At 39.3% G+C, this 72,089-nt stretch overlaps 1 protein-coding gene across 1 annotated transcript; it reads left to right on the forward strand.

Moving 5' to 3' along the window:
• Positions 1 to 3,415: 3,415 nt before the first annotated feature.
• Positions 3,416 to 54,815, forward strand: LIX1 (limb and CNS expressed 1). Its single transcript, XM_032275663.1, has 6 exons — positions 3,416 to 3,719; positions 21,942 to 22,105; positions 38,981 to 39,121; positions 41,511 to 41,606; positions 49,845 to 49,922; positions 51,705 to 54,815. The coding sequence occupies exons 1-6, from the start codon at positions 3,638 to 3,640 to the stop codon at positions 51,990 to 51,992; spliced, it is 849 nt and encodes a 282-aa protein (XP_032131554.1). The 5' UTR covers positions 3,416 to 3,637; the 3' UTR covers positions 51,993 to 54,815.
• Positions 54,816 to 72,089: the final 17,274 nt, after the last annotated feature.

Raw genomic sequence — 72,089 nt, forward strand, 5'->3', positions numbered from 1 at the left:
TACAGAAGGCTAAAAAGCTGTAAAAATATTTGTGCTCATTTGTAATATAGACATAGACAAAGATATGTTAGAACTGAAAGAGAGCATCCTGCTTAATCCCTTAATTTTATAGATGAGAACTCTGAGCCCAAAGATGAGTGGCTTCTATAAGGTTACATAGACAATGAACATGAAACTCTAGTTCTTAATGATCCCATATTCAGTGTTCCTTTCACCACAAGGCAACCAAAATATTTTTAAATACTGCTGGAATTATATTTAAACATATAGAAATGCCCACTTATTGACTAAAATCCAAACATTTCTAATTTTTTTCTTTTTAATATTATCAAGCTTACCTCTTTGAGAAGTCCATATTATTTTTCTTGGTTCCCTAGTGGTGATATTAAATATCTTGGTTTCCAATTCAGTATCACACTGAAAGTACTTTTATACTTTGTGTTCAATCAATGGATAATAGCTTTTTTGTCCACAAATCATCTAATTTTTGTTTTAGATTATAAACTCCTGGACAGCAAGAACATTGATAATTTCCTATTTGGTACAGCTCATGTAAAGTGCACTTTGGAACCCTATTTTAAAAAAGTGTCTCAACATGAAGTGCTGCTTCTTTCAAGTTCTTATCTTATACAATGTCTGCACTCCGGGGCAACCCTGTGTCTATGTTCTGTGTGGCATATACTCCCTCTGAGCATTTGCTAAGTGATAGTCAGTGATAAGGTTTGGCTGTGTCACCACCCAAATCCCATCCTTTTTTTTTTGAAACAGAATCTCACTCTGTTGCCCCAGCTGGAGTGCAGTGGCATGATCTTGGCTCACTGCAACCTCTGACTCCCAGATTCAAGTGATCCTCCTGCCTCAGCCTCCTGAGTAGCTGGGATTACAGGAATGCACCACCACATCCAGCTAATTTTTTTTATTTTTAGTAGAAATGGGGTTTCACCACGTTGGCCAGACTGGTCTCGAACTCCTGATCTCAGGTGATCCACCTGCTTTGGCCTCCCAAAGTGCTGGAATTGCAGGTGTGAGTCACCACACATAGAACCAAATCTCATCTTGAATTGAGTTCCCATGATCCCCATATGTGTTGTAAGGGACCTGATGGGAGATAATTAAATCATGGGGGTGATTACCCCCATGCTGTTCTCATGATGATGAGTAAGTTCTCATGAGGTCTGATGGTTTTAAAAGGGGCTATTCCCCCTTTGCTAGGCACTTCTCCTTCCTGCTGCCATGTAAGAAGGATGTGTTTGCTTCCCCTTCCACCATGATTGTAAGTTTCCTGAGTCCTCCTCAGCCATGCTGAATTGTGAGTTAATTAAACCTCTTTCCTTTGTAAATTACCCAGTCTTGGGTATGTCTTTATTAGCTGCAATAAAACGAACCAATACAGTCAGTATAATAGGAATTATTATTATTCTAGTTATGTTTCATCTATTTCCTTTTACAAAGCCTGCTCTTCTACAAACTAGCTGAAGAAGCTGATCACATGGAAAGTATTTCATTTTTATACAGTCTTTAAAGGTCTACTTTCAGTTCATCATAAAATAACCTAATTGTGGAATCCGAAAATTGGAAGAAACATTGGAAAGCAATCTCTGTGGCTACCCTGGAAAAATATTTTAAATAAAAGTTTAAAAAACCTCAACACCCCTTCAACAAATAACATAGGTTACAGCCACTAAAATTAGTTATTTTATATCTGGTATAAATCCTTATTATGGAAAAGGAATCCCGTGACTTATATTTATGTCTCCTATGGAAAGATTATTTAACAAAGTGTTATGGGTAGTATAGATCCTGAATAGGTAGAAAAATAACTTCTGTTTCCTTAAGATCTTTAAAGGCCAGGCATAGTGGCTCATGCCTATAATCCCAGCACTTTGGGAGGCCAAGACGGCGGATCACTTGAGGCCAGGAGTTTGAAACTACCCTGGGCAACATGGTGAAACCCCCTCTCTACTAAAAATACACATATTAGCCAGGTGTGGTGGCATGGGCCTGTGGTCCCAGCTACTAGAAAGGCTGAGGTGGGAGGAGTGTTTGAGAGAGAGGTCAAGGCTGTAGTGAGCCCAGATCATGCCATTGCACTCCAGCCTGCATGACAAAGTGAGACTCTATCTCCAAAAAAAAAAAAAAAGGATATAACCAGGGACTAAATTATGCCTTGTATTTGAATTCAGGAGCCTTTCTCCTGAAAGCCAAGGTTTGTTGCTTCCCTCCCCCCACCCCCTAACCCTCCCAAATTAAGTCACTTCTGTTGGGCATGGGCAAGTAAAACCTGATGGACTGTCTTAGGGCTTGCCTGGGAACATTTGTTTCCCTGTTTACCCTTCAAAGTGAATCACTCCCAAGGTTGACTTTAATTAATTCTGATGTAATTCACTTCCTTTCATTTAATAATTATTAAAAATTTCAGGGCAGGGTACAGTGGCTCATGCCTGTAATTCCAGCACTTTGGGAGGTTGAGGTGGGCAGATGGCTTAAGCCCGAGAGTTCGAGACCAGCCTGGGCAACATAGTGAGACCCCCATCGCTACTGAAAGTTTAAAAATTAGCCAGGCATGTTGGCATGTGCCTCGCAACTACTTGGGGGGCTAAGATGGGAAGATTGCCTGAGCCCAGGACTCAAGTCCCTCGCTTGAGTCAAGGCTGCAATTAGTTATCACACCACTGCACTCCAGCCTGGATGACAGTATGAGACTCCACTAAAAATAAAAATAAAAGAAAGAAGCAGGACAAGCAAATACATATATCTTTTTAAAGACAGTTATTAAGAGATTTTTTAAAAATTGAGACAGGGTCTCCCTTTGTCACCCAGGCTGGAGTGCAGTGGCACAATCTGGGTTCACTGTAGCCTTGAACTTTCAGGCTCAAGCCATCCTCCTACCTTAGCCTCCCAAGAAACTGGGACCACAAGCTTGCACCACCACACCCTGCTAATTTTTGTATTTTTTGTAGAGTTGACGTTTCGCCATATTGCCCAGGCTGGTCTTGAACTCCTGAACTCAAGCAATCTGCCCACCTCAACCTCCCAAAGTGCTGGAATTACAGGCATGAAAAACTGCACCCAGTCCCATAATCTTTATAGCACTCCTTTACCAAGGAAAAATTATACTAAAAATTTAGATTTATACAGATAATACTGTGAACATATAGCTGGCAGTTCTGAGCTGGAAGCTCCTTTGTCATTCAGGAAATTTTCTGGAGAAATCACCTTCCTGATTCCAGTTCCTGGGGGCAGCACAATTGAAGCTGGAGGGCCAGAAGAAATAACCTAGTCAGAAAGCTGCACAGCATTCAGACAAAATCTAGTTGGAGAAGAAAGCCGTTTTCATAATTTAGTGAGCTTCCCCAGCTAGCCTGTAGGTGGGTGTGTTTAACAGAAGGAAGCAATGGGAACCCGCCTGTCAGCCAGCCTTTCAAGCTAATTAGCTCAGCATACAACAAAGATAAGTGAGCCTGGGAAGAGGCCCCCTGAGGGGTCTTTAGATTCTGGGAAATGTCTGATTGGCAGATGTTAAAAGGGATTCTTTGGTAATCCAGTGCATCAATGAGCTGCAGAAATTCAGCCCAGGACTGCAAGAATTCAGGCATGAGGACACTCTGTACAGGAGGTTCACACAGGCAGACCCAAGATGGACAGAACCTTGGAATCTCTCAGACACATCATTGCCCAAGTCTTGCCTCACAGAGATCCGGCTCTAGTCTTCAAAGACTGTAAGTACTGAAGGGGAAAAAGTTTTTTTGACTTTTTAGAAAATAGTCCTAAACATCTAGTCACATCCTATTTAAGTACGATTTCTGCTAAATCTCCGTAGTCGTATGCTGTGTTCTAAGCGATATTTTAACTTGTTCCTGATTTCAGTCAGAAGAATTTCATTTCACCTACAGGCATTAGGCGCTGGGTTATTTTGTCAGTGGTGCGCTGGGTTATTTTGTCAGTGGTACATTTTGCTAACTAGTTAAAAGTCTCTTCTACAATCCAAGACCCGCCTAAGTCTTAATGAACTTTTTCTGATGCTTTTTAAGTAAAGCAAAGCTGAGTGGTACTGAGATTAAACCTAAAAATAACTTGGAAATAATACTAAAATATATCAATATTTGTTAACCTGCTTAATACTCCACAACACATATTAGTTCTATTAATTCAAGGATAGTGTTTGTCTGAAAATTTTTGTTGCAAACCAAGAATTAACAATAAATCAGCACTGAGCTTTTAAATTTTGATGACCGATTACAATGCTTTAGTTAAAAGGCCAATAAAATGAGTTGCCTCCCAACTTCAGCAACACTCCCTGTGGGGACCCACCCCACCACCACCAATTTATACAGCATGGCAAAGTTATTTCAAAATCTTTTTAATGATTTAAAAATAATTCAATCAAGATTTCCAATTCTAGCAATACTATTAAGCCATTTGTCATATAACTTCGTTTCTGGAACCAATTTGATTTCCTGCTGCTGCAAAACAGACTGTCTTCATGTTGTATCTTATCTACAATGGGTTTCACATTACAAAGGGCTTCTGAAATAGAACTTTGCTATGGAACTGCCCAAAAGGTAAAATGCATATGGAATTTTTTTTTTTTAACTTCAATAGGCTGCAGCTTTCCTCTTTGTGAATCTAGTTATGTTTGCCTCCATCAAAACATCAATGGTTTGAATTTTTGCTTTCTGATTGCTAAATAATGTTCCTTTCCAGATGTCCTCTTAGCTTAGATTTCTCATATGTATGCTGAAGAAACAGGAATGTTAGGCGATTTAATTCTATAAATTTTTCCTCTTAGATGTTAAATTGTAACCAATCTGTCCTTTAAGGCATAAAGTGAAAGGCTTTTCTTTCTCTCTCTCTTTTTAAATATTGTCTTTAAGCATTTGCCAATAGCTATGTTAGATCTAATAAAAATCACTCTCTCCACTACTCTAGCCTGGAGTCTATTCAGGTTTGTTATGTTTTTTAAGCTAAAAGGGAAGGAAAGAATGTCTCTCTTGTACAATAGAACTGAATTCACTAGTGAGGGATAAAAGGGCTCTTGGGCTGCCCACACTTTGGATAAGTTGTATAGGACCAGGGGTCTTATGCTGAGGGCTTAAACAGTGGAAGCAGTTAAAAAAACGTAGGGGGGAAATTTGTCACTGGCTCATTGAAAACTTAGTAAGTTCAAATCTGAAATTGTATGGCTCACTTTCCAGCTGAACTAAATTACAGCACTTGTTTACAGTTTAGAAGAGAAGATAGACTAGAAAAAGGATTACAATAATGCATAAGTTTCTGTCATCCAGGACTTTGCAGGGCCTATTTTACATGGGAGAACAAATAAGTGTCCTGTTTTATATATTTCATTCATTAACATAGAACCTAAATTTGACCAGAGAGCACTGCCTAGAATGGACTGCTACTCTGCAACTGCTTCCATGGCTTAGAAGATGTAAATATTAAACTGCCGATTCTCTCCCTTCTTTTCTAATCTTAAAAATGACTAACTGACAGTAAGCCAAATGGCACACTTCTGTACCAGGAGTTTTCCTAATATTAAAACATCCGACCACTTACCAATCTCATGAAATGAATAAGTGGGAATGGGCTTACTTTCTGGGACAGGACACCAAAAGTCTGTCTAGAGCCTATGCCATTGCCCTGGCAAGCTGTAGGTGATGCACATGCCAGAGTTTGGCATACGGACCCATTTTCTTTGGCATAGCCATAAGTTGCTGCCACCACATTCCTATTGGCAGCCTGTAAAAAGCTGCCACCAGCCTTGAATGGCAGGTTCTGAGCAGTTCCCTCCCCTCCTAGTCACTCCTGGCTCCTCCTCCACTCTAACCCACTCCCAAGCTCTTTCTGCCAGAAGGAAAGAGCTGAGCACTTGAGCACATCACTGCCAATTCCTTAAGAAAAATTGCTACCTTACTTTCCTACAAGATGAAAGCTGATCCAATCATTTTTAAAACTCAGCCCAGCTGAACAAAAGAGCACACACACACACACACACACACACACACACACACACTCCCCACTTAAATTTTTTCGAAATTTCCCTTCCATGAATGCAAACACAGTTTTTTTCTCTCCTCACTCTTTGGTCATACATAATGCAGGGAGTGTAAATGATCATGCAATTCATTTATTGCCCTCAGTTGGCTTTTGATTTGCTTAAAAACAAGCAATAGTAACTGAATTTTCTCTCAAGTTGGTTAGAAAAAGCACCCAGAGAGTTTTCTGGTCTAAAACAGATGCACGTGGGAATAGTTACGTTCATTTAAAGAAATAAAATTCAAATGCTTTCTCAGACAAGGAAGCTCTTCAAATGGCATTTTGCAATACATTAAACCTGTCATTTTATTTTATACAAGGCATTCATCTGGCAATAGTTGTGATTTTTTTTAAATTTTCTCTCCTGGAAGGAAATAAATTCCATAACACTTTTTTTTTCTTTTCCCTATTTCACATTTTATATGAAAAATAATGGAAAGAGTTTTTAAATAGGGTGGACTCCCAGTTTGAAGTTTGTTCACCTGAGCTGACACTGGACTGTTCTTCCCTTCATAAATGTCTCTATTTTAAAACAAGTAGCACTGGAAGTCTCCATACTACCAGGCAGAATCTCTTCATACAAAGTATAGCTTGTCTTCATATTGCCTTCCATTCTTGGCTTTGTGCAATATCTAATTTCTTTTCATGTGTCATGCATCACAATCAAAGCTGAGCTATCCTAAAAGCAGCCACTGTCCACTCTTTTGAAGAAGTGTGTGAGCCTACCATTTGTTTGCCACCGTTTGACAATTCCTTGTGTGCCTTCTCAAAATAAATCATCATGTGACCTCAAGACAGCTATGCTTTCAGATCCTAATCTGAGTGTTAACTCTTCATATTACAAGAGCACAATACATTTATCTGCTGTCTTTTGGCTTTTCCTTCAACCATTTAATAGTAAGGCTAAGACGTCAAGTCCTCATCATGTGATAGGTGCTGTACTAGAAACATTTATTCTTCACAGTAAGCTAGTAATGTAGGTACTGTGTTGTAGGAGGTGAGGGAACTGAGGCACACAGAGGTTGAAATGACTTGCCCAATCACCTGAGGTTGGGAGTTCAAGACCAGCCTGACCAACATGGAGAAATCCCATCTCTACTAAAAATACAAAATTAGCCGGGCATGGTGGTACATACCTGTAATCCCAGCTGCTCGGGAGGCTGAGGCAGGAGAATTGCTAGAACCTGGGGGGTGACAGTTGTGGTGAGCCAAGATTGTGCCATTGCACTCCAGCCTGGGTGACAGAGCGAGACTCTATCTCAGAAAACAAAAAAACAAAGCAAAGCAAAACAAAAACAAAAAATGACATGTCTAAGATCACACGGCTAGTATGTGATAGAGCCAGGAATTAAATTCTGTCTTCCAACTCCTCACCCTGAAACACTACACGACGTTGCCTCTCAGAAGTGCTAGTTACCATATCATTACTGTTGTAATAGCAGTACAGGTTGAGTATGCCTTATCGGAAATGCTTGGGACCAGAAGTGTTGTAGATTTCAGATTATTTTTGAATTTTGGAATGAATTTTGGAATATACCTTAGCATCCCAAATCTGAAAATCTGAACTCTAAAATGCTCCGATGAACATTTCCTTGGAGTCATGTCAGTAATTAAATGTTCTGGATTTTGGAACATTTTGGATTTCAGGTTTTTGGATTTGGGATGCTTGACTTGTACCTGTTAGGAAAACAGAGGGGAGAAAAAGGAACTCTTCTGTGAGCATAGAGGGAGCCCATTAAATAATCGCATTTGAACAGAAGTGTGAGAAGGAAGTAGAGAGAGGAAGATAATTTTTGATGAGATAGAACAGCTTTTTCAAAGACAAATTGGGCAATACAAGAACCATGTGCCGGGGGAGGCAGAGACAGACTGAGGAAGCAGGTTGGGTCATGCTAACATGCAGGCAATAAGGAGCCATTGGCGTTAACGGTGATCCTAAATCTGGAAGTTTATGGCTTTATGTTGCATTGGGGAAAAGTTTATATTGACATCGGTTGTATATACACTTCCTGATACCTAAGTTAGGAAGAACTGCAGCTTTTTCTTAACAAGAAACCATTTGCCAACGCAGGCAAGATGCAAGATTTGCGAATGTCAGAGAAACCACTTTCACTGACTGAAGGCCAAAATCAAGACAAACTTTCTCAAAAAGATTGTTTAAAAGCTATCTTAATTGTCACTGTAGCCATGAGAATGAGTTGGTTTCTGGCACTGACTTATGAAGCGACATGTAAGATTTCACTGATATTTTTCTCAAATTTTATAATGAAAAAGTAAGATGGATCCTTTACTAAGCATTGAAAATTGGAAGCAAATTTCTCACATATTTGAGGTGCATTAACTCTTCCATTTGGGAGAACATGTTTCTACATGAAAGGTTTTATTTATATCAGATAGGTAAATACTTTACTTCAAAGAGTACATTTTTTACCCTTTGGAAAAACTGGACCAGACTGCGGGGCTATTAAAAGCATCTTAGCAATCATGAATCTAACTATATGCAGCGTGAGAAAGCAAGAATCCTCAGGACTCAAGTACTTTATCTACCCCATGCTTTTCAGTATAGTTATGTGAAATCAATAAATTTGATGATAAATTTAGTTTTCACATTTCCCTGAAAAGAGTGGAGTAGGATGTAAAGGCTGAAGATTCTTCTGCAGTAAAATCCCTATACATATTGCATTGCATTCCACCACCCCTGAAAAAAAATAGTTTTAAAACACAAAAAAACAGCCAAATAAAAATAAACCCTATCGTGCTTGCTAGCTTATTTTAAAACAATGAGTGCCTCTTAATTACAGTAATTTGAACTCTGCTAATTTTGGCATCTAAACTATGGGTATCTGTTTGACTGAAGCCTATTCAAATGCTAATTGTACTTTATTTATTATAGGACCCAACTATTTTTATTTGAATTTATACTAAGGGAAAAATGTACATTTTAGTTCAGCTATCAATGGCATAAGAGCTGGTTCTTTTTCTTTTGTCAGTAAATATACATTTGACAGTTTAAAGTCAAATGTATAAAAGCCTCAACCCCAGAAGACAGGTTTTCAAAATGGAAAAAATAGGTAGCTTCTTGATCACTTAGTGGCCATATCTGTCCTAGTACATTTATTTCTCGTAGATAAGTAAGATTTAACAGACAAAATAAAGTATGATAGACATCTCTTCTGTGAAATCAAACCTGGGACCTCTTCACTGACTGCTCTCCCATCTCACCAGAGGTTTCTGGTGGTGGTGCTTGTTGTTTTTAACAGTTAAGATTTGTTAGTCTGAACTCAATTTTAACAACTTCTGAAAGTCATGTGTTAAGTTACAGCCCATAATAGGATACAGATGCATAAGGGTGAGTTTCTAACTTACGATCTTCTGTTTAAATGACACGGTTTTACTGATTATGTGCTACAGATTGATTTAAGAAATGTAAGGCAACTTTAGAAGCCTTTCATAAAAGAATCTTCTTTTTGTAATACATTTCATATTGACGTTTTAACTCCAAAGGCTCTCACCTCTTTTCCTCCATGCTCAAATGCCCATATAAGCTTAGTCTGTCAAGTTAGTTAAAACATTCCTATTTTAAAAGAAAAAGAAAAAAAAAAAAAAGAATCCTATTGAAAGATGAATATTGACAAAATAGACAATTATTACTCTCCCTATAGTTCTTTATAGTTCTTTTCCTCTGGTGCCCATGAAATGTTTGAATTATGGTTTTGCTTTTTTTTTTTTCCTCCTGCAATGATAATCAGTTGATCCCTATTTTGATCTCATCCCATTAAGCAGCTGTGAGAAACCATCATTTAGTCACCATTCCTTTGGCACTTACGGGCTGTACCAGTTAGTTTACATTTCTCTCACGTGGCTTTGTACTAAGTATTATGGCTTCACTGGGGTATTTTTGTCCACACCTAAGTTGTAAGTTCCAGGAGGTCAGAGCTGTACCTTGTACTTTTCTATAATTCTGAGGTACCTCCCACAGGGACACACACCTAGCAGGTGCACAATCAGACATTTTTGGATTGCCAATTGGTTGATTTTTTTTCCTCACACAAAGGGGGGAAGATTCACCCCATCATCAAGTGTTCTCCTTTATGATGAAATAAACTGTGCTGAGACCCTTTTAAGCCATTTATCCTCTGACTCCATTAACACAGGCTAATTACATGCAGGGTTAAGTTGATAGCCAGATGTTACAGAAGACAGCATGAAGGCAGACAGGGCTCTAAAGACAAACACAGCCACTCAGCTGGAGCTCTGCCTTGGATTGGCCCTATCGCACTCTCTCAGAATCATTCTATATGCCATGTTGGCACAATGGCTTAAATCGCCCATCCTTACATTCATCCACTAGATCTACACTCCAATGTGAGTCACCAAAGCCATGCATACACCATGTTTTTTAGAGCCAAACTCTGTGCTTTGTACATAGACCCTGATTAGATAGCTGTGGCAGGATCTTGAGCATTATTATAATGACTGTTTCTAGGGAAGGAAGATGCATTAAACAAAGCCATATTTGACCATTTTGACTAAGAAGACCTGATCAGCAAAGCAGCCAGAGTGACTGATCCTTTATTAGTTGTCTAAAATCATTGGTCCTCTAAAGTCTTTTTTTTTTTCTCTCTCTCTCTCTTTTTTTTTTTGAGACAAAGTCTCACTCACTCTGTCACCCAGGCTGGAGTGCAGTGGCACGATCTTGGCTCACTGCAACCTCTGCCTCCTGGGTTCAAGCTATTCTCATGCCTCAGCCTCCCAAGTAGCTGGGATCACAGGCACCTGCCACCACACTCAGCTAATTTTTGTATTTTTAGTAGAGACAGGGTTTCACCATGTTGGCCAGGATAGTCTCAAACTCCTGACCTCAGGTGATCCATCCACCTCAACCTCACAAAGTGCTGGGATTACAGCCGTGAACCACCTCCTGCTGGCCTGAAGTCTCTTTTAAATACAATGCAATGTCATTGCCCAGCAGAATGTGGGAAAGATAAGTAGTTTCTGATTGGATAAATAGGGTACATCAGGCTTCTATTTTATGCAGCTTTTGAGATTGGATGACATTATTTGACCCAATGTGTACATATAAACCACATTTATGTGAAATCAGGCATGCTGCTTGTGTGGTATACCTAATAACTTTTTACTTTAGTTTGTCTTTGTGATTTCTTCTTGCACTTTCATTAGTTTTTCCCCTCCCTGCTTAAAAAATTACCCTGTGCTTGCAAATATACATAAAATAAGTGTTATTTAAATTTTCCTCCAACAGGTTTTACAGTTCAGCAGTTTTAAATTCTAAAGGCGAAAATTCTAAACATATTTAAATTCTAAACAAAAAGAATGATATCCCTTTTGCATATTTTGCAGAGTCTCTGGAGAGGTTAACTTTGTAAAACAACCTGAAGGATCATAATTTCCTCAGGAAAATGTTTGGGGTAGATGGTGGGAATGAAAGAAGAAAAAAAAAGCAAACAAAAGAAGAAACGCTACCAGCTTTCCAGCTGCTGAAGGAGTTAAGCTCTTGGCTTGGGAGCTTTACCAAAGGAAAGTCCCTCTGCTGGGAACAAAGCAAGACTCCAAGCTGTCTCAGTCCTGCTGTGTGCTGCAGCTACCTTTGAAAGAGTGTCTACACAAAAGAAAAAGGGTCCTGAGATTCCTACATATTGTACCCTGTGTGTCCACAAGATTCCCTTAGCCTGGCCAAAACTTGGCAAAGGCTGAGTATGGTTATAAACAACTAGACAGCAATTCTGTTTGTGAGTGTCCTGGAGTTCAGTTAAGTCTAGCACAAGACCCAAAGGCATCCCATTTTTCAACTCATTTTGATGAATGGTAAATCAGCATCATACCTTGAGTTTACCCCTTAAATTATTTGGGATTCCTTTTCCTGTTGCTCCTCAACAAAACTAGGAAATCACGTTGGTAAAAAAAACAAGTTGTACTTGATTGAATTGCTAAAATATAAAATACTAACTCTATTTATTTTAAAATATTGCCTGCTAGGGATAATTTAAATAAAGGTTGTATTAAAATATTACATAACATAAATCCATCTATTTAGAGGCAGAGAATCAATTTAGAAATATGGCAGCTGGGCATGTGCCTCACACCTATAATCCCAGCACTTTGGGAGGCCGAGGCAGGTGGATCACCTGAGGACAGGGGTTCAACACCAGCCTGGCCAACATGGTGAAACCCCATCTCTACAAAAAATACAAAAATCAGCAGGGCATGGTGACAGGTGCCTGTGATCCTAGCTACTCAGGAAGCTGAGGCAGAAGAATCGCTTCAACCCAGGAGGCTGAGGCTACAGTGAACCGAGAAAGTGCCATTGTACGCCAGCCTAGGCAACAAAAGTGAAACTCCATCTCAAAAAAAAAAAAAAAGAAAAGAAATATGGTAATCATCTTGAAAGCCTCTTAATGATTTATCCTTAAATGGCAGCCTTTTCCAATTTGTCTTTAATTGTTTTTGAAAAGGGAAATTCTACCCAGCTAGAATTTTTCCTCATGTAAGTCTTAAAAAAATTTGTTCTTTTTTTCTATCAACTTTATAATGGATTTTTAAGATCCCTTTTTGTAGACAAATGACTGTCTTCTATGCAGGACTTTTGTCATATTGGGTAATCGGACTGAGCAATGAACTATATTGTTTCTACTTTGCTGAAGCGTACACTGTTATGAAAATTAATTTAAAATAAAATTAGCTCTTCATGGCAGTTTTTGCTAGAAGCAGGTCTAGTGCCTTTATCATCCATTGGAAAGTGAAAAATTGGAACCCAAAAACCCACATTTTCAAATTTTGAGACATATAACATTTTATCCATTTATTTTCCGGCTATGAGGGAGTTCCGACTTTACCAGTGAATGTTATCAAAAAATCTTTCTCTTTTCTATCCCTGAACTCTGCACGTATCTTGGAAATAAATAGTACAATGTGTTCAATTAGAGGATCTTCAGATTGCAGACAACTTTTAGACTATTTAATGACTTAATTTCCAATCAGGGAAGAGTTAGTTTCAAAGATGTAATATGAAAACATATTCATGCCTTTTCTGTTCTTCCTTTACCTTTTCCAGTGACAAATAATAGCTAACACTCTATTACTTACTCTGTGTGAAGTTCTTTTCTGAGCATTTTCCATTTTAAGCCTTACAGCAACCCTGTGATGTAGACACTACGTTCCACAGATGAGGAACTGAGGCATGGAGTGGTTAGACATCTTGAAGTGATAGAAACAGGATTCAAACCCAGGCGGTCTGGCTTCAAAGAACAGGCTTTTAATGACTAAAGAAACCCCTGCCTGTTGATAAAAAGTGGAGAAACAAGATTCAGCGCATATTTTATTGTGTAATGAACTAATGCCTGTATTTAAAGACTTTTCTAAAACATAATCCTGTAATCCATAGAGCATTTAAACTCTCTACATCTCAAACTTTCCCTATGAAAGCATAGATCATCTATTCTAATTGGCATCCGCATTGTATCCCATCTGTGAAAATAAAAATACAATTATTTATATATATACATCATAAGCCCTGAATGTTGAGTATGAAGCCCTCCGGGTGTCCAGTTACTGATGTCCTTCTCTGAGGAGGCTTCAAATCCTTCCAGGCTACAGAAGGAACATTCTTTTGTTTACTCATCTCCTACCCACTTCTAGTGATTTTTCTGCCCAGGCCCCTCTCAGAGAAATGCTCTACCTTGGGCTTACCCAGCTACGCAAGAGCAACCACACATTCTCTCTGGGGGTCCAGGCCCTTCCTCGTGGCTCTACCTCTTCATTGATGGAGCCAGCACAGCCAGCACAGTACCTTCAGCAAGGGCAAAGGACAACGGACTCTGTTCCTATCCTTCTCTCTGGCTTGGGTAAAGCTGGAGCACCAGGGCAATGGGGTTCGTATCCCATTATTAAAAGAAGCTAAGTCCTCTCCCCCGTCTCTTGTCAAATCATATCCCTTCCTACTGGCATGCTTTCCTATTGCTTCCTTATATGGTTCCTCAGTGGGAGTATCATTATTTCTCTTACCCCTTTTGTCAAATGGCATCCTCACTACTTCAAGAGTGCAGTTTCTCCCACTTCCCCCACCTCTCCCTAAACCTCAATCCTCTGAGAAGGGCTCAGCTTAGGCCTTTCCCTACACAAATTTTTCCTGACCTTTTCAGCCCACATTCATCTCCTCTTCCCTTTGCTTTATTTAATCATTCTGTCATAAATTTTACATTTTACATGTCACTATAATATTATCTCTGTTCCACAATCTAGCACTCTCATATTTTGTTCACTAATTATATGATGAATATATTATTTTCCAGTCAGACTATAAATCTCTGTGGGCAGAAACCTGTCTTGGATCTTTCTATTACTTCATAGCGTCAAGATCAGGGTCAGCACACAGACACGCCAATGCCACACTGCATTGGTGTTCTGTTCCACTGATCCCATGTGGTATTTTTCAATTCTTTTCAACAGAGTGCTTCAGGCAGTCAACATAAATCAATTCGTGTTGGCATCCAAGACAAACAGACTTACTATCCCTGTTCAGGACTTTCCTAAACACTAGTTCTTGTGAAGGTACAGCCCAAGTGAGTAGGCAGCTAGCAACCACGTTTCTACACCCAACCAGGCTACATCTCTCTGTACCCACTTTGCCATCTCCAGCCGAGACATGGTTGCCACCAACACACCCATGTTGTGTGAACAGCATGGTGATTCATCCATGAAACCTCCTATTCCAGAATAAGTCCTGACCGCACTGTGGATCACAGTGACTCCACTTGTTTTCTACATGTTCATTCAATTGCACTAATACTGTTTAGACTATGTCGAGGTTTCTTAGATTCCAAATTAACTCAGTGACTGCTTCTAGATGAGTATCCAGCCTATGCTGGGTATCAAGGAGGCTACAGAGAACAATGGGCCAGAGTTGCTGCCCTCTAGAATCTCCATCTGCTGTGAGTTAAATAACAGCAAATTGTACTCTATAAGACGAATTGTTTCCACAAGGCGTTTCATTCCTCTGGCCAGAAGGAAGTACAGCCAAGTCTGACTTGATACATTTAGCCAGGAGCACCACATCCATTTTATTAGCATGGTTTATAGGAGATTAAGTGCTAAGACACAGGGCCACTCATGGAATAAGAGTTCAGGAAAGGAGATGCATGTGGGCGGGAGCCAGTGAGCAAGGCACCACGGAGGAGGTGTTGTTTCTCCTGAAGTGTGAGAGTAAACTGGATAGAAGGAAGGGGGGGGGGACACAACATTCAAAATTGGAAGGAGAACTTTAACCAAAGTTCAGATAACAAATAGGCAGCATGTGTTCAGGAAGGTATAATGAGACTGTCCAGGCTGAAGCCAATCAGGAATTTCTGCTGGAGATGGTTAAGGGTAGACAACCAAGGTGTTCCATGTTGCTGGATGTCTTTATCAGTTAACTGCAAAAGCCTCAATGCTGACCTTTGTAATAAAAAAATAAAAGGAAGCTTCAGGAAGGGAAAAATGAAAACCTCACTTATGAGAGACTTGCTTGGGGATCTAATACTACTCGGAAAACTCTGTCGTGTTCAAATTTCTAAGAAAAAAGTAGCCATACTAATGTCTATAAACTACATAGCACATTTTCTTGTTATTGATACACAAAATACTTAGAACTCCTGTAGGGGCCTATCACGGTATTAGAGAAAGCAATTAGGCACAGTATAATGAATCAAGAAGTTCAATCTGCAAAGTCACTTCAGAGGTATATTGCTTTCTTTACTCTCAGCAGTTCTAAGCTGATAGAAGTCACAAAAAAGGAACTACATTTCATGCCATTATTAATATTCCCCCTAACACTTCTCTGTACTTCTACCTCTAACACCCTTTGCCTCAGCCATTTGATATTCTGCATCTTTTCTTTTTCTTTGAGACGGAGTCTTGCTCTGCTGCCCAGGCTGGAGTGCAGTGGCATGATCTCGGCTCACAGCAACTTCCACCTCCCAGGTTCAAGCAATTCTCCTGCCTCAGCCTCCTGAGTAGCTGGGACTACAGGCACGTACAACCACGCCCAGCTAATTTTTGTATTTTTAGTAAAAACAGGGTTTCACCATGTTGGTCAGGCTGGACTCAAACTCCTGACCTCGTGATCTGCCCACCTGAGCCTCCCAAAGTGCTAGGATTACAGGAAGGAGTCACAGTGTCTGGCCAATATTCTGCTTCTTTATTGTAACTTTATTGTAACTCAGCTAAACATCAGTTACCTTGACAAAAGCAAACCCAAAAGATGATTTGTGAAAGTTAAAGGCAGAACCAGAAGTGCTGCTCAGCTCATCTTTAATTCAGCCTCAGCCTCTCTGCTGTCTCCATGGCTCCAGCTTAGAAGTCACAGCTTCTGTGTCCAGTGTCCAGATTCAGTGTATGACTGATTTATCTTGTCCTGGCTTGTGGATAAAGCCCCTTCCCTTTAGTGTCCATTGGGAAAGAGTAGAAACTTTTCAAAAAGAACTTTAGTAAACTTTCAGAGAAATAAAGCAAAGCCAAAGGCAATGTATTTTTGACATAGCTTCCTGACCCTGAGGTGGAAGGCACCATCTGGCAGCAACCTGGCCCTGACAAAAGGCTCATGTCCCTCTACTGGGGAAACTCCAAGCCCCTCAGCAATCTCTGTCATTACCTCTTATTTCTCTTGAGGTCCTTCCTTTGTTCTTTGAAAGAAAGGATGGAACGGGAGGCTCAGTCACAGCCCCTTCTGAGCCAGTCTGTGGGTACTTACACCATTGCTTAAACCAGAGCAGTTGTTTGAAGACTGATGATAAGGATGTCTGTTTACGTGCACATGGACTGCTCATTCCATATGACAGTTTCAAGCTGGAAACATGTCATATGGCTTGTTTGAAAAAGTACAAATAAAGCCTTTTCCTTATTTGACTTTGTCAAGAACAATTGTCAGAAAAATGGCCCATGGAAAAAGGTAAATGAAGTAATTCTTGGGGAAGGTGCCCATGCCTACATTACCCACAGCCTCACAACTGCAGCCCATCTTCTATACTTTTGATAACATTCAAATACTTGACTAACATTTATTAAGTTCCTACTAAGTTCCAGGTGTTTTGGGAAAAATGATATAATTCTTTCTCCAATGAGCATTGTCTATATTAGAGATAGACAGCATGAAAATAAGTTTTATTACATTATGGAGTATCCCAGGATAAACCAAGAACATGGACTATAGAGGCAAAACTAGGTTAAAAATCCTAGGTCCAAGACTTAGTAGCTGTGCGATTATACCTTCAACTTTCTTTTCTTTTCCTTTGTAGGCTGTACTAGATAATACCTATTTCAAGGGGGTTCTGTAAGGATGAAATGGGAAAATGCATATAATAGGTACATAAGGAAGAGGATAGGAATGGTCACTTCTTCCTGTATAGCAAGGCTTCTCAAGTTTTAACATGCATCAGGCTTTTTGAATCTTGTTAAGAAGTAGATTAGAGTTCAGAAGGCCTAGGGTAGAGCCTGAGATCCTGCATTTTTAACAAGTTCCCAAGTGCTATTCATGATGTTTCTTGGGGGTAGAGGGTACACTTTCATTAGCAAGGGCTTAGTCTTAAAAAATGAGCAGGTGCTATTCAAGAAGACAACACACAGTAGAAAGAAGGGCATTCCAGGAGGATGAATGGAAGTACTGGCTTTTGAGTAACATGAGAAGCATAGGGTTTGAGGAAACTAAAGGGTGAACTGGGGAGAGGAAGTTAGGACAAGAGAGAATAGTGAGACTTAGGGTCTTCTATGCCTTGCCAAGGAATTACTCATTCCATCGTTAATAAGGGACCCACAGAAGGATTTGAAGATGTGAGTGACTTGATCAGATATGAGATTCAGTGATATTACCCTGAAAACAGTGGAGGTATAGGTTGGAGTCAGGAGGGTATTGTGGTATGCTTAACGAGAATGAGGTACAGAGAGCACAAACCAATTCAGTAATGGCAGTATAGACTAAGAGAAGTGATGCTGATGGGAGACTAGACTAACAAAACTTGGGCTTTTATTAGATATTGAAAAAGGAAATGAAGTTTAAAGTTTACGCCAAGTTTTTGATTTAGGTAACTAGGTAGATAACATCGTGCTTTTTTTGGAACTCAGGAGAAAGAAAGGTAATTCCGGAGGAAGAAAAGAGTTTATGAAAAAGAAACGAGTTGAGTTTGAAAATATGTTGAGATTTTGCAACCTCCAAATAACAGTGTCTTATAATAAAATTGGAGATGCAGGATAATAGTTTGGGAGCTGTCTGTGTGTATTATGGTAGATGGAGTCATGGAGATAGATTCTGTCATTCAAGGAGAACAGCTGGAAGAAAAGCAAAACGAGACAAGATTTCCATGCAGCCAACATGAGGAGTGAGCAGAGGAAGAGAAATCCTCAACAGAGACCAAGGAGAAATGATCAGGAAGAGACGCAGACTAAGGAGGAAAAGCTCAGGAAGATGAGGTTTCTAGAAGAAAGTGATCAGCTTTGTCAAATACAGCTAAGAAGTCAAGTAAATAAGGACTAAAAACTAGGAACTGGTACTATTCACAGGAGTTTCAGTGGAATAATGTAGAGGAAAGCCTACGTTAATTGTGGTGGGTTAAAAGTAAATGAAACATAAGGAAGCAGAGATGATCAATGTGGAATATTCTTTCTAGCAGTTTGGCTATATTGGAAGCATTTTAATAACTACAGGCCAGAAATAATTCCAAGGTTTAGTGTTTCATTTAATTGATTGACTCATTCATGTATTCATCTATTTGTTGTTTTGAGCACACTTTTGGCTGCGGGGAAAGAGTGAATAAGGAGGAAACTTTTAAAAATAGGCCATGGGAGTGACTAAGAGAACAATTTCCAGGAAAAGCAGCACAAATTCATTTGAGACTGTAGGAAATAAGGTGGAGCTGGGCATTTGTGCGGATAAGTACCTAGACATAAGGATGGATATTGCACACTTGGTAGCTCAAGTTTATTCCATTAACATGGAAGGCAAGATCATTGGCTGGGCACTGAAGGTGCAGCTACAGCTAGAGGTTAACTATGTATTGATTGACACCTATTCTCAAACTGGGGTGACTCTCTTCAGCAGCTCTTGACCCTCTGCTCATTTTTTCTTTGAAATTGTCCACAAACCTTGTTGATGCTATTCCCCAAAAATAAAGGAGCATGTGTTTCATAAATAGAGCATTTTCTGATATATCAGTCTTTGGTATATCTTTGGAATTCCAAACGGCAAGCTGGCCATCTTCCCTCCACACTTCATTTGTCTGGTTTTCAAGTCGACAAGAATGGATAGAGATAGAAAAATGGATGGTGTGTCTGTGTGCATATGTGTCACACTCTTTAGGGGTGACAACATCTGTGGGATCATCAGAGAAATATTCCAAAATTACAGAATGAAAAATTTGAAAACTTCAACTTTTATTCACCCAGAAATCTGACTTAGTGCATACCTTCAAACTCTTTAATCCCAAGAGCTTTATACGCCAAAATTCTTGTGTTCATTTTCCCTAGATTACCATGCATTTTACCTAGATCATCAAGGGTCCTCCACTTCCTACCCCAGTTCTCAGCTAAACCCCCTTCAACAACTAACTGGCAAAGTAGGAGGCTAATAGTCCTTGTTGACAAGAAGAGCAACAGGCTGCTGTCATTAGTTTCAGTCTTCAATCTTCAGGACATCCCTGCTGAATTCTGGAGGTCAAATGCAAGTAGAGCCTTAGGTCAGCTAGCTCACAGATATTTGTTTCCTCAGGGGTGGGAGGAAAAGCAGGAGAGTGAGGGACAGAAAACTAGTTTAGAAAATAAGAGTCCTAATTCTATTCTGAGTTACATCAACTGGTAGAAAATGTTATTTCAAATATTTACAAATAAATTAAAAAGCTCTGTAATGGCCAGTTCTCAACTTGACCATTCAATACATATTTTACTGATTAATTCAAGTATCCCCTACTACTCTAACATTTTCTCAATTTCTTTCCCAAATCACTTCTTAAAATACTACACAATGCAGTTTCTAAATATACCAGGCAACCAGTTCCTTAGGAGTTGCCAGAATTTGCCTGAACGATACACCATGAAGCTGATCAGTGACCTACGGAGGAGGTGCAGAAACCCAGTGCTCTGGTAAACAGCTTAGAGAGTGGCTATACAATGATTTTACCTCTAGATCAAACTCTGTGACACTCCAGACTCTCTGAAAAATGTCAATGTCCAGAAATTTAAAGCAGATCCAAGAATATATTAAGGATAATGGCAAAAGGCATAGATGTCATGTTACACAAAGCATGTTTGAAAGAGCAAAAACTATTTAATCTAGAACTTGAAAAAACAAGAGTGCTATCTGTTTAGTGCACTTTTCATATGCAAGTGAGAGATGCCATTTAAAATGGCTTAAGGAAAAAGTAGATGGGTTGGTTTAGATAACTTCAAGCCCAATCAAGGATCCTGGATTATGGGCATAGCTGGAACCACGAGCTTAAACTATGTCATCAGAACTTGGCCCTTCTCCATCTCTTTACTCAACCCTTCTCTGTTCTGTCTTCTCAGAAGATTTTCTTCTTGCTCGGGCTTTGCCATGCTTATCTCCTACTGCTCCAGAAATCCTACTGAAAAAAGGAAACTTCCAACATTTTCAACATACTCATTGCCTCTAAATGGTTTGTCCATGGCCAGATTTCCATCTTCACCGCTAGAGACTACAATTCTTCAAGGAAAACCTCAGTGCTATTTCTTGTGGGGATAGCACCGAGATTTTCCTTGCACCCTGAGGGACTACAATTCTTCGAGGAAAACTTGGGTGCTATCTCCATAGGAAGGGAAGCGAATGCCAGGCAAGCAAAACCACAGATGTCCTACACTGCTTTCAAACATGTGGTGGGCTCTCCTGTGGATAAGGAAATAAACTTTGAGGCCTCAGAAATGAGAAGTAGACCCTCTGCATGAACCTTACAGGAAAGCAGATTTCAGTTCACTTCAAAAAGGACCTTTCGCAGAACTGTCCGCGGTTGAGACAGGCTGCCTCAGGATGTGGCAAGTACTAGGTCCTTCCACATGTTCAGGTACAGGCCAGATGGGCAGCTGTCAGCAATGCTGGCAAGGAATTCCTGCATTAGGCAGAGCTTTGCCTACATGACCTGTAAGGTCACTTTTGACTCTACAATTCTATTATCCTTGTTAATTTCTACGATTTAATTTGCAGTACAGGATAAACAAACCAACCTAATTTGATCTGGAACTTCTGCAGGCTATCACAGGTCATTTAATCTAAAACATATGGCTCTAGCCATTACTATGTTTTCTGAAATACTTGAACAGACCTTGTTCTTAACAAGGTCTTCATGTTATTAGTTTCACTCATGGATTTTTCCAGCCTCCTGCTTATTCCACAATTGCCTTTCATTCTTGTTTAGATTGTGGTGAAAGGAGCATAAAAGAGTTTCTGACTTTCTTTCTTAAATCTTTGCAGGCTTAAGAATCTATGAGAAATAAGAGAGAGGACCATAGATAATCACAGCTCTGGATAAAGTCTATTAAGACAAATGTTCAAAGCAGAATGAGATTTTAAAATTTTTATATTAAAAATTAATTTATAGAGTAGATATGAAATACTGTTATATTGTTTTAATTAGGGTACCAAAACCACTTCTTGAGTCTTACTCATTAAGAAATAAACACATTTGCATTTGTATAAATCACAGGTTTGATTTGTATATTGTAACATACTTTAAATATATTTAAATAAATTACATTCTTTCACAGCCGAAAGCACTCCTGCTATCCACACACCATGCTCTGTTTAAACTGGAACTGTCATGCTACAGAATCCAGCCCGCAAATAAATAAAATTTTGGTTTTGCACCAGAGTATGTCCATCCTTAATAACTGATTGTGTTTCTTGTCTTTTCTAGTGAATGTTGTATCAATGTTACAGGAATTCTGGGAAAGCAAGCAGCAGCAGAGGGCTGCATTCCCAAGTGAAGGCATGGTGGTCTACGAGTCACTGCCAGCTCCTGGCCCTCCCTTTGTGAGTTATGTGACCCTCCCAGGGGGAAGCTGTTTTGGCAACTTTCAGGTAAGAAGTAGCCATTAATTTGTCAATGAACTTTGCCAAGTTCATTGGGTTAAAATAGAGTAAATCTTTTTGTAAAATGGTAGCATTATAAGTTTTCTTGGATATAGTAAACAAAGTTGTACCATAATCTATGAATGAAGACAAAGCGAAAGGAACTTCTAAATTTGCCAATCTCCTTTATAAATATCCTTTTAATTGAGTAAATTATTCCTCAATTTTCATTAAGTAGCAAAGAAGTTTTGTTTCTTGCTTATGGATACCATCAAACTCATAAGCAATCAAGTTTCTCTCTTAGTTTGTCAACTAAAAAGCCCAAAGCCACATTTTCAGGTTATTTTTTTGTAGTGTAAGTCTGCAGAACTTAATGTCACATAACTTTTAAGACTAACTTCATATCTGATACTATTTGTATTTTTACGTTTATGCTCCCTTTAAACATATTAACTCACTCATTTATTGTATCCTGTTACCGAGTGTATCTGTCTTACATGGCTTCAAATCCTTCATTGGGTGACGGAAGGGTATAATTTAATAAGCAGACCTACAAACCTATGCTGCCTATGGGAAGCCAAAGAAGGATTCACAGGGAATATAAATGTGAACTGAGGCATTCAGTTGATAATATCTTGGCCAATGGGAAAAGGGAATGGCATTCTTAGTATAGGGAACCACAGCATTTTCAGAATTAGGGAGGCGTAAATGTCAATGTGTGTGGCAAGGAACCATGGAAGAAGACAGGTCGGCACTCACATCGAATCCTAAGAGATCTTCACACTTTGCAAAGCAGTGCAGATTTTATTCTACATAAAATCAGAACCCTTGAAGGTTTCTGAGCAGAAGAGTCATATATTCAAATGTACTTAAGAAAGATGTCTTGTGTCACAGCATGAAGATGCTTTGGATTTAAATGATTTAAATGGCTGAGAGGCTGACAGTGATGAGTGCCCGTGGAGACAAGCTGCACACACAGTAGGTTCCAGAGGTAAAGGTGAAGGGACTTAGTTAGATGATACTTTCATGCCTAATGAAGTCTCTTCACCTTCACCTTTGCCAGTAGTCAGCCCCGGCTTTGGCCACAGGGTGGGGAACACAGGAGAAGGTGGAGCGGGTATGTGAAAGGTGAGGATGAAGTCAGTATGAAGTGCCTAGAAGCCAAACAGAGAAGAGAAATTGCCCTCTCCCCTTCCATCTCCCCCCAAAAAAAGTAGGACCTGAAGTTCAAGTAAGAGATGTGGGGTGAACTTCCACATTTCTAAGCTGAAGCCACAGCTGCAAGCGCCACTGCCAAGTGAGAACGTGTGGTATGAGAAGATGATCAAGGAATGCTCTTAGGAAGAGGGTTTTTTGGGGGTAGGGGAAATAAAAGGAGAAAAATTTCTCCACAAAGCCCAAAGATTGCCCAGAAAGAGACACAGAACCAGAAGAAGGAATTTATGGAAACTAAGAGATATGACATCTTGAGACTGAGGATGCAGTGAACAGGGGTCAGCCACAGTACAGATGTCCAATGAGATGATTCCATTGACTGTGATGAATGTGAGATCTTTATTAACCTTCCAAAAAGTAATGCCAATGGAGAAAGTGAAATACAAATTAGATCACAGTAGATTACAGTTGTTAGAGTAAAATAGGGGCTTAGAAATAGAGACAGTGTCCTTCAATAAGGATTCAGAGGGCTCCTTCCTACTCTTGTGGTCAGCACCTCTTGTGAAAATAGGACAACCTTGCCTATTGTCCAGTGGGGAGTTCTGGTCAAACTGAGATCAGTGGCTTCCAGACATCCAAGCCATAATTAAAGCTGAGAAGGACAACTAAGGCTGAGCCACTGAATATTCAGTTCTCAAATAGCCTGCAAATATAGGCCAGAATCAATAAGATGAGCTGCTCTTAGAATATAAAATTTAAAAAAAAAATGTTCCAAGATTGAATCAAGATGGAGTGGACTTAGCACATTCTTCAAACTCTTTTCAAGTCTGAAATTCCCTAAAAGATCAAAGACATGTTTTAAAATAAGTAAATTCACAATAGTGCTAGGCAAGAAGAAAGGGTGCCATTGGAAGAGATGAACTTTGAGCCACTTCTGGGAGATCAGAGTATTAGGGGCAAAGATGCCACAGTCTAAACATATATAGGAGAAATGTACTGTGAAAGTAAAGAATAACTAGAGAAACTCCAGGATCACATTAACAAATGCAAAGAGCAGGAGGTGTTCCTGGGATAATTGTAAGGCAAATCAAAGAACTGCTTTCAAAACTTCCGACCCATCCAGCCAGTGAGGTGTTGACTTCCCAACTCTGAACAGTAGTCAGCAGTGGATTTTTACCTTTGGTGGATGAAAGTGAATTGATGAGGATGATTTGAATGCGGGTATAGAAGCCTCAGAACAGAGCCTGATGTAACCCTAGACACCAAAGACAAGGATGAGAGGCAGCGAAGAGGAAAGAAAGGAAAGAACATTGAGGAAGATGTTCTCCAACCCACGTGTGCCTGCAGGTCCGTTATCGAGCATCCTAAGGCGAAGTCTGCCAGCCAACACACCCCACTCAACATGAAGCACCCCAGCAATCCTCTCATTCAGAGGAGACCCACTAGGGAAACAGACATTCTCAAGCATAGAGAAAGGTTTTGTCAACCACCTAAATTAATGTACTTGTTTGTCCATGCATGTCAATGAACTTAAGATCACCAAACATTTGAGGAAAAACAAATGCATAAGAGAAAAGACCAAAGGCAAGCAAACAAAAGAACAAAATGATTCAAGCAGCACAGAATATAAAAGAGTATTACAGTTAATATCCTCAGAAAATTTTGAGAGGATATTTATCTCTAAAACAGCTATTAAAAGGGAGCAAGCAGGGCACAAGAAAATTAAATGATTGCCAAATTAGAACAATAAGGATAAGGAATTAAAGAGGAGCAAATAGAGGAGAGGACATAGACAGACAAATTAGTAAGGAAATACTAAGTAAAGTCTTCTAGAACTTAGAGCAAAAAGACAGAGATGGAAGAAGACAGTACAGGAGACATGCAGATAACTTCTGGAGGTAAACATCAATTTGATAATAGCTCTAGAAAGAGACAAAGGAAATAGGGGGGAGGAAATAAATAACAGAGGCAATTTTCTTTGCGTTAAAGAAAAGCATTGCCAAATTGAAATGGTCCACCATCTTCCAAGCAGAATCATAAGCAAGAAAAGCACAGCTCTGTGGTTATGTGGGACTTAGAGATAGCATTCTGCTTAAAAGGTAAATCAAGGGACTTTTTTTGATACTGTATATGTACAGTATCTATTTTTAAAATTAGAGTGAACATATACATAGCTTTAGGGAAATGTTAGGGAAGCTAATGAAATGGGACAAAAACCGGCAAACTTGGTTAACAAAATCAAAAACTGTTGCTTTGAAAAGACAAATAAGAAAGATCTTTGGCATTTCTGATTAAGGAAAAAAGACATGCCACACTAAGCATGAAAGAGAGGATATCATCACAGAAGTGTAATGTAAGAATACTATATAAATCATTATTTATCAAAACACGAAAACTTAGATGATATGGACTACTTTATGGGAACTCTTTACAGTCTTTGCAACTCTTCTTTTAGCATAACATTTATTTCAAAATAAAAAGTAAAAAAGGGGGGCTTCAATCACTCCCTATTACTTTCTTATTAAAGCCTAAATTCCTTACTCTGGCAATAAAGACTCTACAGCTGGTTCAACTTTGGCTTCCAGTTTTGTCTCCCAGATTTCCTCTTCTGACATTGATGCTTCTGCCTAACTGTTTCTCATGCATGTCTTGACCTCTTCTAACCATTCCCATACTCACATTGAGATCTACTTAGGAAATGCTATTGCCACCTTCTCTTCATGTCAAAACACTGCCATTCTCCCAGGACTCCACAAAAACGTCATGTTCTCCACAAGTTTTCTCTGAATCTCCCTGATGGAACTGTCTGCTTCCTCTGATTTCCCAAAGCAGTGTTCTCTGTTTCTCTACTAGGCTTAATGCTTTCTACCGTATGCTCAAGTTCCCTATGTGCATGTTCTTTCCCTATCATGAAATGTAAGTTCCAGGAATGTGGTGTATATCCTTATGTTCCCCATGACCTCAAGCACTGTGTTTTGCATATCGTGCATAAAGTGCCTAATAAATTGTGTTAAAAGAGCAGCCAAATGAATGAATAACAAATCCAAATAATAAATGAAGTTAAATGGTTGTCCATTCTTGTATGTAACCAATAATCAGCTAAGATTTTCCCCTAACTCTGCAAGATAGTGGGCTAGGAAGGAAAAGTCAGTAACAATAAAATCAGCTGATACTATTTTGTTCATATCTGTGTTTAAAGTTGTGAAAATGGATGAATCTAAAAGTATTGATGAAAAAGACCTTCTAATTCTCTCTGGATTTAATGTATGCATAGCAACTTTTTCCCTACCCAACTCTTAGGACCACGAATAACCAAGATTTGGCAGTACTCATACCCAGGCATGCGTTATATTTGTTCATACATTCATTATGCTCTATCTGGAACATAATGCATTTGACAGATTGGTGAATAGATCTAGGAAATATGAGTGTAAGAAATTCTAGTGTTCTTGTTTTTGTTTTTGCTACCTGGAGAAGTATAAATTTTTGTATCATCTCATAAATTTTGACCCAAAATGATAGCACCTCCCGTAGGCGATAAATTCAACATCCTCCTGTGGTCTTAAAAAAAAAAAAGAAATAGGAAACAAAATGAAAAACTGAACACTTCAGCAGGGAGGCCTCTGGGTGATTTCTCTGATCATTTTAGGGTCCCCTTTTTCCTTATGTTTAAATCATCATATTTTAAGGTCCTCAGGAGGATTGTTAACATCTTTGCTTAAAAAGATCCAGAATTTCCTGAATCAAACATGTTTTGAAAATGTGTTTAGGTGGTTGGCTGCCAAATCTGGCCCCTTCACCCATTTGGCCCTCTAAAATATGACTTGAGAAGGAAAACCAAGCGGGAAAAGAGAAAAAAAAATTTTTTCCTAAAGCAATGTACTTACACTTTTCTTTGTCAGTTCAGAAACCATCTTAAATGCTATTTTCACCATATAACATTTCATCATGTTTTTGCCAGCAGTTGGAAGGTAAGAGCCTACATGCTCATTCCTGCAATGCCTTTCACATAATCAAATGTCACCCCTGTGCACTGCAAATCATTTCACCATGGATTATTAATGCCAAGACCATGTGCTGAAACATGGAGAAACCATTATGCCAGCAGTAGCCTTCTTACTGAGCTATGGACGTCACCACCAATGGTGCCAAGTAATTGAAAATACTTGAAGTGGAGTATGGGACTGGATTGTAGGACTAATCCCTCTGGTTTCAGGCAGTTTCATGAAAGCTGTAAGAGATTGTGCTCATTCATTCTTTAGGAAAGTGGTATTCAGACTGAACTTTAGTTTTCTGATTAATCAAAGGAAAGCAGTCCAGTCAAAGGCCCTGATGGACACAAACCACTGGTTTTTATGCAAAGAAGTCTCTCACTGAAGTAAATGGGAAGCTTGTGTCCATGAAAGCTAATTAAAGAATTTTCATTTAGCCTTGACACCACAACCTGTAAAAAACAGAAACAGAGAAAGAAAGAACAAAAGAGAAAAAGAATGAGAGAGCAGCCACAGCCCTGCTGTTAGACCATGCCTTCATAAACTACTGCAGGATAGAAAAAGAGAAGTGAAAACAAAATTTCATTTCTGAATTTATAAACAACAAGTAAAATAATCTGATTAAAATTATTTTTTCAGAAGTTGTATTGAAACACATTAGTACTTATGGATCTTTTATAAATAGAAATCATCTTCTAATATTATAAGCATTAAGTATTTCATGTTATTTCAGTCATATTTTCTTCATGCCACTTTTGTCTAGGCAGTTAATCCTTCCCTAGCCACGTATTACTACCATGAAAACTCGCAGTAATTTCCATTTTTTTTACAATAGAGCAATGCAAGGGCCATCAGATCCACGTCTGGCTCCCCTCTTGATGAACTCAGAAGGAAAGCCACTGATTGTTGCAGCAGCTGTTTTTGCTTCCAAATCCAAAAGGGGAACTTGAGTATTTTATCTTATTTTATATTTTGATTTAAAGTTTTTGTGATTCAAGTTTTGCTTTCAACTCAGTGACATGGTCTTCCACATAGAGTCTGCTGGAATGACTTCAATTAATGAATTTCATTCTTATTTTGAGTAAAACGCAAAAATTTTCTTGAACATAGTACTAGAGCATGTGATTATTTATGGGCATGAATTATGATTGAATAAAAAAATGCCCTCTGGCAAAAACATTGATGTGATAGCTCAATCTATCTGGAGTGTGAGGCACCTATTCTTTGGGGCATTATATCTTTTTCACATAAGTATTTCGTTGTTGTTAAAATGGCTTCACAGAAAATAAGTACAGGTATTAGACAACAGGTTCTGGTACTTAGGCTAGTTGAATAATGCCAGGCTCGAGCAAGTTGAGACACTGAGTTTTTCCATAGGTAAACTGCTGATTGACTTTCTTTCCCCCATTTGTAACCAATGTTTGGGGCTGCAAAATAGTGAGATGTGGGGTAGAACACAGCACAGATGAGCTCCTTGCAAACCTGTCTCTAAAAGGCAATGAATTCATTGGATGGGTTTTGATTTTTATGCCAATCTGGTTTTCAAACCAAAGCTGTTGCCTATGACGATACCCAGAAAACCTGTTTTTCCAAGGATCATACAGCCTTAAACAAGGTTAGGATTTTGTTTCATTTTAGTTACTTAAGGCAGTAAGCACACTTCGCCTGCATTATTGGACATAAAAATGCATTTTATACTTTCAGGCATTAAATGAGTCTTCTCAAAGTCCAGGGAATTAAAAGTACATTTAAATCACAATAAACTAAGTTTATAAAATTAAGTTTTTCCCAGGAGAGAATGACTAAGACAAAATTTGATTAATTCATACACTCGACTAAACGGAATCGTAATGCTCTTTTTGCTGAGTATTAAATAAGGTCTGGCCTTGACATTCCATATCCCAAATAGAGATTTAGTTCCTGCTATAAACTTGAGACTATTGCCCAGCACTAATGCTGTTTTAATGCCTAGTATTTCTATTTGAAATTATCCATGACCTCTTCTATGCCTCTAGGGTGGTATACCTTGACTCAGATGGACGACATGCTATGCAATGTAACTTAACTTCTAAAGAAGGTATTTCCTGGTGGAAATCTCCACAGGAAAGCATCCTGTTTTATAACTAATGAGACCCAAAGATGGGAAGGTTAGTTATAACCATTCGAAAGTCATATGTCAGCTAATTATCAGAACTTAATGACTTGCCCATGAAATTGGGAGTGCATATTGTTTTAATGAGACCCTTTATTTATTCCCCAGCCTCCTTCCCTAACTTTAATCTGTTTCTTTTTTATATTAAGCAAAGTGAATAGAAATGCTTGACCTCCAAATATAGAATGTAGTGAAAGAAATGCTTAGGAAAGGCCCCATGGTAAATAAAGACTTTGGACTATCTCCACAGGAGTCTCCCAGCCCCTAGTTCATTAACTTTAGAAAGATGCTCACTGGCTCGGTGAGTGGCTGAGTGGGGAAGAAAGTCTGACTCCATCTCTCCCTACCTCCCCTTCCATCCCTCTTATGCAATCAGAGCCAAGTCCTTTCACATCAAAGCAACTATAAAAATAAACCCAAATCTTGAGCCCTGATCAATTCATCTTGTCTTCACCTTAACTTGAAAAAAGAAAAAGCATAGAAGAAAAAAAGGAAAGGAAAAGAATAAAACCTCAAGGAGCAAAGCACAACATAGACTTGTAATAGTTACCAGGGATCTTGGTCTAGGTATGCGTGTAGAATAGCGTTGCGGCAGAGGTAAACCAGAAGGCCAGGTGGTTTATATTATAAAAATAACATTCTGACCCACCATGTGCATGAAACATTTCTTTCAGTTGACAGGAACTGGTGAGTTTTCTCTGAAAATTGGACTCCCAGAGCAGTCCCCTCCCCCACACCTAGCTAAGACCCCCATCCCCAGCACACACAGGGCTCTAAATTGTTCCCAACATACTTGCAGCCAGCCTGACCTATGGATAGACACGATATTAACTTGGGTGACTGAGTTCCAGCGGTTGCCCTTTTTCACATCACCATCTGGAAGGAGAAAAAAATGCTAATATATCCACAATTAGATAAATTGGAACACATGCAAATGTTCATGCCTTGGTCAGGGTAGTCAAGGTTTTAAAGCACTGAAAGGGGTCCATTTGCAGCAGGGCCTGGTTTGTGGCATTCATGCAGAAGGCTTGCTGTCAGGATGAAACTGAGGTGTTGGTGACACTGACCAGAGCTGGCAGGCAGTATGCGCAAACTCTCCAAGTCACTTGCTAAAAGTCAGACTCCAAGTCACAAAAGCAAAATGTTCCCAACCACCTGAATGACAGACCTAACAGCCTAAAGGATTTGGGCAAGAATTCTCACCTCTCACAGGGTCAGTTTATTTGGTTTTGCCACCTGCAAAGACCCAGCTTTGGAAAACCCCTTGGGTGCCATGTGCTGTTGAATGAATGCCACCTAAATAACACTGACCTGCCCTTGACCCCAGTGAGGACAGCACCTTCAGCTTTGAATCTGCAAATAGATACAATCTGTCACATTAGCTATTATATTACTCTTCTTCTTTTTTTAATTCTGCTTCTTACAGACCATGTTTCAACTCCTTGACTACCACTGGGAGGTACCAATAAAAATGTGCCTAAAATGTGTTTTATATGTTTTAGATCTGGAGACCATTTTTCTCCTGATGCCTTTAAAACACATGTATAAATAATTCTAGAAAGTCCGTTGTTTAAGATGGAGAGAAAGTTACTTGTATTGATGTCCTTCAATATGCGTCCCTAAAGAAACCACTGTAGTTGGGATATAAGTACAGTAAAACCTTAGATCATAGAAACAACTACTCAACACGTGTATCCTGCTTATTTTCTAATACAAAGCATAGGAAAAAATCATTAGTCAGATGAGGTCTACCAGGAAAGTTACTGTTTCACATCTGAATTGCTTCAGCTTGACTCAAAGATGGTTCTACAATCAGTAATATACCTACAAATAGTTTTAAAGTATTTTATGAATAATCAATAATAAAACTAAATTCATATTAGGCATTTCTATTTATAACACATGCATGACTACCCAAATTTTATCTCAATTAGTATAAGAACTTCTGTTCATGCTAAATAGCTAACTAGCCGTTATTTTATTTCAGGACAGCCTGCTGGTCAACAAATTAATCTTGGCTGAATCTTGACATTACATAGTGTGACACCCTGGAAAATAATCCTAGAAGAAATAAAAACTGCCAAGCATAAAAGTTAAATTAAGACCTCAGTTAGTTAAGTCAGCAGCGCTTAAGTACTTTCTAAGGATCGAATTTTAGAAGAACTATCATAAAAGACTTTTTAAAAACCTGAACGCTACTTTCCTTGACTCTTGGGTAGAAGCGGTTTCTCTAATGAGAAATTAGCACTTCTGATGTTAGCAGAAGTGGCTTTAAAATGAAGACAATGAAGCTTCTGCAGAGGCTCCTTGTAAGTCACAATGCCAACTTTTTTTATTTTTAATTTCATATTGTTTTTCTTTTTCTTTTTTTTTTTTTTTTTGAGACGGAGTTTCACTCATGTTACCCAGGCTGGAGTGCAATGGCGCAATCTCGGCTCACCGCAACCTCCGCCTCCTGGGTTCAGGCAATTCTCCCGCCCCAGCCTCCTGAATAGCTGGGATTACAGGCCCGCACCACCATGCCCAGCTAATTTTTTGTATTTTTAGTAGAGACGGGGTTTCACCATGTTGACCAGGATGGTCTCGATCTCTTGACCTCGTGATCCACCCGCCTCGGCCTCCCAAAGGGCTGGGATTACAGGCTTGAGCCACCGCGCCCAGCCCATATTGTTTTTCTTAAACAAGGGCCCCCAAATTGTGTAAGCCTCAGGCCCCAAAAAACTTGATTCTGCCCCTGCCTGTTAGAAATGAGACATGGCAGGGGCAGAGGTTTGGCCAACATTCCTCTAAGAGGAGTCATGGTCCATGTGTGTCAGAATCAACTGGAAATCTTATGATATGCAGATCCCCCACCATGATACAGCTCAAGAGATTCTGATTCAGTAGTCAGCTTAGGGCTCAGGAATGCACATGTTTAAGAAGTTTCTGGGTAATTGTACTATGAACACTAAAGTCTTCGAACTATTGATCCAAACTCCTGGCCTAGGCTTGGCAGTAATCTTCATAGTATACTTGATAGAGTCCTGGTGGTTTGTTGGTCATCTAAATTTATGATAACATACAGAGCCAAAATGAGCTGGTTTTGGGGGGAATTTTTTATTCATCAGAGCTGGGGAAGTTTATTCTTTGTTTCATTTATTTATTTTCGGAATTTTAGTCAGATAAGGTCTCACTACATTGCCCAGGCTGGTCTCAAACTCCATAGCCCAAGTGATCCTCCAGCCTCAGCCTCCCAAAGTGCTGGGATTACAGATATGAGCTACCATGCCCAGCGAGGGAAGTTTAATTTAAATGACTTTTACTCTTGAAGAGCTAGCAATACGTCTTGAAATGTTGAGCAACCTTACATGGTAGAATTCCAAAATCTCTTGGTCCCGTACTTAATCAAGATAGTACTTCTGGTTAGAAGGAAGATTCTTCCTACAGGGTAACATTTGATCTCTGGTCTAGTCACAGCTGGCCTTTCTACTTCCATTTGCCTTTTCCCTAAAGTCCAGGAAAGCAACCAAAGAAGAACAATAGGAGGGATGAGGATATTGAGATAATTTCAGCATCTTCCCGTCCTCAATGAGTACCACATCCCCACAGTGTACTGATCTTCCCTGGCCTTTTCTTCTAAATGAAGTCAAGTTTGTCACTGGAGGAGATATCCTTGTGACAAAGGATATAAGATAAGGTCTTATATCCTTTATAGTCTTATATCAAAATGACCCATAAAAGAGCAAAGTTGAAGCTTTGTCTAAAATACTGTATTGATTTAGGGACTGCTATGTGACCTTAGGCAAATTATATATCCTCTTTATTCCAAAGTGGGTGGCCATTTCTATGAAGAGCAAAATAGCAAAGTGGTTAAATATCTGGACTCTCAAGTCAGACAGACCTGAGGGTAAATCTTGTTTTGTTCACGTCTTAAGGTGTGTGACCTTGGGATATACAACCTCTTTAAGCCTCTATCTCCTCACCTGCAAAATAAGGATAATAAAAAACCAACTTTATAGGATTGTTGTGGTAACAACGTGTGATAATAAACAGAAAGTGCTCAGCATAGTGCCAAGCACATAGTGCCAGCAATGCAGATTCCTTTCATTGAGACTTCTTAATTGTCCGTGGTGAGCAAAGCCTTTGTATTAGTTATCTATTGCTGTATAACAAATTGCCTGAAAACTTACAAACATTTACTGTCTTGCACAGTTTCCGAGGATCAGGGATCTGGAAGCAGCTTAGCTGAGTGGTTTTGACTCAAGGTCTTCTAGAAGGAGGTTGCTTTTGGTAAGCTGTCAGCTGGAGCTGCAGTCATTTGAAGGCTTGCTCAGGCCTGGAGGATCAGCTTCCAGTCTTACTCAGATGGCTGCTGGCAGAAGGCTTTGGTTATCTGCCGTGTGTGCCTTACTATGGGACTGCTCATAACATGGCAGTTGCCTTTCCCCAAGCCAGTAACTTTTCTCCTTGGTTCCACTTCTCTTCTTTTAGAAAAAAAGGCAAGTGGGACCAAGATGGAAGCCATCTTTTATAGCCTAGTATGGGAAGATATATGCCATCACTTCTACCATATTCTATTGGTCACATAAACGAACCCTGGTGCAGTATAGGGGAGGACTACACAAGGGTGTGAATGCCGGGGCCAGGGGTCACTGGGGAATCTTACAAACTACCTACCACTGCCTTTGCATAGTTTTCCTGAGCAATGCCATGGTCACTCTTTTTCTTTTTTACTTTTAATTTTAGATCAGAGCCAGGAGGCTTTGAAATGATTATAGTGGTTTATAGTCTACCAGCAAATGAAAGGCATCTGAACATCAAGATAAATGTCTGAGTGAGGTCTGCTGGCCACTCGGAAAGCATGTGGCTCCACACGCCTAAGAAATCCACAGCTGACTTTAGTAAAATCTGGCCTATTAAATATCCCAGCTCTGCACTTTCACAAAGTGCAAAGGACAGAAGTTGTCTTTCTATATTAACAAGTAAGAATGGTTAACAGAAAAGACACGGTTTACAAATCTATATTTATGATTAGGGCCTGGTTGAAAAATAGCAAGAATAAACTGTATAACTTGGGAAGTATAAGTCTAGCAGGAAGTTACTTTGAAATAACATCATACTTCACTCGCTCCCCAATTGATGTCTTTGACGACTGGTTTGGGCTCATCCATAAAATGTCCTGTCACTTACCGTATTTTATTTTCTGACAGTTTCCCACTGTTTGATAGTAACTTTAACAGTGCCTGTTCTTACAGCAACATTCACATTCTGATTTAGATTGCAACCAAGTAGATCGTCATTTGGCTAAATTTCTTCCCCACGTAAAGGTCATTATGGGTTGAGAGGGCCCATTAAAAGATCCCTAGAGAAAAATACGCAGCCCTTACTGGCTGGGATTTGTAGTTCCAGAATTTAGAAGAAAGCGGCTGGTTAACATTATAGACATTTTGAAGTACTTGTCTTTCAGAAATGCCAAGAACAATAGCAAGAAAAGCCCTTTGATGGCTCAGAATTTATTTTATTTTATGTACTTATTAATTGGAACACTTTCTCCCCATTTTAAGCAAAGATTCTGTACATTGAAACAATAAAATAAGCATAGACATATGTCTGCTTTAAAATCATGATATTGGTTAGGTCTCCGTAGTCCTTTTTCATGCTTTCTAAGTTAAGGCTCTTCTGTTCTCTCAGCCGGGCTACACTTTGATCTCGGAGCAGTGCTATTTGGTTGTAAACGTATGTGGCGCTTTTGATCTAGTACTTAGCTGGTCTTATTTAAAATAGATAGCTTCTTTTATCTAACTAGTGTTTACTAGGTCTCTCTCTCCATAAAAGATGGTTTAAATTGCTATTATTTAGATAGAAGTTGTTTCTGAAGAGTGCCCAGATCTGAATCTAATTCTCTAAATTCTAAAACCCCAAGAGCTCTAGGATAGATTTTGTAAAGCTAAATTCCTATTAAAATGAGCTGTTCCTACAGATGTCAGGTAATACTTGCAAAAACATTTTTAAAGGGGAATGGATTTTTCCAAAGAATTAGTAAACATACCCTACACTCAGGCAAAAATGGTCACCTCAAAGAATCTGAATGCAATGACCAATTATTCCTCTGAAATTCATTAATATATTTTTCTGTTACTAAGTTACACATAACATAGAAGGTTTATTGAAATTGCGCCCATTTAAAAAATAAAAATTATATATCTTTCATTCTTTTCTTTATGAGGATTTCTTGAACATTATGTCCAGTGCTTTAGCAACTTGTTTTTTAGTTTCTTAGGCTGTATTGTTGCTAATTCAGCAAACTAGGCCACAGGATGCAGGAGACAACTAATTCATAGGCTCTGCCTTTAGGGAGCTCACAGCCAGGGGATGGCGGGGGCAGAGCACTGGCAAAGAGTTACAGTGCCATGGGTTCAATGCCTCTCTTTCCCAAGAGTCAGGGAAAGCTTCCTAAAAGAGATGGCACTCAAGCTTTAGTGAAAGATTGGTGACCCAATGTCTTATAAATTTTCAGCCAAGCCCATAACACAAAGCTAATCTGTCTTGTCAAAATCATCCTGGTTTCATACACGTCGCCTAAAACTTGGAAGAGGTCTAAACTTTGAATGGCCTTGCTCTCTAAAGCTTCCCCCAAATCCTTCTTGCTTGTTACTCAACACCAAGAAAAAAAAAGCCCAACTACTTTCCACACTCATTCTGGAACTTCAGCTCCATTCTTCATTCAAATGCTATATAGAAAATCACTCTTTTGTTATGAGTGATTTTTTGTTGTTGTTCTAAGTTATAATATTTTCTTCTGCCTGCCCTTAATTGTTCTGCTTTGTTACACTCTTGGCAAATATTGTTTGGTTGGTTGGCCTTTGTTATTTTTTTGTGTTTAATTCTCCTCAGTGTCATGTTCTTGCCATTTCAAAAGTCTTGTAACTACTTCATCAACACACTCACCATGTACAGCACTCCAAGCTCTGAGCCTGGCTCAGCCAGTGGAGGATGCTCAAGAAATATCCAAAAACAATATGGAGATTCCTTAAAGAACTAATAGTAGAACCACCATTTGATCCAGCAATTCTACTACTGGGTATTTATTTACCCAAAGGAAAAAAAATGTCATTATATGAAAAAGACACGTGCACACTCATGTTTATAGCAGCACAATTTGCAATTGCAAAGCTATGGAACCAACCTAAGTGTCTATCAATCAATGAGTGGATAAAGAAAATGTGGTACATCATGGAATACTACTTAGCCATGTAAATGAACAAAATAATGTCTTTTGCAGCAACTTGGGTGGAGCTGGAGGCCATTATTCTAAGTGGAGTAATTCAGGAATGGAAAAACAAGTATTGTATGTTTTCTCCTATAAGTGGGAGCTAAGCTACGAGGATGCAAAGGCATAAGAATGACATAATAGACTTTGGGGACTTGGGGGAGAAGGTTGGGAGTGGGTGAAGGATAAAAGACTACATAATGGATACAGAATATACTGCTCAGGTGACAGGTACACCAAATTCCCAGAAATCATCACCAAAGAACTTATTCACATAACCAAAAAGCACCTGTATCCAAAACGATTGAAATAAAAAATAAAATAAAAAAGGAAATACACAAGGGGAGGCAGTGGCTCACCCCTGTAATCTCAGCACTTTGGGAGGTCAAGGCGGCTGGATCGCTTGAGCCTAGGAATTTGAGACCAGCCTGGGCAACATAGTGAGACCCTATCTCTATAAAAAATGCAAAAATTAACCAGGCATGGTCCCAAGTACCTGTAGACCCAACTACTCAGGAGGCTGATGGGGGAGGATCACTTGAGCCCAGGAGGTGGAGGTTGCAGTGAGCTAAGATTGCATCACTGCACACAGCCTGGGCCACAGAAGGAGAATTAGTCTTTAAAAACAAAAGTATATGAGGGCTCCTCCCAGGCCTGGGGGCTGGGAGAGGGGGTGGGCAAGAAGTTACCCACAGTCAAGGACAGGATCATTATATAGGCACTACTGTTCCAGAAGGTTGAGGAACAATCACAGAGAGCCTGGAACCTGGCTTCAGGGCACTCCAACTAGGTTTGTGGAGATGGGGAGGAGAAGACAGGTCTCCAGAGGACATGACAGCATAAGTCTGGAGTGTTCCCGGGATAGTGCAGAGATGGTAAACCTAGGGCAGATAGGATGGAGGCAGGGATGTTGTGAAAGCAAATGAGAGGAATTTGGCTTTCTTCTCTTGGTGGTACAGAGCCCTTGCTCTGTGAAACTAAAATGAAACGTGATCTTTGGTATATTTCCTTTACTTTCCCATCAGTCATCAACAACTACTGATTCTGAGAATCATGCATTTTAGGTAGTAGGAACCTTGGAGATCAGAGAGTCTCGCTTCCCTATTTGTCCAACGACTCCAGGACCTGGGCCTGGACTTCTCTTCCTGGGACTTGTTTCCCCCTAGGAGTCCAGGATCCTAGACACTTATCCCTGAGTCCACAGGAACCTGTAGGAGAGAGGCCATCAACTCCTGAGCTCTCCAAAAGGTGTGGGGTCCAGGGACAGTCCAGTGCTCATGGGACTTGTCCCTGTATCTGCACTCCCAGGATCCATGCCAAACCAGAACTTGAATAATGGGAGTTGTTAGTTGTTCAGAGACAGGGAGGACAGAAAAGAATCAGGATGCGCTGACCAGATCCATATGAGCCGCAGAAGCCAGTCTAGGAGGATGGAGAGCAATATTATATTTGAGGGGACTGAATTTTTTTTATGAGTCACTAATCATAGGCTGCCTATGCCCCTAACTTCAAGAAGGTTTGAATGGAGTATGTCCCACCAAAACCACATGGACTGAGAGCAAGGGGGAAAGTCTAGTCCTCAAGAAAATCAGGGATCTGTTACTAGAAGGAAGGTGGAGGATAAATGTTGGAAATACAAGAGCAAAAGATATTGACAGCAGCATCCTTGTACTAACCTGGAGATAAAAAGGTCTGGCTGGCCTGTTCTCGTAAATGCTACTATGTGCCAATTATTGTCCGTGCTTTATCTATATTAAACAATTGATCCTAACCTCAACCTTACAATTATTCCCATTTTATAGAGGAGGAAATTGAAGTGCAGAGAGACCAACTGACCTACTCAAGGTCTTGTAGTCAGTAAATGCCAGAGCTGAAACTTGAACCCAAACAGGCTGACTCTAGAATTTGTGTTCTTAATTATTGTGTTACAAGTATTTCCAATTTCCTTGCTTTTCTCCTTTCTTTACATTTTTTTCTCTGAAATAGGTATTTGAGGAAGGCCCGATAATGAATATAAATTATCTAGCACACAATAATAGCCATTATTTATTTATCATTACTCATTAACAGAGTATGCAAAGCCTCTGACATATAGTAGACATTCAATGACTGTAAAATAAGACAATAAGCAATTGAAGATCAACCAAGATATTTGCATGCACTCTAGAGCTGAAAGAAAATCTGCAGGATCTTCAGGGAGATCAGCAATGGATATGAAAAGAATAGATGTGGACAGTAAATGCATAAATAGAAATGTCCAGAGACCCATTGATGCAGGAGTGGAATGGTGAAATGCTAAATCCTTGAATGACCCTTTTTTTCCTTCCCTCCTCAAGTGCTGCTTAAGTAGAGCTGAGGCCAGGCGGGATGCAGCTAAAGTGGCCCTGATCAACTCCCTCTTCAATGAGCTGCCCTCCCGCAGGATCACCAAGGAATTCATTATGGAAAGTGTTCAGGAAGCAGTAGCCTCCACCAGCGTGAGTACCCACCAGGAAGGGGAGGAGGAGGTGGCTGCATTGAGAATTCTAAAGCATTTGAATCAGGAGAGATGCTAACATGAGCAAATTCTTTTTTCTTTTTTTTTTTTTAAGACAGAGTCTCACTCTGTCACCAGGCTGGAGTGCAGTGGTGCGATCTCAGCTCACTGCAACCTCCGCCTCCCAGGTTCAAGCAATTCTCCTGCCTCAGCCTCCCGAGTAGCTGGGACTACAGGCATGTGCCACCACGCCCAGCTAATTTTTGTATTTTAGGTAGAGACGGAGTTTCACCATGTTGACCATGGTGATCTCAATCTCTTGGCCTCATGATCTGCCCACCTCGGCCTCCCAAAGTGATAGGATTACAGGTATGAGCCATCGCACTTGGCCAGCAAATTCTTATTTAAAGAATTCTGTAGATTCAATTTTTACCAATTAAATTGTTAATTTTCAGGAAAAAAGAATACTTACATTGGAAAATCATAAAATTCACACATCTCAATAATATTTTTTAATCTCTCTGGATCACAATTAATCAAGCTTCAAATCAAGGTAGATCATGGATCCACCTCGATATGTTTTAGTGAATGTTTGCTTTTTGAGGAGTGTTGATTCTTTTAGGGCCTGAGAACACATAAAGTGGAAAGCTGCTTTAATCTAGTGAACAACTACCTCTGTTTTCTCCAGACTTGAAAGATCATGAAAATTATCTTAAGTATTTACTGAAAGTGCCAGTTCCCCAGCCATTGTGGGGCCCTACAATCTGCATTTTTAAGGAAATACAGACCGTTTAGATATGGAAAAAACCATATGCTCAATATGTGTTAGCTATTAGAATTACTATGGTTAATATCAATTACCTCTTCGGAGAGCTTTGAAAATTTCTGTAATGAACACAAATGAAAAAGAGCAAAACAACCTGTCTTAAAAATTAGATAGTACTTTTTTTTTTAATATAGCAATACAGAACAGGATATTTGTTCCATGAATGATTTGGAGCTCCCAACTCCCATTTCTTCCAAACTATAAGCCAAGGAAGAAGCCTTGGGTCCCCACCTGTGGCAAGTATCTCCCTGTGTGTGCTCAAGGGCAGGAACCTGGCATTACTAAAGAGATTGGCTTCCTCCGGCTTGCCTTTAGCACAGATAAACCCCACCTGAGATTTCCTTCTCTGTTTCCCCTAACTAGAAAGGCGCTGTCATTCTGGTGCAGCTGCTGATGATGAAGGAAACACTATCAGACTAGATGTGGCCCTTTTCCCCTCATAAATCTTCTTATCGCTAAAGGAGAGATAAGGAAGGAGCAGGGGAAGAAGAGTGATTGACTTAGCTGGGAGATGGCAGGGAGTTCTGCTCTGTATCTGGTCTGAGGATGAAAGGAAGCCTTTATTTTCCAGTCCTGTAAATTTCAAGTGCTTGTGAGGAAGAGAGGTTAGGAAAATGATGCCTGATTTATATAAGTGTGAAATTTATTCAGGAGCAGGGAAGGGCCCTCAGTGTAAAAGTAATTTATCATTTTTTTAATGGAAATTTCTAAGGAAACAGAATATATATATATGGTTTGCATGCTTCTAGATGGATTTCCTCTGGGATATTTAAAAAGCCCACATAAATATTTCAGCAGCAGTGTGTTAATGTTACTGCATTCAAAAGCTATAAATTTGCTGCTATCTGATGCTGGCACTTGTTTGTTCAGTCTCAAAGTCACCATTGCCCACCTTCCCAGGAATCCACATCCATAGCATACGGAAGAGCTGGCCCAAAGGCCATACCAAAGTTGTCTTAGCTTCTCAGCACCACTCCCCACACCCAAACTGAAAGGGAATTTCATTTCTACCCATCACCCACCCACCTCGTTTCCTAAAGATTAAGTGGTACAGGAGTGAAAAATATAAACCATGATCCATGTCTCCAGGCTAAACACCAGCATATTATGAAAAGTTCCTATTAAGAATCACAGCAGTAAAATATGAATGGTCCATACAACTGACAAATTCTTTCCATGTCAATTATATAATCTTGCCTGGTTATCATTGGAATCAGAGCAAAGTCGTGTTTCAAGATTTCAATAACCAATGAAGGCAGCCTCAGAGCTCAGCCATGCAAATATTACCACCACCACCAACAAAACCCTGTGCAATCGTACAGAAATGTCTTCTTTTGGAAAATTATTCTATCAGAGAGTATATAACAGCATTCTAATCAAAAGCCCAATTCAAATTGATTACAAAACCCTCACATCAACTGGAGACTTGGTTGTAGAGTGAACATCTGTTTGGGTTATAACAATAATAGAAGTCTTGCTTTGTGGTCACAGAATTAATTTGTGACCATTCTCAAAGAAGAGTAGGAAAAATCAGTAATTTCTTTTCTCTGCTTTCTTTCCCAAGGGCACTTTAGATGATGCAGACGACCCCAGCACTAGTGTTGGAGCCTATCACTACATGCTGGAGTCAAACATGGGGAAGACCATGCTGGAGTTTCAGGTACCTTGCCTGTATGCCACATGTTTATTTGATTATCCAATCCAGAAGCCTAAGAGAAATGCAGCTCTTATCACTAACATCTCCTGACCCAATAATCTTTTGGTATTAAGTGGTTTTGGTCATTTTAAATTAACCCTCCTGGAATCCAGCATGGTAGCCACATTTCATAGGCCTAAACAAACAAGCAATCAGGCAACAATATTTGCATTTATAAAGGACAGTGAAAGATAAATCTAAGAAATAGGTGAGGTACACCACATTCTTTTGATTCTATAACGTTTCACCTGCCCTTCAGTACAAAGTTCCCCTCAAACCAATTCAAACAGTTTGAAATGTTGGTTGTTACCATCTGCTTCTTAATTTTCAGAAGTTCTATGACTTCTGAAATTTCCTGCAGTGTATATTGAACAATACCCTCCTTGGGTCTGGTTTTCTATTAAACAAGTTCTGCCACCTCCTATCATCAACCAAATAAAAAAAAATTAACAATATGTAACCCTTTTTCATCCACCGCTGACAAATAACAAGAGATTAGGAACAATATTACCTATTATTTCTAAAATATATTGTTAATAACAATAGTAATAACAGCTGACACTTGGATGCTTACTTTGGCCCATGCTTAGTATTTAACACATAGTATCATAGTTTAACACTCATAATAACTGTATGAGGTAGATCCTATCGTTACCCTCATGATATCATTGAAGGGTGGCAGAACTAAGGTTCAGGATCAGGCAGTCTGATCTCTGAACTCACACATCTGACTATTATCTATATTGAGCTGGACAGATAGAAATTTAGTAGTGATTGAGCATGAAATGTGCTTCCCTCTAAAAATCTTAACTCCAGTGCAGTGCAACTGAACATCTATACACATGCAATGCTGGTAGGAATCAGAATGCAATATAACAAAGAGACTTCTCCCCTAGAAATTCTGTTTTCTTAGGTTATATTCCAAGAAGCAATCAGAGGTGTAAGGTTTCGTGGGCAAAAACGTTCCTCACGGTATAATTTACAATGGTGAGCTGAGCCCTTCTGGAGCCACAACTTTTAAATACCTTCTTCGGTGCCTTTCAAACTCCTTTCCTGACCACAATGGTATAACAACTTCTCAGATGGATATGGCCCCCCTGCACATTTTTAAAAAATAAATATTATCTATTAGCCTTCTGTATGAGTGCAGCAAAAATGCATTTTCTTCACCCATCCTAAATCTTGGTCATCCAGTTTTATCCTTAAGCGGCCATGGTTACTGACCTGTGACACCGCCTGTCTTGGTTAGGAAGCAGCAAGGTATCCTTTAAGCCTGTCCTCTGAAGTGAATGGGGCGCATGTCAGTTCAGTGGCTCTGACCCAGGCTCTGCAGCGGGCTGGCCAGTTTAAGCCTAGCTCTGTTCCTTACCTCAAAATCTGTTTCCTCATTTGTGTGTAAATCAGAGAGAATAACACTACCTTCCTCCCAGTGCTATTGTGAGGATTAAATGGGATGATATGGGTAGCATCCAAAAGAGTGCCTGAGGTATGGTGAATGCTCAGTGAAGTAAAAAACCCTTATTATATGTATTTCTGAAGGACTCTTTGCGGCTACTGGATAGATTTCGTTGACAACTTTGTCTAATCTAACTCTATTTGAACCTGCACAAAATGGTTCAGGGACCCTATTCTAGGATAAAAGAGTCAATCTGTAAAAGGTCCCTTTTTTCATAACAATCTAAAATTAAACAGAGGAAAAACTTTTTTTAAACAGAGGTGTCCTTTCAAGAGAAAGCATATAAACTTTAAAAAACATCCATACAGAGACCTATGTGTGAAGCCTGCTCTACCACTTGCCATCTCTGAGCTTGTCCATTCTGAGACTCAGTTTTCTCATCTATAAAATAGAAATAATCATGCCCATTTTGTAGGACTTTTTTTGTGGGACTTAAGTAGTGTGACATTTATAAAGCATCTGGCATAAAGCTTCCCCCAAACAGGAATTTCATTTAATTCCTCTTCCTCCTCCAAATAATATTTTACTTCTTTTATTATGGAATGAACACTGCCTACTCCAGTACATAGTAGCTTGGATGTGATTTAGTGCTATTTTTGGAAAAATTAAGAATGATTTTCAGTGTGATTGGTTTAGTCTGCCAAAGATGGGGGAAGGTGAGATTTAAAAAAAGAAAAATTCTTAAAATTCCTTCCAAGTACTATGAAAGGCTCTACTCAACCCTCTTTTAGTAATACTTTAATTGCTTTGCTATAGGCTATATGTTTTCTGTGTGGTCTGTAGTAAGGTGTTTAAATATGCGAAATAATAATTTGAATCCGACTGTGGACATGCTTCATAAATTCTCCTAAAGGAGTCTGGATACAGGATGGGAACAAAGGAAGAGGAAGATGTGAGGGCAGGGAAAATCCACACTCCCTTCCGCAGGAGGAGGGCCTGTGGTGTGCATCCCTTTTCCTTCCACCAGCCCAAGTTTGCCTGCTGGGACCTGGCACATTCCTTAGTGGCCTGGGTTAAATACATCTGCTTGTGTCTACACATAATGGGAATCGACCACAGACCTGGGCTGTTTCTGCAGCCAACACAGCAATCCAGTACCCCTGGTGGGTAATAGATGTGTGTTTTTATCTAGCTATGGATGACTCTACCATATAAAAACAAGGCTGGTGTCTCCAGACTGCCCTCGGGCTTTCAAGGGGGGCCATCCTGCAGCCAGCACTCAGAGGAAACATGATAGGCCTCTGCTTACCTTCACTTCGTGGGAGGGAAGCTGGAATGCCTGTTTCGAGGTAGCCTTGCCACAGAGAAAACTGCCTGCTATTTGCGGGAGGGTTGGGATCAGCACTAGTCACTGGGTCTTGTCAAGGTCAGATTCTAGGCAGACCTTGACTGAAGCTGGTTAATATATTTATTCTGAAGCCTAATGCAATCCAAAGAAGAGTTGTTTATTTACATCTTTGCTAAATTCTCCAGGTTGCCTTTTAAAACCTCATCCCATAAACAAATTTCCTCTTACTTCCATTCTGTTGGTTGGGGAGATGGTGCCCACCTGTTTTTCAAGTTCTCCATTTACAGTGTTTGTTTTTCTTATTTCTGATGAATCACAGAGCCAAGCCAGTCTCCTAGACAGAGTTCCAAAAAGAAGCAGTGAGCATTTTCTCCCTAGAAGTAGCTGAAAAGCCAAACATTGTTTCTAACAGGAGGCAACACCAGGAAAGGCTGTGAGGACAGAGCCCCCTTGTTGTCGGTTTAAATGAAATGAATGACAAAATAAACCAGGAAAGCTGAAGAGTGAGAGCTGCAACTGAAATTTTCCCAAAGAGGAAAGAAAACACACAGCTTGATTCTTCATTCTGTATTAAATTTAATCTGCTAGCCAGGACCAGCTAGATAATTGGCCCAGCCCAGTGCAAAATGAAAATCCAGGGGCTCTTGTTCAAAAATTACAGGTATTGATCGACTTACCACCTATGCAACTTACGACCATTCGACTTTACGACCACAATCGCTAGCCACGACTGCTCCGCGTCTGGCAGTGCAAACGTTGCCCAGCTGGGCGTACGACAGTGCAGACCAGCTTCCAGCAGCACTACCATCTCCGCGTGCACCATTTCAACTGTACATATAGCCTACTCAACTCACGACCAAATCGTGTTACGACCGGTCCACAGTCCCGACCGTGGTTGTAAGTCGAGCACTAGCTGTACCAAGAATTTCAAGACAGCAGAGCACTAAACCAGGCAGGGGCCCTGTGCAACTGCAGAGACCTCATGCCTGTGAAGCCAGGCTCATCCCTGAGACAGAGCCACAAGAAGGGACCAGATGAGGGTTAGGCAAGTGAGGCATTTGACTTGGGTACAAAATTAAAAGGGATGCTTAAAAACTTCATAATCAGGATAAATAATATTATAATGCAATATTTTTCAAACTCAAAATTCATGTAAAAAATTTATGATAAACAAAATATGAGAATTATAAATAAAAGACTGTGAACATGTGTAATTGGCCCCACTCAATTTAAATCTTACCTCACCTGCCTCACCTCATGAGGCCAACTTCTTGTTTTTCTAGTTGGTCCAGCCAGGCCCCTCAGGTTTCCAGATTACCCCACAAACCAAACACCATAGCCCAAAAGACTTCAGTGAGGAGTACAACAGACCCTCACAGGAAAAGACAACACTAATTTCCTTTTTTTTTTTTTTTTAATTTTATATGTATTCTTTTTTTTTTCTTTTTTTTTTTTTTCTGAGACAGAGTCTTGCTATTTTGCTCAGGCTGGGCTCAAAATCACAATCTTCCTGCCTCAGCCTCCCTAGCAGCTGAGACTACAGGCACATTCCATGGCTCCTGGCTACATGAATTCCTTTAGAGAAACGGAGCTTCTCCAGGTAGAAAGTGAGCCAGCAAACATGAGGCATCAGGAATCACTGGGAAACTAGCAAGCAGAACTCCACAGCAGCCCTCTCCTTGCCACTCTGCCATCATGCAAGGATTTCCGATAGAAACGGTCAGAGGCATGCGAAGATTTCCTGGGGTTGAGCTGAGATCTCAAATAGTTTGGAAAAATTTGAAGATAGTGAATTTGATCTTATGAGGGGAAATAAAGAAGTGAGACAAAAAATATGTGATAATATTTAAATATACTTTATATAATGATGGCAAAAAGAATATCTCTACAGAGGACAAAAACTAGAAGGGGATATAATGTAAGAAGTTGGAAAGGAGGTCATCTTCCCTAGGGAATTTTAAGAGCAACACTGAGGAAGTGGCAGTTGTGTTACCAGAGAGAAAAAAAACCGCTGCTTTGTGATGGGATAAAAGTTTAGACAAACCAGAGGTAGTGAGAAGGATGACCTTCACCCTGGACACAAAAACAGTTCAAGTCTCTTTGGGGACATTTTTGAAAGAGGAAGGTTATCAAGGGGCATGAGAAAGTTTTGGCTCTGTTCACAGTAGAGTTGTGAATTCCAAAGTCTTAGGAGATTTTCAGGGTGGAATGATAGTTGCTTATGGAGTGGAAACAGCAGTTAGTGTAGAGGTAAGAAAGGGAGCCCAGAAGACCCCAGAGGAAGAAGAGTATGTTTCTGAGTCAACAATTCTCGGAGGATGGAACTAAGAGCCCTGTTAACAATAGGCTGTTTCTCAAACTGGGCCACAGGACGTAAGAACAATGCCAAGATAGCTAGCTACTGGAAGCCACAAAATAAATCCAGTATATGTGTCTGGGTTCTCAACTTTACATAAAGATTTAGGGTTGTGGGGGTCAGATGGAGGACTGGAGTGATATTTATTTTCTTTTTTGAGACAGAGCCTCTGTTGCCCAGGTGGGAGTGTAGTGGCATGATGGCAGCTCAGTGCAACCTCTGCCTCCCAAGTTCAAGCAATTCTCCTGCCTCAGCCTCCCAAGAAGCTGGGATGACAGGCACCCACCACCATACCCTGCTAATGTTTTATTTTTAGTAGAAACAGGTTTTCACCATGTCGCCCAGGCTGGTCTCCAACTCCTGACCTCAAGTGATCCACCTGCCTCAGCCTCCCAAGTGCTGGGATTACAGGTGTAAGCCACCGTACCAGGCCAATATTTATAAATAGAATACACAATTTGAATGGATTCTTATAAAACATAAAACCAAAAAATTTTTCTTATTTGCAAATATTGGCCTTCCTGTTACATCAGAGACTGGTTCCCAAATATTAAAAAACAAAACAAAAAAAAAAAAAACAAACCTTCCTTCCTATTCATTTTGATGGCTTCAAAGTATTCAGTGAGTAGGTTTGTCAGTATGGTAGGAAGGGCAGCACAAATTTGCCGTCCTCAGCCACTGGGGGTATTTTGATGGAAAGCCTGAGAAGAACAGCAGTGACAGCCAGACTGGATGAGATTTGGTTTCTAGAACAAAGGACTCCCACTTTTTCAAATTAGCATAGTGATGTAATGAAGTGAAAATCTGAACAAGGGCAGAAAGATGTGGAGGAGAGGGGCCATGAGGGGATGGCATCCCTGGGCACCGGACCCAGGTCCCTGGGCAGACAGGGAGGTCTCCATTTGGGGCCGAATGAGCAGCCCAGCTGGTATTCATATGTGTTTTAATTAGCAGACACAAGTGGTTTTGCTTTTACTGAGGTGTCTGTGGGCTCTCAGAGTGTTTACTGTGCGGTGAACTTAGACAAAATGCCAAGCTGGATCTCTGACAGAAAAGAAGAAAAACTTTTCATTCTAACACCAATTTTAGACATGAGAGAGGTGCTATTTGCTCTTCTAATACTCTGATAGTTTTAAATTTTACCAAATAATTTTAAGATGCCTAAAACCTGACTATGAGTCTCCCGATTTTCATAAGAAAAATATTTCCTGAGCAGGCAGTTGTAAAGACAGCTAATTAAAGTCAGCTTTTTTGTTTTGTTTTAAGAGATAAAATATTATGTTTCCCAGGCTGGTCTCAAACTTTTGGGCTCAATCAATTCTCCTGCCTCAGCCTCCCAAGTTGCTAGGACTATAGGCACACACCACCATGCCCAGCTAAGAGCTTTTTTGAATGGGCAGTAGGAACACCTGCCTGCGTTAAATTTTCATAAAGATTTTTTAAGACATGAAAGTTCCTTGATTGTACAGAGTTATTTTTCAATAATTATGTGGTTGTAGTTATGCTATTAATCCACAATAGATATCTCTCTGACAAAAAAAAAACACACACACACACAAAAAACTGTAAATGAAATGCAAATAACTTCAGTGGAAAACTTCTAATTGTAAGCACATTAGGAAAATGAAAATCTTCAGTATACTTACATACCTTAGCTTGCCCTTGATGTCACAAAAGGCAAGGAAATGATGGTGCTGATAATGTGAATGCTGTCGTCAGGCCTGACCCTTGGATTTGGAACCCATGTGTGAGTTTTAATGTCAATATAACTTTATTGTCTATATTTCAAGGCACTTTTCTTTACTGAATTTATAAATTTACAAGTATTGAACTGTTTCTGTAGTTTGTTCATTATATGTTTTCTATTGCCCAAAGACAAAATTATAATAAATTTAGTTTAATGATCTAGCTCACTTTTACTTGCAATTTTAGAATTGGGTAACACCTCCTTCTGTAAAATAGAGTGTTCTGATGAGCTGAGCAGAGGAAGTTGGCTTTAGGCAGAAAAGGGCTGAAAAAGGTAGAAACGGAGGACAGAAAGTGGATTGGTCATTTCATAGTTACTTCTCTCGTAAAGATTAAAGCAGGGGGGACTTCTTTATTATGCTGGCTAAAAATAGCTTGCTTGGGGATTTGGCAATTATCTGTCTTTTTCTCCTGATTTCTAGGAAGCTCACATAAACAGCTTCATTTCAGCATGGTGATCTAGAACTTCAGCATGAGTGACTCGGTTTTGATTTGGCCTGTTAGGCCTAATGCGGTACCTCTGGCCAAACTAATGGCCTCCTGTCAATGTTATTTAACTATATTTGTATGTTTATTTTTTGGCTTAAATTTTTTAAAGTTAAATTGTTTTCTTTAAAATATAACATAGTCACATGATTCAAAACAGTAAGTTTTACAAAATAATGTCACAAGAAGGTCTCCCTCCTATTCCTGTCCCCCAGGAACTCCTCTGGCATTTCAGAGACAGCTAATGTTACCAGATCCTTTTGTATCTTACTGGAACCCTTCTAGGGATTTACAAGCAAGCATGTGTGTAGGGATCTTCTTAATCAAATAGGAGCATACAGCACACAGGGTTGTGTAACTTGCTTTTAACACATCATAGAATTCGATTTAAACTTATGGAATGTTCTCATCTTTATGATGGCAGAGTGTTCAGTAGTATGGACGTATCACACTTTAGCCATTCCTCTAAAGGTGATCTTTTAAGATATTCTCCAACTCGAGCAATTTTAAAAAATGATACAATGTAAAACCTTGCCTATACACTATTTCTCAGATGTCCTGGTATATTTAAATAATTTCTTGAGTATAGAACTGTTCCGTGTAGTATTTTTAATGCTGAAAGACATTTGTCAAGTATTTAGTCATTTCATTACACAAGTAATGTAATATAATGCTGTGGATATAGCAAAGGAGGGAGGGAAAATGTTTCAGAAGCCTAGGAACTCTGGGATTGGGAAATTTCCAAAGTGTTGTGACAATATTGTGCATTCTGTTAACTGATCTATTTGGGAATTAGAGTTATGCCCTGCTCAGCTCTCACCAACGCACATTTCTGCTTTGGAACCAATGATAGGTGTTTGGGTTTTGTAGGAGCTGATGACCATTTTTCAACTATTGCACTGGAATGGAAGCCTAAAAGCCCTTCGTGAAACAAAGTGTTCCCGACAGGTAAGATTTTCCAATCAAGTCTAGGTTAGTGTTATGTGAACTCAGTAGGCAGCTCATCATTTTCCTAAGAGATTTTCTTTATTCTAATTTTTCCAAATATAAATTTGGTACCTTATTTATTAAAAGCAGAGAACACATGAAGAAGTATATAAAACAGTCTCATTGAGTCAGGGACTGACCAAATATATACATTAAAAGAACATTGGCTGGGCACAGAACTGATTTAGGTACCTGTACTCAATGCAAATCAAAAGGATCATAAAGGCAGATGGCTTCTGAAGCAAATGCTGGACCTACTCCATACACCTCCCCTGCCTCCTTGGAACATGTGCCCTCATGCACCTTCTGATGCAGAAACTTGAAAATGCACTGCTTCCGAAACCTCCTCATTAGAGGTTGGTGGTAGAAGAGTATTTCCCACTCCTGCCAAAGTCCCCTGTAAACAACAGAAACAATTATAAAGGTTGGCAAGCCAGCATTTAATTACTCCCATTTTTTTGGTTTAGAAGTTTCTCCTTTATTTTTCAGAGACAGGGCCTCCTGATTTCTTTGTTATTTATGAGGAGTACCCCTTCTGCCTTTTTTAACAGCTAATGTAAACCCTCTCCTGGGTATTTAATGGTTTTTCACCTGTTGTTCTCCAAGATTTATTCTTCCTCTACCCACCATTAGAATATGTGTCAGAATGTTGTTTATTTCTGAAAATTTCCTACTAGGAATTTGTATGAGGAAGAAAGCCTCTAGGAGTCAGCAAGGTAAAGGTGGATGTAAGGAGCTTTCCATGCATTGCAGCCCCCCGGAGTTTTTAGTTGTTCTTTGCTTAGAAAGTCTAGGTTTCACTTGCCAAAGATGGAAAAGAAATGAGTAGCTGACAATGGCTTTGTTTTGTTTGTTTGTTTGTTTGTTTTTTCCTTTTCCTTTGATTTTACAAAAGGCCTTTGAAATATGCTGGTTGGGTTACAAACACTTTTCCATGATTGTTTTTAATTTGTTAAACTCATAAATGCATACCATATGCTCTTGAAAATAAAAATAAGTAATGCCTTCACTCCACATGATCAACTCTGCATATGACGTTATTATGTATTGATGAATTTTTCACACAAGAATTGACAGGCAGTAACTAATTTTTAAATTGTTTGCAAAAGTAAAAGACAATGTACCATGCTGGTATCATTACGATATCAATAATGGAGATGTCTACCTTCCATTGTACACTCCTAAACTCCCTTCTGTAGTTACTGCGAGGATTTGGACCGTCTTTCTTGTGCTAACAGCACAGTTGATTCTCCTGGTTTCTAAGTCTTGCCCTAAACTAAGAGCTTCCTGCTTTCTTCAGTGGATTTGACCAAACCCCATGCTGCCCAAGTCCCTCTGTAGGGCTATCTCCCTCTCTCTATCTTGCCAAAGGAAATAATGCTGAGCAGCAGGGTTCAATGAATAAATGAGGCCATATTCATACCAATTGTTGTAGGAATGTATTTTCAGTGAATGGCTTGTTTTTCTAGAGATGGCAGAGCTGTGTTTTGTGAACATTATTGAGTCATTCCTGGTGGTGTATTTGGACTCAAACTGGAGTGGTGTGCTTTGTTTGCTAGGCTAACTTAGCCCTTCATTCCCTTTACAGAAGTAAACCAGTGGGTTTTGGTTTCAGTTTTTGAAAATGAGAGAGGCTGGGTTGTTGATAAAACCCTAATGGATGTGGGGAACAGGGGGGAGGCATGTGGACAGGTGCCGTGTTGCTCTTTACTGACACCCTGGACCTTGTTTCTTGGCCCCCAGGAAGTCATCTCCTACTATTCTCAGTATTCTCTAGATGAAAAGATGCGCAGCCACATGGCCCTGGACTGGATCATGAAGGAGCGGGAGGCGCCAGGAATTGTCTCTCAAGAGCTACGAACGGCCCTCAGGCAGTTGGAGGAAGCCAGGAAAGCAGGACAAGAACTACGGTTTTACAAAGAAAAGAAAGAAATCCTGAGCTTAGCCCTGACTCAGATCTGCAGTGACCCTGACACTTCCTCACCCAGTGATGATCAGCTGGGTCTCACGGCCCTATGCAGCTATCACTAGCAAGGCCAGGCCCCAGATGCCCCCAGTGATGGCAGAGGCCAGACTCTAGCATTAGGAATCTCAGTGAAGAGGTCCTCAGAGGCTCTAGCATCTTTAGCTACTACCTGAAGGCTGTCCTAACCCTCTCCACACAATGCATTTACAGAGCATGAGAGTTGCAGGACCCTTACAAGACCTAACAAGCCACCCGATGCATTTGTTTCCATCACACTCAGTAGTTCCAGCTCAGGATGAAAGGATAGACACAGAATTGTCTGAAAAACATTTTCCAGGCCTAGCTCCAACCTAAAGCCTGACTGACATGTGCCTTGCTAGACCACATAGGTTGTTTCAAAGATTAGGTCCAAGATAGCATTGCCCAAAAGAACAGCACCCAGAACTAGGTGAAGTAGCATGACAGCAGTTTTAAAAAAAATACTTAGGATTAAATAAATAATACAGATTGTTTTTAAAAATGTGCAAGGATCAGAGTCTTTTTCTAAGCTTTGTAAGCCAAGAAATAGTTTATGTCCTACCAGATACACTCCAAAGCTCCAGCGGAAATTCTATCTAGACATCCCACCCAAAGATCCTGAAATAGTAATAGTATGAAAATACTAAATAAAATTAATGTTTAAAATGTTTTGTAATAATAATTTTTTAAAACCCATACTCTTCCATATTTGGGGATAAATATCACCTAGAAAAGTAGCTTCACTCTTCTTCCTCAAGAATTAATATCCAATTTTTATGAGTCTTGCAATCAATTATGTTCATTTTCAATTTGCAAATAGATAACCTAAACTAATTTGTTCTTATTTCTGCCACTGCAAACATAGCTACAGGGAGCAAACTTAATGGCATTTTAAAGATTAAAACATTTTGAAAAATTATTAGCATGTAACAAAGAATGCTTGCATTTGATTGGTTTCACTAGCATTTGAAAGAGGGAATCTTTAGCTTTCAAATGTATTATTATTAAGTTTAAGTAATTGGAATCTTCTCTAAAGAAGGGATGACATTGCTGTCTCTATTTGACTCATCTATATGGGTTAATCAACTGATTAGAAAATCAAAAGCCAATAAAAACTTTTTTTTTCTTTTTTGTAGTAGAGATGGGATTTCATCATGTTGCCCAGGCTGGTCTCAAACTCCTGAGCTTAAGCCATCTGCCTGCCTCTCCCTCCCAAAGTGCTGAGATTACAGGTGTGAGCAACCATTTTGTGGCCTAAAATAATTTTTAGATAGTTACTGGTCACTCAAATTTAAAAACATCCACAATGTCAATTTTAAATGCTCATAGGTATTTCCATATCTATACCATGAAAAGGATTATTCTGGATTTTATCCAGTAGTTCAAATTAAAGAAAATGTTTTTCTCAACTTAAAATAATTTCTTTTTCTTTTGTTTATGCAAGTGCACAATACCTTCACTGAAAGGAAAACCATTATAATTAAAGTTTACAAAATATAATATTTTAACCTCATATCTAGTAAGTATGGACAAAGGTAACTATCACTCCTTAAATCCACATAAAAACTACTGTAAGTGTTCATGTATTTTGGAATTAGAATTGATAATAAAAGGTCATCATGTATCACATATCTCATACCAGGAGAAAATTTAGCTATGTGATTGTCCCACTTTAATATCTTTTAAAGGTAACAGTAATTTTCAACACATTTTATTTTAAAATATTATTTTAACAAAAGTTATGTTTCTCTCCACAATGAGGCTAAATGTCACCTAGAAAAGAATTTTATTCCCTTATATTCCTGAAAAAGAATCAGCATGAACATTTTTATGTTGAATAAATTTTCTATTTAAAGTTAATTTTTTTCAAAAAGCCATTACTCTTTACATTGTCATTTCCAAAAAGCCACAGTTTTCCATGTTGGATGTGATTAAAGTTAGGCACACCTTTACTGCATTTGCAGCCTTTGACAATTATCTCCTCAAACTGACACCATGTTAATTAGATGCAGGGACAGGGATCAGATGGGACAATATCAAATTTACTTTCTGTCCTACAAGTTACAAACTACACCCATCCTGTAAATTGAATATAGTGGTTCTCCCTTGGCCATTGTCAGTTTTTCCTGACTGGTCGAAACTGCCCATTCTTCCTAGAATGGTATGAAAACTTCAGCAAAAGAAGAGAAGCTTTGCTAGTCCCTTTAATGCTCAATTGATAGTAAATGAATTTCAGCTGAGACACAAGGACTGCCAGTATATCATATAAACATCTTTATAGCCTAGAGAAAAGAGGGTTGAAGAGCAAAGCAGATTTTTTTTCCTTTTCTATATCTTGTGCAGAACAACACACTGTGATTAAGGGGACTAGAGTGGAAGCTTCCCTGTCTAAACACATGAAGCTCTGGGTCCTAGCCTTTTTGGTTATAAACCATTTGAGACTCTGATAAAAGCTGTGGATCATCTCCCAGGAAAATAGAACAAAACATATACATTCAAATTACACAATTCCAGAGTATATGAGAGTATCTGTGCCCCCACCCCCAACCCAACAAAGTCCATGGATTGCCCTAGGGGTCCTTAGATTCTTGTTTAGAACTGGTGATTTTGAACACAACATACAGAGTCAAAGTTTACATCAGGGATCCAACATAACTCGGACATAGCCCAGGTAGCCTGTTTCTAACACAACTGTCATAATCCTAAATCCAAAATTGCACTGTATTTGACAAGAGATAGTGTAATGTCCACAAAATCCAAATTTACCATATTATTGTTTTTAAAAAGGCAGTTTAAAGCAAACTAGTCACTGAACTTGGGTGAATAGGTCAGAAACTACAGATTTAATGAAGTACCTCTAATGTTCAGAATTTGGTCATCTATTTGTTCAAAAGCTATAGTTCACTCCTATTTTTGCTATTAAATTTACCTATTTCTAGAAAAGTAAAATAATTAAACCATAGATATTCCTGAAATGCTGTCCCTTTATCAACAATGAATCTGATCAGCTAAGTGTCAGGAAAAAGAGAATCAAAAGCATAAAGGTTTAACATTTTTCTGTTTCTTTAGAGAAAGTCTTTAAAGCCAGAAGTATTGTCGTAGTTAACTTTCTCTCTATCTGAGATGCCTTAGAGAATTCTGAGTTTTATCATGCCATGCCTTTCTTTTTATCCAAAGGACAAAAGGAGCCGAACTAAGAATAGTTTTATACCACATTCAAAGGTAAACATTAGTTCAGATACTCTTATATATTGTTGATTTTTTGTTTGTTTGTTTTGCCTTACGGAAATGTAAACATCAAGATTTCTTCTATAGTGTCCATCCTAAAAGGCTAACATTAAGACTGTTTTTAGCCAAAGCTCTAGGAAAATATCCTTCTCCTTATAACAGTGGTTCTCAATTTTGGCTGCACATTAGAAATACCTAAGGAACTCTGAAAATCCTAAATGTCCAGATTGTACCCAAACCAATTCTCTCAGACTCTGGGAGTGGAGCACAGTCATCAGTATGTTCTAAAGCTCCCCAGGCAGTTCTAACTTGCAGAAGGTTAATAACCACTGCTCTCTCCCGAAGTACTGGCTCAGAGGTCTATGCCTAACCAGTGGGAACTTTTACTCCACTTGACCTTGGCCTCAAACTCAAATGTAGAGCTCTTCCGAGCTAGGTAGGAGCCAATTTTTTTTGCTTGGATAAGAGGTCTCTCCTGAAACTCAGGACTAAAGAGGGCAAGTACACACACATGTGCATACATGCACAAACACCCCTCATTTGAGCAGGAGAGCCAGATTCTGCCCCAGGGTCCAGGCTCTCTTTCTCAAATACAGTAGATAACTATCTGCACCAGAATCATATATGGTACTTGTTTAAAAATACAACTACCCACCCTGCATCTTAGACATGGCAACCAAATTCCAGGAGAGGGTCTGGATTATGTACCACTTTACCAGGTGTTTCTGATTACACTTCAGCTTGAGATCTTCTGGGTTAAAGCTACCTAACACATCCTTTACTGGGCAGCAGAGCCCTGGCTTCTGTAGCGAGAGTGCAGAAAGGAACAAAGGAATGTGTGAAAGGTTGCCTCTCACCCCTCCTGGAAGCTAGAGAGAAGAAGGGGCAAAGGGATGTGTTGCATTTACCTCCCAAATGAGCAGCACCCACACTTTGATCACTTTGGCCCCAACATTTGGTATTACTTTTAATCTCTTTCCTAGAAACCGTAAAAATATCTATCAGCTCATGGTTAAAGTCACTTTTTAAAATCTAACTAAGTCCCAGCAAACACTTTCCTCCCTGGAGCAAAGTAGGTGGTGAGAAAGGCGAGCAGAAGTTTCTTTTGAGAGCTATTGATTCTCTAGCGTTGTTAGTTCCCAAACAAAATTCCCAAATTGCCACCTACTTATAGGCAGTTCCCGATTTTAACCCCAACTGTGCTCCACAAGTCCATTTGTAAGCCCGTTTGTTCAACTGTGAGGATAATACATTTTCTATAGGCTCAAGGTCATAAATGGTGGTAAGTTTCCCAGACCAGCCTATACAGGCCGTAGGGTGCCTAAAACATTGACCTATGGGACACAATGCAGCTCTGGGTTGTGACTGGGCATAGGAAGGTAGCACAAGGAGCAGCTGGGGGTCTAGGGCATCATACGAAAACGCCTCCCTGGAGTGTATTTCTCAGTTTCAGACTGGTTCTCCAGACACCCCCTTTATTTTTCCTTTGTCCCCTCATAGATTAGCTTGCCAACCCCCACCCACTCCCATGACCTATTGCCTCTTCTAATCATGGCTTTTTCTACTTTTTGACTTGCTAAGGAAGAGATGATTTTTTTTCCTGCCTTTCCTACAAAACTTTTGAAAGTGTCTGAGTTAGTACCACTAGAAACAGGAACATTCGGGTAACCTGAAAATGGCAGTCACTAAGCATCTTCTCAGAGTCTATTTTTTACCAGGGCCTGTGAGGAAAGACAGGAGCACATAAGGCAAAACTGTGAGAGACAGGATAGCCATGGAGTATGACCCAGTCACCCAGACCTCTAGGGTTCCTGCTTCTCTGGTGTTGGCTTCACATGATGTTGCCCCGTTCTGATTGCAGCTAGCTACCCCATAGGCCAGCCAGTGATTGTGGGTAATCTGGCTTAAAACCACAAACTGGACCCATCTGTCTGTCCTCTCAGGGATGTGAACTAAAAAACAGGGAAGAAATTGGCCAGTTGGAGTTGGAGGCTAAAGTGAGAAGAGTCTGCCCACAAGAGCTGTGGCTGCAGGTGGAAGGGATGAAGAAGCAGGAGCCATGAGTCAGCAAAGGAAGCTGATGAGTAGAAAGGGGAGAAGTTGCTTGGTGTAGAGAGCAGTTGCAGAGAGAGGCAGACTCAGGAGATGATGAGTCCCAGGAGGGCATGATGATGATGAGGAACTGCTGGCCTGTGTGCCCTGCAATAACCTTTCCTTGGCTGCAAGGATCATATACCTCGAAACCAAAGAAATCCCACTGTATTAGTCCATTTTCACACTGCTGATAAAGATATACCTGAAACTGGATAATTACAAAAGAAAGAGGTTTAATGGACTTACAGTTCCGTGTGGCTGGGGAGGCCTCACAGTCATGGCAGAAGGCAAGGAGGAACAAGTCACATCTTACATAAATGGCAGCAAGAAAAGAGAATGCTTGTGCAGAGAAACTGCCATTTTTAAAACCATCAGATCTCGTGAGACTTATTCACTATCACGAGAACAGCAGGGGAAAGACCCACTCCCAGGATTCAATTATCTCCCACAGGGCCCCTCCCACAACGCATGGGAATTATGGGAGCTACGAGATGAGAATTGGGTGGGGAAACAGAGCCAAACCATATCACCCACCTTACTCATTTCAGAGCAAAGCCACACTGTATTATTCTGGTCTTTTCAAGTAAGAAAAGACCAGAAAGCTGACACAAGGAAGACGTTCAAGCGACAGAAATGCTGCTAAGAAAACAAGGTTTAAGACTGGTGCAGGGTTAACTTTCTCCCCACCCACTGCCCCTCATTTCAATGTTAGGTCTCATGCTGTCAGGAGTTCTCCCCAACTCTGAAATAAACATATGTATTATGTGCGAACCATACTGTTCTTGCTCCATACATAGAAATTCTTGTGTTCTCACATTCCACAGGAGGTCTGACTACACGGGGAAAATAGAATTCTATTTTTACAGAGATAGAATTCATAACCTCAACTATTTGTTGTTTTCTTCAAAAATTAATCACCTAGGAAAATTAATAACATATTATGACCATACTCAAAAGTGCTGTCTTTGCCAAAGACATTCCTGTCACTAACTCCCTCGAGAATGGCCCCCTGAGTCTGCATGAGCAAAAAAAAAGCAGTCTCTCGTAGGCAGAAAGACCTCAGCATCCTGAACAGACCAGTTCATCTCAACCATCAGGCCCAACACTTAGCAGGTGTTCAGTGTTGAGTGGAAATCTGTCATAAATGTCTTGATACCTTCCTTCTTCTCTTCTTGAGGAAGAACCGTATCTGGCTCTAGTCTGCTGGTTTATTTCAGGACTCACTTGGTTGCAAGATAGAAGCCCAAATCGACCTGCTAGGCAAATAGAGAGACTACTGGTTCATGATACAAAATAGTCCCAGGAGATTTTCTGCTCCAAGTATACCTGGATCAAGGCACAGAAATCAGGACTTAGTTTCGTTATGTGGATATACACACATGTACATATCCATGGGTCTCATCGCTCAGGTCTTAAATCTGCTTCCTTTTATATTGGCTCAATTTTTAAGCAGGCTCTCTCTTTGTAGCAGCAGGTGGAAGCCAGTAGCTTCATGCTTATATCATAGCAGAATGAGAAATTCTCCTACCAACAGTTGAAATCCAAGTACCAGAACTGAATGCCATCATGGTGTTTCAGTCATGTGTCCACCCTGAATCAATGACTGTGGCCAGGCTCAAGTGACTTGTCTGTGCCCTGGAAATAGTGGTCAAGTCAGCCTACCTGAACAACTTAGACCTGGTTAAGGAGTAGTCACCCAAGAAAAATAGGGGTTCAATTGCCAGGGAAAGATGTGGCCATTTCCAAGACATTAAAAGGTATTTTCTTCCCAAGAGCCTTCAAAGAGAGAATGAACAACAGAAGAAATACAGCTTCTCCAATGAGAAGCTGGGACAGAGGCTTCTGGGTAGACAAAAACAACAGATGTATACTGTGAATACATTGTACCATTTCCAAGACTCTAATCCATCCTCAAAAGACACACTTTGTCACCACTAAGGTGTTCAAAAGCACTTTCTGTCCAGAGAGCATCCAAAAATGCTTCCAGACTAATCACACACTGAAATAAGCATACGGGTTCCCTGAGGACTCTCCTGAAGGGGATAGTGCTCATTTGTATATAAGAGTTCTGTTGTGCACAGAAACCTAATCACTCGCATTACTCTGCAGTCACACTTCATATATCTTCAGTGCTGATGAACTGTTGTTATGCAAGTGAGTTAGGAAATTTCCTCTGGTCTATTTCTAGTGGGCCCTGGCTTTCATTATCAGTGGCTGCTAATACCTTAATGGAAAAGAAAACAGTTGATCCCAACAAGTAAAATCAGTTGTAGTGAAACTGGACAGTTCAATAGCCTGGAGAGTTTGTTAATCCCCTCTTGTTACTAAGCAACTTGCAAACCTTAACCATGGCTGTACTCTGACCCATGACGCAGGGAGCCATAAAATGATTTGGGGAATGATTTATTCTGAGACAATCCACTGTGTCTCTCTCAGATATTTCCATATTTTCCTGTAGTGATTTTGTAGATGATGTCTCAAATTTAATAGGGAGTACTTGGTGCAATCATGCTTTCACATGGAAATTTTGAAAATGCAAGTAACTCTGTGAAGTTCCAGATTGCCAGGTAAGTTAAAAAGTCAACCTAAAGCTATAATTAACTGAAACTAAAAAGTGGGAGATATTTTACCTTTTCAGTTAATTTCTTCTCTCAAATGACCTGGGAGTTTTATTCATTTGCTTATTTATTTATTGTGGCTATTTGGATTAAAACAGAATTTTTTTTTATCACAAGGCCACCAAAGCAAATAAATCAAAAAAGTAGGGGAAAGAATTTTAATTCTGTTAAAATCCAAAACACATTTGCTTCTGATGACTCACATAAATATATTTATTAGTGGTTTTAGTAAAATAGATAATTTAAATTAAGACAACTTTCCTTCATCCTGTCTTTCATCTAGAGCATGCTTATTAGCAACATGTTTTGCAACCTTTTTCTTTTTGTTCACAGAAATCCAAGGACATTGTCTCCTTGCCCTGTTCACCTATTGTCTGTGCCAGAGAGGCTTGGCTCTCACTCCACTGAAAAGAGGCTTCAACAGGCTGCATCTCAACACATGGGCAACTTTGTCCCAGGCATTCCAAGTATCACACACATTGACAGTAGCATTCACAGGGTCTAAAATGGCCTAAGAAGCAAGAAAATTAAAAACCAAAACTGTCAATTTCTAAAATATGTTTCTCTCTATATATAAATATATATATGAAATAATTCGGGCTGTGTCTGCACCCAAAATCTCATCTTGAATTGTAATAATCCCCACATATCAAAGATGGGACCAAATGGAGATAATTGAATCACAGGGGTGCTTTCCCCATACCATTCTTGTGATACTGAGTAAGTTCTCATGAGATCTGATGGTTTTATAAGGGGCTTCCCACTTTATTCAGCTCTCATTTGTCCTTCCTGCAACCATGTGAAGAAGGATGTGTTTGCTTACCCTTCTGCCATGATTGTAAGTTTCCTGAGGCCTCCCAAGCCCTGCGGAACTGTGAGGCAATTAACCCTCTTTTCTTTATAAATTACCCAGTCTTGGACAGTTATTTATAGCAGACTGAACTAATACAATATATATGTATGTGTATGTATGTATGTATGCATATAGTTACATGGTTAGAAGAAGTGCATGCCAGAGTTCAAAGAAGGAACTTAGTTAAGGAAAGGAGTCTCTGGGAAGAAGAGAGCAAGTCCATGGAGGGCTAATCCTACCTATCATGAAACAGACGTTGCTGATTCTGCTCCTCTAACTCTCCTCATTTTTCCTTTTAACATGAGCCATTTCTTCCCAAATTCAACCTTCAATTTCCTTCTCATGTTGTTGTCTATTTACACATTCTGTTTATTCTATTCAAATTACTCTTTATTCACATTTGAGAATTAGAGCTTTGGGAAAGTAATCAAAGGAAATTGACTTTGTGGTAATTAAGGTCTCCTCATTTACAGGTACTCCTAATAAAGCTGTGCTTTGTTGCCATCTCTTTCTTGATAGCAGAGATGGTTCTTACATCCAAAGAACACAAAACAGTTAGATGGTTAACTTGTGTTTCTGACTAACCTTTACAAAAGTGAGGAATTTGAAATGATAGTGTCTGTGCCAGTGTCGATTTCTGCATATCGAACCGAAAATTTGAGGACTCTCCTCATTCCCTGCACAGGGCTGAAGAACACGGGCTATGATGCCAGTCCCCAGATGTAACTGTGAGGACTCCCTCGTGTAACAGGAGGGGAGTCTCCAAAACTTAGACACAGAATGAAGAAAGGGTAGTTACACAGCCCAAACTATGTATTTTCCCTGGCTCAGTTAGCCCAGGGAAAAATTCAAGCTCAACAGGCATTCTACAGAAGAAATTCCAGTTTTCAATTCCAGTACTTACCGAACCATGGTAAGATTTTTACCAATCAGATTGGAAAAATATAATTAGAATATCCATCATTGGTGAGTCTGTGAGGAAATGGATCCTCCAGCTCTGTTGCTGAGAGTGTCTTTTTTGAAGCCAGCTCTATTAAAATTAGGTATGTTCTGTCTCTTTGGCCCAGCATTTTTCACCTTTACAAATTTATCCTGGAAAACTACTTCTGTAAGTGCTCAAGATATGTCAAAAGAATATTTTTAAAATTTAATTGTTCATATTAATAAGCATTAGAATCTTCCTCATTAGGAAACGCTTCAGGATACAGCTCTTCCTGTGCTATCCAGTACAGTTATGAACCACTTGAAATGTGGCTAGTCTGAATTGAGTACACACTGGATTTTGAAGATACGAAACAAAACATAAAAATATCTCAATAATTTTTATATTGATTGAATGTAGCAAAAAGATCATTATGGGTATACTGGCCTAAATACATTACTAAAATTAATTTCACCTTTTTAATGTAGCTGTTAGAATATGCAAAATTGTATATGTGACTTGCATTTGAACCTTGCATTATATTTCTCTTAGACAGCACTGATCTGTACTATGGAGTCACCAAAAGAAACTACATCTCTATCTATAGATACAAAAAGATCCACTATAGATTAATTGAAAAACAATTTAAAGGCAATACATGAAGTATAAATCCAGGGTTTCTTTTTTTTTTTTTTTTTTAGGCATATAAAAAATAAATTTGTAGGAATATGCTCCAAACATTATCGAGAAGTGGGGATTGGGAGTTAAAAAGGAAGCATAAGTAGTATTTTTTTAAGAGGGAAAGATAGAGATATATTTGCAGAAATTTCTCTCTACTCAAAACAATTCATAGTCTATACTCTTTCAAGGTTGTGCTTTTCCTTGAGGTTTCTGTGTTGTGGAGACGGCTGTTTCTCAGATATGTTTGCTTAATACAAATAACCTCCCATTCTGTATCCCAGAGGGAAATAAGACTAGTCCCTAGAGAACAAGCCCCAGTAACTTACAAGGGGTGACAGAGTCATTCTGTCAGGAGTCAGCGACTCTCTCTGCCCATCCAGTCAGCAATAATCAGGTATAACCAGGTGAAGAGGAGAGGTAGTAACTAGCTGGCCAACCCAGGCAATAGAAAAGTGTGAAAAAGAGGAAGATTTCCCACCACAGGATCCACAGAAAGGTGGTACCAGCAAAGGCAGTGCTTCTCTTTGGAGATGAGGGTACCGTGAATGGGTTTGTAGTTTTCACATAAAAATTGGATTCATACCATACATTTTTGCAGTTTATGTACACCAGGAAAAAAATTAAAGCTGAAGATTAAAAACAAACTCAAGGGAGAAAAAAAAGTGAAAACCGACATACGGTTTCAGGATTTTCTGTTTGTTGATTTCCAAATATTCATTTTACTAACTTGGCAGTCACTGGCCACAGAAGTCACTTTTGATGATATTGCAAGGGTAGAAAAGGTTTTTCTTGACCCTCTTAGAGTCCCTAGCTAGTTCTGAAAAAAAAAAAAAATCAAACTAACAAAAATAGACCAACAGGAGAAAAACACACAAATTTATTTAATCTAAATAAATTATTTATTTACCTTAATTATCACAAAGTCAATTTCCTTTAATTGCTTCCCCAAAGCTCTAATTCTGAAATGTGAATAAAGAGTAATTTGACACAAGAGCCTTTACAAGGCAATGAAGATTCAAAGAAAAGTTGTACCCGAGTGTTTTTTATAGTAGGTTTAACAAACATTAAATGATTTTACCTCACATTTAATAGCATGCTTATGTATATATCGACATAGCTCTGACTTGTGTCCATGTTACTATTTTAAGCATTTAACATTATTCCTTGCACACATCTTTCTACGTGTTACCATGTTTCCAAAACTTGTCTTGAATAGTATTTCATCAGTGAGTTTACTTGCTCTTCAGGGAAATTTTTGTTTTTCTCAGTTTTCATTATCTTTAATATTAGGTTGGTGCAAAAGTAATTGCAGTTTTGAACATTATTTTTAATACACTTTTCTGAACCTACTTTTTTCAAAATAATTATTTTAAATTTTCATGGGTACCTAGTAGGGGTGTGTGTGTGTGTGTGTGTGTGTGTGTGTGTGTGTGTGTGTATGGGGTATATGGGATATTTTGATACAGGCATACAATGTATAATAATCACATCAGGATAAATGGGGCATCCATGACCCCAAGGCTGAACCTACTTTTTTAGAAAATTTTTTTAAATCTTTTTTAAAATTTTTTTAAATTTTTAAATTATTTTTAAATTTATTTTCTCCAATGATAGCTCCTCTGGGTATTTCTAAACTCTCTTTTTAAATCTTTGAGTTCTTATATTTATGATATATTTATATTTCATGAAATAAAGTGTTGCCCAGGCTAGAGTGGAGTGGCACAGGTGTGACATCCTTGAACTCCTGACCTCAAACAGTCCTCCCACCTCAGCCTCCCAAGTAGCTGAGACTACAGGTGGCCATCACTGCACCCTGCTCTATGACATACTTTTAATATAAATAACCTCAATTTCTTTTTTGATACCAAAAGAGCAAACATTTTCTGGAGTGTAATTAACCTGAAAAATTGTTTGAATATTTAAAAATCCTTAACACACAATACATATTTAGTATGTATTATCAGATTATTCTCCAAAAATAGAAAACCAATTAGAGGACTGTAACATATGTGGTCCAATTTCCATACAATGCCACCTTTCTTAAGTCTTAGAATTATTATTACTACTATTTTAATAAGAAAGTTTCTTCTTGAAGATCTATAAATGCTCTCTACCACAAAAAAATTTTAAGAAGTGTTCCAAAACCACACCTATCATCTAACCAAAGATCTATGCAGGCAAGAAGCTTTATTTCTTTGTCTTTCTTTTTTTTAATTTTCACTAGTAAATTTTCACTCAAGTGAGGAAAGATATAGAGAATATTTAGAGATGCTTAGAGATAGGAGACAATTATATAGAAGTAACATATGTTTTTACAAAGTGACTAATGTTAACATCAATGTGAAGCAAAAAAATATACGAAAACAGTGTGTCATTCAGATTAATAAATAAAGATTATTAAGCAACTTTATACAAAGACAAAGAAGACATAGTCCTTGTAGAGAATGGCTCTATATAAATGTGGTATAATCCCCATCTCTGTTTCTGCCAAATGAAGAATTTATACAAATATATTCAAATTCTCTGTTTATCTCAAAATATTCAAACTAGTCCCTGTGTCTCCCTCATATCCTTCACCATTGCTAGATTTTGTTGTAAGCAAAGGGGAGGAAAGACACTAGAATAGTGCTAAAAGAAAAACTTTAGCCGAATTAAATTTAAGGGTGTTTAACGGAGCAATGAACGATTTGCAAATCAGAAAGCCTCCAGAATCACAGCAGATTCAGGGAGACTCCAGGGATGCCTTGTAGTCAGAAAAAAACTATAGAAAAAAAAGGCAAGTGATGTACAGAAATCGGAAGTGAGGCACAGAAACAGCTGGATTGGTTAAGGTTGATGTTTGCCTCATTTAAACAGTTTGAACACTCCAGAAGTGTATGAGTGGTTAAAGTATGGCTGCTGGGATTGGATAAGACTCAGTCATTCTTACAAGCGCATACTCCTAAGTGAGATTTTCAGCTATTAAGTTAGGTTGCCATTGGTCCACAAGGACTCAAATAGAGAAGTACGGAGTCCTTCTCAGGCCACATTTAGTTCACTTTAACAATAGGCACATGTTGGTCATCCTCTGGAAGGTCACCATGCCACTGGTAGAACAGGCTACAGCAGAAGAACTTAAGCATAAACATTAAACGTCCATTCAAATGTGCCGGAAGTTTATTTTTTCCTTTTATGTGCCTTCTTCGCTTGTACCAGTCTGTTTGGTGATGCCACTGAACATTTTTGTTTCTATTCTTTGATTCCTACCAAACCATTATGCTGTGCTTTGAAATAATACACTACAGATATTCCATATTCTATACCAGCCCTTGTGTCCCACACCCCTTCTCTCTCTATATATATCCCCTCTGCCTACCAAGAAAGGGGTGGGCCCTGAACAATAAAGAAAAGGGACATAAAAAGAGAAAGGCTCACATGGTACCCATGTGCTAGTTACATTCTTATTTTTTTCAGTGGGGTTGGCAAATGATGCCTTGAACCAATGTGTCATTAAATGAATCAGCTCCTTCACCCTCACAATAGATGCTACAGATGCCTTGATGAAATTCACTTGGTCCCACAATACAGCCAAGGCACACAGCTGTGCCTCCTCTCTGACATTACAGAGGTACAGTTTGAGGCAAAGGTGAAATTTTAAATCTGTTAGCACCAAGGAACAAAGACAACTCTGAGAATTTCCTTCCCCCTCTCCTCCCCTGGTTTCCCCTGACACAAATGAGCACTGACATTCTGATTAATTAGACTTTGAGCATTTAAAACAAAATGGCTTTCTGTATGCAGGAAAGTTTTTCTAGTTTGCCCAAGTAATTAAAAGAGAAAGCTTCAGCATTCTAATACCTGAGCATTCAAATTCAGTACACCCTGGTACAAGAAAAGCTGTCTCATGAGAAAGATTTTCTTCCTATCAGCAAAGGAAGTTGATTTCTCAGGAGCAGATTTAATTACTTTACGCAAATATCATCAGCAAAGAAGCCAATGCCACTATGCTCTCTGCCCAATAGTCTACATCATGTCTCTGTTTAATATCCAGACTGTTATGTGTATATACAGGCATGTACTGCACAGGGACCTTTCAGTCAATATCAAACTGCAGGTATGCCAGTGGTGCCATAAGAGTGTAATGGAGTTGAAAACGTCCATCACCTATGGAAGTCGTAGCCATAGCGACATCACAGCACAATGCATTACTCATATGTTTGTGGTGATGGGGGTATAAACAAACCTACCTTATAAACTTTATAAAGTAAAAAATGTTACAGTAAACTAAAGTTAATTTATTATTGAAGACAGAAAATTTTTTGTTTACAGTGTAGCCTAAGTGTACAGTGTTTATAAAGTATTCAGTAGGGTAATGTCCTAGGCCTTCACATTCATTCACCACTCATTCACTGACTCACCCAGAGCAACTTCTACTCCTACAAGCTCCATGCATGTTAAGTGCCCCATACAGGTACACCAGTTTTAATCTTTCATACCATATTTTTACCGTACCATTTCTATGTTTACATTCACAAATACCAACCACTGTGTTACTCTTGCCTATAGTATTCAGTATAGCCTAGGAACAATAGGCTATGCTATCTAGGCTTGTGTAAGTCCACTCTACGATGTTTGCAAAATGACAAAATCTCATAATTATCCCCTTCACTAAGCAATACATTACTATCTCTTTTCTTTCTTCACTGGCTCTATTCCTCTATATATATATATAGAAGTGGATGTAGGAGAGAATTTACCACCTGGACACTTAAAGGAATTAATTATGTTTATAAAGATAGAGATGATTATAAAAGACATATTTAGATCAAATTGAAAACAAATAACCTACTTCAATTAACCACAGATTAATGAGGGAGGAATGTTAAACAGCACATATGATCAAATAATCCTCTACAGTTAAAAACTGCAGTCTCATAAAACATTAACTCAGGCTGTGCTCTAATTAAATGCTATATAAATGCTTGCTATCTTTCATCATAGTCTACTTAAATTTTTTCTTTTTCTTTTTCTTTTTTTTTTTGTGAGTCAGGGTCGTCTTACACTGTGGCCCAGGCTAGAGTGTAGTGGTGTGATTTCCACTTACAACAACCTCTGACAATAAAAGTCTGGGAAGGAAGCTATAATAGAGAATGAGGCCCTAATTCTTAGCCATTAGAATTTATAAGGAATAAAAGCTCTTTAGATTCAGAGCTGTGTTAAACCCCCTTTTGGTGTTGAGAGAGTTACAGATTGACTTTATTAACTCTAAAAGTGTAATGAGACTCAACATAATTGAGAAAGAATAAAGCATCACCTGAAAGGACATTTTGGAAACATCACTGGATATGAGAAAATTAAAAGAACAAGTTTTTCACGCTTCTCAAGTCCATTTAACTTTGATTTCAGAATCCGAGGTTTTCCAGGGAGCTGCTGATGGATTGGAAGCCCTAAAGTTTGGGTGAAAACACTTGGAGGATCTATAATTGCTGTTGTGATTATGTTATTGATCTGTTTTGTTTCTCTTTGTGTAGTCTGCAGGTGCAGATCCCAAATCCTCCGAGAAATAGTTCACCAAGACAAATCTGGCTTGCTTACCTAGCTTTGTTAAAACAAGAAGGGGGAAGATGTTGAGAAATGTTAAGTTTATGAATATTGATGTTGAGAAATGTTAAGTTGTTGAGAAATGTTAAGTCTGTTAATACTGCTGAACGCTGAGTATATGACAGAATATATTGTTTTCTAGGAAGAATGATGGCAAGGAAAACCTAGCTGGCTCCCCTCAAGTAGAAAACTACTTGGGGCATTCTACAGTGGCAGGACAATATACAAACATCATACACTTGTTAAAACAATTCTTTACACTATCTGACCCTGCCCCCATGGCTCGCTTGTGGAAAATACTTTTCAGGTTGTTTGTGATCAGTAGGCACCAGCTGATTACTTGGTGTGCTTTGTGTTAGGAGAAAACATAGAACACCTGTTAATAATGATCACCTGTTCAGAGAGAATAACTGCATGGGTCACAGTCTACTTGGGGCCTTCAGTCTGGAATGCTGTCAGCCCCTGAGGCTCTCAGTTTGGAAGGCTGCTGGCCCCCCGGATAGACTCACTTTGCTGCTCTATCTGGGTGTCTGCCTCTCAATTCCTTCAGCACCATCTGGGTGGGGTTCTCTACGGCTGAGCTGGTTCTCGGTAGTGGACTCTGCAATTATTTTGGCTTATAATTTGCTGTTTCTACTTTAACTGTGTGACTTGGATGAGTCTATTAAGATCTGTTATTACTATTATCACTTGTAAAACAAGAATGCTTTGCTGTCTTCCTATGCAACAAGCACTATCCTAAGGGCTTTATATTTATGGCACACTTACTTTGAAAAACCCTGTGAAGTAGGAACTATCATTATCTCCAGTTTATAAATGAGAAAATAGAGTCAGAGAGGTTAAGTAGCTTGCCCAAAGACACAGGGCAAGGAAGTTAAAACCATCTCTTGCCACTGTGTAGATCTGAGCACAAATGTTATGTCATCAATGGTTAATTCAATACTTCTTGGATTTTAATGAACCTGAGAATCACCTGGGAACCTTTTAAAAACAGTCTGTGATGCAGTAGATCTGGAGTGGGGCTCCAAAAATGTATTTCTAACAACTTCCCAAGTGATACTGATGCTTCTGGTCTGAGGGTCATATCCAGAGAAGAAATACTGTCAACCATGTCCTCGTCAAATTCATAGCTCTGGGCCGCATCATGGCACATGGGCTATGGGATTAGTTGTCTCTCACATGTGTAAGATGTAGAGGAAATAACATAAGATGCCTGCCTGTGAGGATTTGATGTGATCATCTGAATCTTGCTCTGATAATTATTAACATTTAGTTGCCCATTAAAATTATTTGGAATCCTAGGACTTTGTTGGCTCATCTCCTGTCAGATACACAACCCATCACCAATGGAGAGCAGCAGAGTTACTTAATCATTTCAGTCTTTTTGAATTCATTTCACACAGCTGTACTCAAAAACAGGAGACTTAGAAGCTGATACGAAAATATGCTTCTGCTCCTCTGGGAGACATTTTTAGCTTGAAAGCTACTGAGCTAACCTCAGATCCTCAAGACAATTAGGAGCTGCTGTTAGTTAACAAGTGAGCATTTGAAGCATGCACACAAGAGAAAGAAAGCATTTTACACAAACACAGAGCTTCGCGGGCCTATATGATCAGCCCTAACAAGACTAAAATATATTTTCCTAATAAATATTCATTGAGCTAAGCACTTGGCTACATGATTTCAAGTTAAATGTCATATTTTAATTCTCACAACTATCCTGTGAGGTAGCTTTCTCATCCCTGTTTTATAGATTAAAAAACAGGCTTGAGAATTTTATATGACTTACCCAATGTCACGTAGATAACATGAAATCGATCTGGGATTTGGCTTCCAGCCCAGTGTGTTCTCTCCACTATATAACTCCGATGTTATGTAGTCTACATAGGAGTCAAGGTAAAGCCGTACTTACCTGGGATTGCATTCCTGCTCTTAAACTTACTGGTTATATAAACTTGGGCAAGTTTAAATTTTCTAAGGCTTAGTTTTTCAATATGAACACAAAAAAGGCATATCTAGGAAGACTTAGGGAAGGAAATAGTATGTGAGCTGAATCTTGAAAGATGAACTGGAACTTTCAAGATAGCCTGTTGGGTGGGGCAGGTTAAGAAAAGTGTACCAATGGGAACAACTGTGCAAAGACATGGATTTGGAAGAGAGCATGGAGCTTCAGGAAGTAAACATTTCAGCGGTGCTGGCTGATGAATCTCTCCTCGCCAAATGTGAGCCCATGAAAACAAAACTCTCCTTCTCCTAGCTCAGTACCTAATCCATTGTAAGTACCTCATAGCACATGATAGGTGTTTCAGAAATAATGGTTGAATGAAATAAATAGGTGAACAAAAACAATATTTGCTGCTAAACTAGCAGAAGATCGTTGGTCATGTACTGGTTCATAAGACGCTATGCATTTTCAGTTCTGCCATTTTGCCACATAGGGTATCAATAATTGCATAACTCAGGTAGAAACCCAGACTCAACCCCCATATTCTCTGGAGAATACGTTTACATTTGTATCAATCACTTAGTCATCTGGGCCCCTGCTCTGGCTACTACAACAAAATACCATAGGCTGAGTGGCGTAAACAATAGAAACTTATTTTCTCAAAGTTCTGGAGGTGGGGAAGTCTAACATGAAGCTGCCAGTAGGTTTGGTTTTTGGTGAGGGCTTTCTTCCTGGCTTGCAAATGGTCACCTTCTAGGCAGAGAGAGGAAGCTTTGGTATCTCTTGCTCGTCTTATAAGGGAAGTAATCCCACCATGGGCCTCCGTGCTCATGCTCTCATCTCACCCTAATTACTCTCATAATCTCTACCTTATAGCATAACATTGAGTGTAGGGCTTCAACATATGGATTTTGAAGGGACACAAACATTTAGTCCATGACAGAGACTTAATCTCTTTATCTAAAATCAAGATACGCTATCTCCTTCTTCTTATGAGTAGGATTAGGCTTTATATTTTGCAACTCACTCCAGACACCACCTCTTGAGGATAAAAATAATATCACAATGACCACAACAATATCATTCTCTGGCTCTGTCCTTCACTTCCCACTTTTTTTTTTTTTTTTTATGCCCAGCCTACAAATAATTTTGTTTTAGAATTCACTCCTAGTGAATAGTGAAAAGAGGACTTCCCCTTCCCCATCATAATCCCCAGCCAAGTTGCAGGAGCAGGTCCCCCATATATACCATCCTCCCGGCCATCCTTCACTTTTTTTTTTTTTTTTTTTTTTTTGAGACACAGTCGCACTTTGTCCCTAGGCTGAAGTGCAGTGGTGCGATCTCAGCTCACTGCAACCTCTGCCTCCCAGGTTCAAGTGATTCTCCTGTCTCAGCCTCCCGCGTAGGTGGGACCACAGGTGGGCACCACCACGCCCAGCTAATTTTTGTATTTTTATTAGAGACGGGGTTTCCTCATGTTGGCCAGGATGGTCCTGATCTCCTGACCTCCTGATCCGACTGCCTCGGCCTCCCAAAGTGCTGGGATTACAGGTTTGAGCCATGGCGCCTGGTCCATCCTTCCTTCTTAAATGCCTAGATCTTCTTAAACATAGCAATGTTGTATTTTACCTGAAATCTGTGACTGAGACCTGAAATTTTGAACTGAAGGGTTTATTTGGATGCTTCAGGTCTTCCTTTTCTTGCAAGGTGAAATTTCAAAAGCACCAATGGCTAATACCTGTAACAAGGAGAAGGTTGAGGTCCACTCTACTCTCCATTCTTTTTTTTTTTTTTTTATTTTAAGTTTTAGAGAAAGGAAGAAAGAGAAAGAATAAAAAAAGAAAGAAAGAAAAAATGAAGGAAAGGAAGAATGAGGAAGAAGGAGAGGGAGAGAGAACTGGGGTGTTATTTTATTGCCCGGGCTAGAATGCAGTCTAAAAATGGGTATGCCTATAATTGTGTTTAGTAATAGAGACATGGAAAAAAAAATGAGGGAAGAAAATAACTAACAAGCAGCCAACCAATATTTCATTTAAACCTGTAAAAAGGTGTGATGTGGTACTAATAAGAGTGTATATTTTGTATATTTAAAGTGGAGAGTTCTATAAATGTTAATTAAGTCTACTTGTTCCCGATCTGAGTTCAAGTCCTGGATATCGATGTTAACTTTCTGTCTCATTGATCTGTCTGATATTGATGTTGAAGTCTCCTACTATTATTGTG

This window comes from Sapajus apella, unplaced genomic scaffold, assembly GCF_009761245.1.
Source record: "Sapajus apella isolate SASKATOON/1434 unplaced genomic scaffold, GSC_monkey_1.0 scaffold1, whole genome shotgun sequence".
NCBI classification, from domain to species: domain Eukaryota; kingdom Metazoa; phylum Chordata; class Mammalia; order Primates; family Cebidae; genus Sapajus; species Sapajus apella.

What these genes read in the sequence shown, in the direction of transcription:
- LIX1 (XM_032275663.1), top strand. Translation starts at nt 3,638, where the DNA reads ATGGACAGAACCTTGGAATCTCTCAGACACATCATTGCCCAAGTCTTG. An exon ending in GCTGTTTTGGCAACTTTCAG is followed by an intron (nt 22,106 to 38,980) that starts GTAAGAAGTAGC and finishes TCCCTCCTCAAG; the next exon opens with TGCTGCTTAAGTAGAGCTGA. An exon ending in AAGCAGTAGCCTCCACCAGC is followed by an intron (nt 39,122 to 41,510) that starts GTGAGTACCCAC and finishes TTCTTTCCCAAG; the next exon opens with GGCACTTTAGATGATGCAGA.